This window comes from Diadema setosum, chromosome 11, assembly GCF_964275005.1.
Source record: "Diadema setosum chromosome 11, eeDiaSeto1, whole genome shotgun sequence".
Lineage (NCBI taxonomy): Eukaryota > Metazoa > Echinodermata > Echinoidea > Diadematoida > Diadematidae > Diadema > Diadema setosum.
Window position 1 is genome coordinate 3,275,700 of NC_092695.1, and position 72,089 is coordinate 3,347,788.

At 39.0% G+C, this 72,089-nt stretch overlaps 1 protein-coding gene and 1 long non-coding RNA gene across 2 annotated transcripts; both read right to left on the reverse strand.

Moving 5' to 3' along the window:
* Positions 1–24,975: 24,975 nt before the first annotated feature.
* LOC140234640 (uncharacterized) lies at positions 24,976–28,484 on the reverse strand. Its single transcript, XM_072314672.1, is given in 2 exon segments — positions 24,976–28,200; positions 28,410–28,484. Coding segments are annotated over 2 exon segments (3,300 nt in total).
* Positions 28,485–43,569: 15,085 nt separating this feature from the next.
* LOC140235222 (uncharacterized) lies at positions 43,570–58,992 on the reverse strand. Its single transcript, XR_011901687.1, has 4 exons — positions 58,925–58,992; positions 47,186–47,424; positions 46,680–46,859; positions 43,570–45,396 (listed from the first exon to the last, which is right to left on the reverse strand). It is a non-coding gene; the product is annotated as an uncharacterized lncRNA (long non-coding RNA).
* Positions 58,993–72,089: the final 13,097 nt, after the last annotated feature.

Consider the following 72,089-nt stretch of genomic DNA (forward strand, 5'->3'; position numbering starts at 1 on the left):
GAATGAGAAGCCACTTTTTTGGTAACAGAAATGCATGGTTTGTAAGCCCTACATTATAAACAATTATTAACTATTAACTATCGCAATATCAATATTAACATCCTCACATTTCATTCGAGGTATTTGACCTTGTGTGATTTTCATAGGTGAACGGTAATGGCTCGTTAATAAACAGGGCCTACGAGTGCTCTCTAAAACATCATCATGTTAACCATTGATGATGCCAAACTATTCTGATACTTTGAGGTCATTGACCTCTCGAGATCATCAGAGGTCAAAGGCAGAAACTCGTCTGTGTGCCTTGGAATATGAAGACGATGTCATTGTACACAGATATGCTTGTTTTGTACATCTTTACCATGTTTGACCTTTCACCAATGATGTCATACTTCAATATTCTGATATTCTGAGGTCATTGACCTCTCAAGGTCATCAGAGGTCAAAGGTAGAAACCTGTCTGCTCTTTAGAATATGAAGACAATTTCATTGTAAGACAGATATGCTTGTTTTGTACATCTTAATAATTGTTACCATTAACCAATGACATCACAGATCAATATAATATTTTGAGGTCATTGACCTCCAAAGGTCATCAGAGGTCAAAGGTTAAAACCTGTCAATGCTCTGTGGAATCAGAAAATGGTTTCCCTGAAGTATAGATGCCTGTTTAGTGAATTATAACCACATATATCATTCACAAATGTCTAAAAACATCGACATTTTGATATTTAAAGTTCATTGACCTCTGGAGGTCATCAGAGGTCAAAGGTAAAAACCTGTCAGTGCTCTGTTGAATCTGGAAATGATTTCTCTGTGGTATAAATGCATGTTTAGTGCAACATAATCCCATATATCATTTGCAAATGTCTAAAAACATCGATTTTCTGATATCTAAAGTACATTGACCTCTGGAGGTCATCAGAGGTCAAATCAGACTTACCTCCCGATCTTAAAATAAATCTTATGGTATGTACTAACACTGGTGAAAGTTTCATGCTTTAGTCAAATTTTGCACAATTCACGTGATTTTGAGGGCTTATCTGCTCTACTAAGAGGGGCGCATCAATTTTGAACTTTGTGTTTGAAAGGCTATTGTCATCTTAAAGACGACTAATGATGTCGCTCAAATCGACTGGAGCAAGCCCTCTTATGATTCATGCTCGGATCTATAAAGACTTTATGGTCTAGACATTCCCAGTAGTATACGCGAAAGAGACGGGACGAAAAGCATCGGTGGTACACAGGATGTGGTTGCTTAGGCGACGCTTTCTATTGTCGGGATGGGGATAAAAAGGTTCTTTTATTATGTGAAACGTTAAGCGCGTGGCCATCTTAATCTCCTGAAAGTAGCTAGTATTATATAGGAGTCCATTCAAAAAGAAACTGCCGCGTACCATTGAATTGTATATCAGAGAAGCTTACAACCTGTTTCTTTTCTCGGACGAAACGCTATAGCAGTCCTGCTTAGCGACGGCGTTCACGCTCCATCTCACGCACTACCATGAGAAGGAATAGGGATACCACGCATGATACATGAAAACATGTTTAAAAGGCGAGAAAACTAATGAAGTTTAAAGTTGACTTCTCCTTCCTCTTTCAATGAAAACAGAATAATTGAATAGATCTATTGAAGCGGATTGTCACTGCTGCGAACGATCGCCATAGCATCGTTAGTCTTGCGAGCAAATCAAAATCCTAATACTTTTATTTTGCCTGATTATATGAGTAGTAACCCTTTAAAGGACTCGCAAATTCGACGTTTCAAACAGTATAGTAAAACAATAATATGTATTTCAAAAACATTTGGATGCGTTGGGTGTTAGCATTTAATAGCATCTATCTGCATTTTATTTTCCGTCCTTATTGCACACAGAAACGCAAGCAAACATTATACTGTGAATACGCTGTAAAGCATCGTATCATTATTAAAAGTGTATTTATTCTTCTTTTATTTTCAGCCTGCTTGAAGTAGTAGTCAAACCATGTGATCAGTCAGGCAGCCTATGTATAAAGATAGTCGTTACTCAATATTCGTTTGATTTGTTACTGTGTGGTTACGATTACGAACGTTGGTTATGAGTCCGAAACACTCGTTCATATTGAACTACATGTATAAAGGTCAAAGCTGTTTCGATAGTATAGCTCGGTACGAGTTCAAAACGCAATCGAAATCATCAGAATGCTATCATATAGGCGGAAATTATAGCTGTGGAAAACTTGTATTAAATATAGGTCAATAAAGATTGCCATATCCAATCTCCGTAAAAAGTTTTGATTCATGCCATCTTCTGAACATTTTGAGATATTTTGCTTGTGTTTTGATTATGTTACGATTTAGGTTTGAACTATGAAAATTGAAAGGTGTGGTTACCTCAACGATGTCGCAGTTCCATTAACCATGATGGGTAAAGGGAACTCATGACTTTATAAGACTAATCCTTGCTAAATTGAAGATCAATTCTTTAAACCATCACTTATGTCTTGTAAATAGATACGTCTGTAATCATAACCAAAATGCCTTAGGAGACAAAAATCATCAAACGTTTATAAGCGTCATCCGACAAATTTACAATTGACAATGCGAATGTATGATTGCCCCATTTGCATGTAGCTGTAAGCTATCTTTACGTTGAAGTTAACTTCCCTCCTTGAGAAAAAGAAAAAAAAGGTCGGGTTTTCGCTAGAGGTACTTATTAGGAAACGGTATAAAAACAATTGTCTGCTATACATCAAGAGATAACCTATACAAACATGAAACACACGCATATTCTGTTCGTTATATGCATGGATCTGTTTATTTGTTTGTTTGGTCATTATTTTAATGGCATTGATCTTGTTTTTTTTAATGGCATCGGTCTTGTTCGGGGGAAAGATAACAAAAAAAAAAAAAAAACGTATCACTCTGTTATCAGATCAGGATGATTACGAGAAGGGTGTACATGTATTCCCGCCTTTTTTATACAGGCAAACAATAAAAGCTTTGTATGCTATTATAAAAGCCTGGAGGCAAAAGGCAGTTTCAACGTTCAACTTATATAGTAACCATATTTTATCCAGGGCTCGACACTAACGGTGGCCCGGTGGCCCGGGCCACCAAAAACACACATCGGGCCACCAAAATGTCAGAAATGAAGACTTTGGTGGCCTGATCGGGCCACCAAAAAAGGACAGATGTTTGCCTTTGGGCCACCAAAAATAAAAGTTAGTGTGGAGCCCTGGTTTATAGGACATAAAGTAAGTTAGCGTCTCACTGACTGTGGTTCTTTTGTTTTGGCAAAACATGAACACAAAGGGGGTCTGAAATTTTTTTGTACATAGTACTTGTAGCAGACATTTATGCCGATTCTCCAACAGCATCGCTCCATTACGTCACTTCCTGCTATCAATGGCGAAGAAAGGATGATGGCTGCTTGATTATCCATTCCTTGAGATTGCAGGAAGCTCACCTTTCTTGTGTGTGTGTGTTTCGTTGTGTGTGGTTCTGTGGTACTCAGTTACAAGGCGTGAAGGTCCGATTCTTTTCATTCTGATTACACATTTCAATACAGGCAACTGATTCGAGTTTCGCAAAGCTGTTGAGGCAAATTCTTTGCACACTTGACCTCTGAACTGTCAGGTACACGTACTACACGAAAAACATTCTTATTGAACAAACACATTTTGTGTGGCGACAAAGCTTTCTGTCATTTTCTCAAATAGGCCCTACTTCTAAAAGTGCTCAGATGAAGAGATTTCACAAAGAGAACACGAGTTAAAAATGGGCATCAGTTATAGTTCCGATTTCTCTCCCTGCCGGCAATAATTTATTCAATAAGTCTTTGGACTGGGAAAAGTACACATATATTATACAGATATTGACTGGTACGGGGTGGAATATAACATTCTTTGGACCGCCAGGGAGTTATATTTTCCCAAGGGATTATATTTTCCCGAAGCGCGCAGCGCTGAGGGAAAATATGATCACGAGGGAAAATATAACTCCCTGGCGTTCCAAAGATTGTTACATTCCACCCCCTACCAGTCGATATCTGTTATATTAGATGGCCTTGCCCTTGATTATGCTTTACAGAAGAGCCTACTAACGACGCATAAGCCTAATGTTAGCCCGACCAGACGCTGTGTGCGCGCTGTCGCGATTTTGTACAGTGTACGTGTAGCGGCGCGGCGACTGAGCTGTCTGTGTAGTTAGGCTCATAGCGACAGCAGGCCCTAAACGTAGGCTCAAGTCCAGTAACGACGCTTTATAGTTACGCTTTATAGTTAAATTAGGCTCAAGTCCAAAAGATCAGCAGATGTTCTAGGGTCTAGGCCTACTCACAAAACAATTCTAATTTTACTCTTAGGCCTAACGTTATGGCCTACTGTACTGGGCAATTTGTTTCGTAGTAGATACATCTACAGGTAGATTCTAATGTTTGTTAAATGTTAGGCCTAGATTCTAATTTAGATCTAGAATCTACACGGTCTAACGTTACGTTAGTCTAGCGTCTAACTCGTTAAGTCTAGAGTTTAGTGTCTACATCACATGCGTCCAAATCGGCTCCCCATGCCCAGTGCATCATCTTTTTCTACCCTGTGATTTTTAGTCAATTTGTCTTGTACCAGGACCGGTATATATGCGTTAGACGTAACAACGTTAGGCCTACCTTCTATCATCAGGAATCTGCAGCAATATCACAATCAGTCTTCTTTTTCCTCTGTTGCAGAGATGAACATTGTAGAAACACAGTGATTTGCAAACCAGTCTGCTCGGTGTCGTAGTCCTCCACTTGTTCGATGTAACGTTAGGCCCAACAGTTGGATCTAGTCTAAGTTACGTCAATGTACAATAAAGATGAATGAATTGCCCTCGTTCTATACTGTTAAGAACTGAACTGAACAAAATGTCTCTAGACTATTAACTCACTTGTTTTATGACATGTTTAGTGGAGTTAGAATCCTTATCCTCCAAAATCTTATCGAACTCGTCGTCGTAGGCCTATATAGACAAAACGGGGTTGCATTTTGAGGTGTGAGTCCAAACTTAAAGTACTTCGCGGGCCGAGTGTGATACGTGCATACGTAGACGATAGGGCCTACATTGGGTACGTCATTACACTGTGGTAACTAACGTTTAGCTTCCCCAACCAGGCAAGCCTAGCATGACGCTACTCCGCGCCGCGCCGTGCCGTCTACTGTCTCACGTATCGAACGTGGATGGGGTGGTGTGGGGGGGGGGGGGGGGGGGACAGATTATATCGATCCAGACTGCAGTTATCGATAGTAATCGTTTGCTCGCCCCAGTTACCGACGTGGTCCCACACCCTTATATTGGTGTAATTGTTCCTATTTCAACCGTAAGAGGGCGACACACATGGAAAAATATATTCATTTGCCCAGTTGGTGAAATATAACGAGCTGGGAAAATATAACATTTGCGATCCTCGCAAACAGTATCATGTGACGAGCTCTCGACCAATCACATACCAGAAACTGTCTTAGCCATCTAATATATTCATTTGGCGAATCAGCGAATGAATTATTACACGAATTGTCTTTGCGAAAAGGAAATTAACCTTGTATATCTCCAAAGATAAACTTTGAACAGCATGTCACATAGTAGGGAACAGCTGATTATTATCATTATTTGAATGAATTATCTATTGATGAAGCCAATAACCTTTGTAAATGTACACACGGAGAGTTGTCGTAAGTTCGCTATTTTGTGTTTTAGCTGTTATAAAATATCTCACATTATATATATATATATATATATATATATATATACACATGTCGTACTTTGTGTCTACACTTTTCAAACGCCATTGTGCGTCATGCCAATCACCACTTCTTGAAATGTGGTGCCTGTATATCGCCGATCAGAGTCTTGCTCAGCTCATCAGTATTGTGCAATTCTAAAGCCCTCGCCGCCGCACGCTCTATGCCTTTTGTCTTCAATGGGGTCAAGAGCAATGCTCATTAGCATCTTATGCTCTACAACGGAAGCGGAGCCTCGATCGGGCTAACCTTTTGTCAAGGCCCTCTCGCTGTATGATGAAGAAAGCCCAAATGTAGCTGAGTGGGGTTGCGCGCTGGCGCGGTCGGCTGGGCTCGCTTCGCTCGCCCATTACAGCGAGAGGGCCTTGACAAAAGGCTACGATCGGGCAAGAACAATAGGTGCAAAGCGCACCGTAAAGTCGATGGTTGGAAAAAAAAATGCAACGGAAAAAAAAAATGTCTCAAAGCAACCGTGATTTGGGACACTTTTACTAAATTTTTCACACTGAAATTTTCTGAACAGATAAATAAAACACCAAGGAATCATTATCCGTCATAAAATAACTTCCCTATTTGACCAGAGTAGTGCATCCCCTTCATCTCTGGCTCATTACAGGAAAACTCCAAGTGCGACAAAGTACTCATTTTGAGAGAGCGCCATGTGCACCGAATAGACGTCACCTAGTAGGTTGCAGCGTGAAAAGCTTAAACTTCTTTAGACGAGTATGGGATCATTTTCTTTCTTTCTTTCTTTCTTTCTTTCTGCCTGTCTTTCTTTCTTTCTTTCTTTCTTTCTTTCTCTACATATGTAGAATAAAGAGAATATGTGCGCAGTACTGTATGTGCGGAATCAAACATAAAATCCTTACGTTTTGTTTTCCCGTTACCCGACTATTGCAATAATGTCGAAAGATAACTTTACAACGAGAAATGACAGTGTTTGAGACAGAAAAAAACAACAACAAAAAACGGGAAATAAAGATTTGTTGGATTTTTTTTTCATCACTGGGTAATACTGTTCCGTAGAATCTTTGGTTAGAGGGATTTAGCATTGCGTGCTGGCCAACGCGGCTCTAGCTGAAAGTCAGGGGATCGCGGTGATCGAACAGCAATTACTTGTTTACCTTCCTGTATATCAAAACATCCTTTGAACTACTGCGTATTGAAAGTAACTTGTAAAGGATGGAGAAAAAGACAGTTTGTTTTGAACAAAACAAGCACAAGTGTGATGATGGCACAATACCAATATACACACTGTCTCGAATAAAGAGAATCAGGAGCTTGTGTGGGGCCTATTTTCATACCCATGGGGACTTATCAAATTAAACAATGTACCAACTTGCACCAAAATGACGAGAACGCTAAATATAGAATTTCCGATCACCTTCGTAAATTTGAACCGAACCCGTTATCGCGAATTACGGCAAATTGCATGGCATCGATCAAAACAACTCGTGACCAGCTGTTCGATCTGAAATTAAAATTAGCCTCCTACACTCTTAAAAAGAAAAGGGTAAATCAACATTTAAAAGGGCTGACGAGTGACAGCGTTTTTAAGGTAATGTTGCATTCACCCTATCTATCCAGCTGAATCCAACGTTAGCATGTGCTAGATACAGCTAGAAAAAGGGTGAATACATTTTGAAAACGCTGTCGCTCCTCGCTCCTTTTAAAACGCTGTTTTACCCTTTTCTTTTTAAGAGCGTAATGCTACATATTTTGGTTGAGCAACCGCCTCGACAGACCAACGGACATTATGCGCAATATGTAATCATACAGCCAACTTCACTTTCAGATTGTGTACGTGGTGGTCGTCGCAAAGCGAATAACTTTGGAGCTGTATTTGTTTATTTATTCATCTATCTTTTTATGGCATTCAGTTACATATATATACCTTCCATTCAATCCTAGATTGGAACTACTTTCTCAATGTTTTCCTCTCTATCTGTCTTTCGGTATATGCAATGCTGAATTTCGTGTAGGATATTTTCTGCTATTATTTTTCGAACAAGAATCCGCCTTAGGGCTGGGTTCCGCTGCCGATCAAATCTGCTTGTTATGATCTATAGTCCGACAGAGTGTTAAAAAATATCGTGTATAGGAGGAAGCCAAAACCAATGTCGATCAAGGTAGATCGATCACATCCAGATTGATTCCGATCGCGTCCTTGTCGAGAGAGATTTGATTGGCAGTGGGAATCCATCGTTTCCATACTTGACTTCATGTATAGTTGCTATTACAGGGCCTACAGTTCGGGACATAGAGTCAAACTTTCGTTTTATAGGCCTATACTGATGGTGTTACGCGTGCATTGATACATAATAAAAGCATTTCCTTCCTTTGTACGTTAGCGTGGGGACGATTAGTGAAGTTCACCACGATAATAATGAAAGGCTTTCTAAGACCGTCAAAAGAAAGATGACCCTTTCCCAGGAACAATGAAAGCAGTGTCCAGCTGTCTTGAAAGACACCATCCTGGCGGAACAATACAAGAAGAATCGAATAAGACACGCTGATTCAACACCACACACAAAGAGACATGTTTTAGACACAGCTCGCAGAGGGTGCGCTCGCTTGTGAGTTGGGGTATCCCTCTTGCCAACTAGCTAAGAAATCATGTAAGCCATTTTAATAGTGTAAAATTTGTATGAATTTTACATACTAATTTTGGTGCAAACACCACACATCACGGACAGCTTCTTAGTGTAACTGATTAGGCCTATGATAACACAAGCAGTTGTGTGGGCATATTATTCGCGCTGTTACGTCACTGATAGGTAATCACGGGACGGAGACACTGATTTGGTCTATCAACAAACATCAATAAGAAAAGCTATCTTTTTCGATTCTCTGATTAGATAGAATGATGTGGAATCGGGTTCTTTAGTGTGATCACTGTAAAGGTAACATGCCTAACTAAGACTTGACTCATTTCAAAAGAGCGCGTACCCTATTATGTGATCCCCAAAATTCATAAAGAAAGGGGAAATGGAGTATAGGGGCTATAATAGGCTTTACCAAACATGCCAAATGGAGCAGCATCTCGCTGTCGACGATGCTTTTAACACATGTCGGAAATCATTAATTTTCCTTCAAAATATATGCAGCTGAGAGTGATCAATTTCACTAACATAAAAGTCTTAATCTCATTTCGTTCTGTCCCTTCTTTTTCATTAATAGAAACCATAGTGATGAACGAGGATTCAAATCCTTAGGTTGTGGCATTTCTATTGCGTTTGACGGTTAAATTGCGGTATTGTGAAGGTTTCCAATTGACGGGACACATAATTCGCTGTAATTTAGATCAGCTGTAGAACGCGGGCATCCAATATTGATCATTATTTTAAGAAATATTTGTGAAAGATCGTGAAGATATCTTACGATACTCAAATTTACATAATCATACTACCAAATACCCAACGTCGAAGAGCTCTGCAAACTTCATAGTTGTGTTGGTGATATTAAGCGATGGTCTCGCGATAATCATTTGTAATTGAATTTTGTTAAATCAGAATTGTCAGGCGGGCTTGTTTTCTCACAAAAAAAAAATTTATCTCCCAGTCCGTCAGAGATCTAGGAGTTATGGTATATAGATAAGCATCTGAACTTTAAAAAAAAAAAACGAACAAATAAAATAACACACACATTAAGAACTCATGTCGTTCTGCTGCTTCAGGGGTATTTGTAAAAATAAATTATTAATATCCGTTAGTTATCGGAGCAGTCCTCCACCGAACGTCTAATTCACGCATTTGTTACTTCTCATCTTGACTACTGCAATTTCTTTCTGGTTGGTCTCCCTGCTTCGAGTATTGCACCAAATTCAAAATTCAAAATACAGCTGCAAGGCTTGTAACCCTGACAAAAACATCTGACCAAATTACTCCAGTTATCCAATCCCTCCACTGGCTCCCCATACATCAACGTATCACCATTAAAATCATCCCTATTGTTTACAAGATAAATATTATGGATTAATCCTACCTCCCTTCCGCTCTTCCACTTCAGCCTGTTCTCTCTCTCCTCTCCAATTATCACGTGGTCCCGCACATACCCGCTATGGTGATATAGGACCTTTTCTGTATTTCCCCACCCCTTTGGAATAAACTCCCTCTGTATATTCGTATAGCTGAAAGTGTTGATAAATTATGTTCAAATCATTGTTGAAAACTTGTCTGCTTACTCAATCCTAATTTTGTTGTTGTTGTTGTTGTTGTTGTTGTTGTTGCTGTTATGTACATAATGCTGTATCTTAATTATACTTCAATATTTTTAATGTATATATCAGGCATCCTTTCTCTTTATAAGATTATTGGTGCTGTTCGTTATTCCCAGGTTCGCTATTCCAAAGGGTCATTAATCTGAAACACACAAATTTCCTATACCGAGGTTCGTTAATCCGAAAATATAAAAGGGGTCGTTAATCCGAACATTGTGGCGTTATTCCGACGGTTCGTTATTCCGGAGATTCGTTAATTCGAAAATGAAATTCGGAATAACGAAGCTTCGGAAAAACGAATCTTCGGACTAAAGAGTCTTGTGAATAACGAACCTTTGAAATAACGAGCTGTTACCAAGATTATTGGGCATTGGCAGGTTAATGTGCGATGCGTTGTAATGTGCTGGATTGTAAGCAAGAGTAAATATGTTAATTTTTCTTAATTGAACAACTTCATGTACATTAAAGTGTAGAGAGTTATATATGCCTACGCATGATCATCTTGATCTCAGTGGCCTCAAAATATAATTTACAAGACATCCCTGCAGTGCAGCTGTAACAAATCTGTTAATCCAAAAATTACACGAAGGTTCGTCATTCAAAAAGGCGAATTATCTATTTATGCCGAAAAATAAACGTATGGCTCATCCTGCATGATTTAGAAAATGAAATAAAGTCTCATCCACAGTTACAAAATAAGGAGATGTAGTTGAAAATGAAACAAAATGACCGGATTTCACAGCACACTCACCCGAAAGAGGAATACGTATCAGACACGAAACCGCTGTCATCAATATTGGAGCATTGTACTATACATGGTGAATGTATGCTTTGCGTGAATCCAGTTTCCGAACACAAAAGCTATACTCTTGATAGCTTAGTCAGGGGAGCACAATTGACTGAAAAAAAAATCATATCAATGACATACTTCAACAGACTAAATAGAGAAATCACAGGCCTGCTTCTTAAAGAGTTAGTATTGATATTATACGCTCGATTTATTTAGTGCTCCACTGTGAATCGAGCGTAAAATACAGTTTTGGTTATTGCTGAAAGCAAAACAGAATAACACTTCGAATAGCAGCGTTTATGATTATATCATTATGCTTTACTTTAAGGTAGCTTGTAGATACATGCATAGTACTTCAAGTGTCCGAGGCACTCGGATAGAGGTCATGAACTTCATGTCCAGTTTTATCATTTTTAGTATGTCAGTGTAGTTCATTCTTTTAATGCTAGATTTCATCAGCCCCCCTCCCCCCCCCCCCCATGCTGAGTCTGATATATCAATACCCGCATTCACATGTGCAAAATAGCGCGTTATTGAACATGCTCCAATACTCGAGGTTTTTTTTCCAACTTCTCAGACAAAAGAGCGTACACGCGAGGATTGTACACTTTTTGGTTCAGACGCTCCAGCCACCCTCGGAAACTTGAGTTTTTTTTTTTTTTTTTTTTTTTTTTTTGCAACCGTTCACACGTACAGAAAATAACCCGCTAATTGCCAATCGATGGAACTATTGTTCTTGTGCCTCACAGTGGTGTGGAGAGCACGCTGTTGTTAATGATGGGAATAAAATAACTCAATCAAGTTTCTAAACCCGACCGTTCAATTACTGCCGGGGGGCAAATACCGCGCTCATTCAGAAATATCAGCAAGATTTCTGAGGTTATGCATCGCGCTACTGGTTCGCACTAATTTTCTGTTGTGTGTGTGTGTGTGTGTGTGTGTGTGTGTGTGTGTATGTATGTCCACATGTGCAAAAGACTGGAGTTTGCTAAAGGGTAATAAAAATTGAGTTCTGTAACATGCTAATTTGTGTACGTGTGAACCCCCTATTACAGGTATGTTGCAAGACTTTTGTTGGACTTTCCTATACAAAAGGAGGTTTGATTCTAGCCTGCTCGCTTGCTGTGTTCTATCATTTATTTTGCAGTAACGTGTCTGTTTGTATTGCTGGTATGCCATACGGAATATTGTACCATGAATCCACCTTCCTGGGGACCGTTTCATGAAACTTTTTGTCAGTGATTTACACTGACAACTGTTAAAAGCTACTGAAATCCTTGCGTCTGATTGGCTGATAGCAAATTTGTCGGTGAAAACCTCCGACGAACTCGTTGATGAAACGCCCCCCCCCCCCCCCCCCCCGGCCCGGTTGATCTACTTTGCGATTCGTTTGCTTTGTATACGGCCTTGAACGGGTGGCGGTTTTTTTCCTCTCTCTCTCTCTCTCTCTCTCTCTCTCATGTCATGATGATGATAGTCGTGTATTGAATGTTATAGGATATGACTAAAACTGATCTGAATAGCAATGGTGATGACAATTACTACTGCTGGCATTTAGTGACAGCTAAATGAACAGATGTTTCCTTGTTCTGATTTCACCTCTCCCTCATTTCTCACTCTTGTTTGCCCCCTCCCATGAATGATAACAACAACAACAACAACAACAACAACAACAACAACAGACTTAACCGCACAACAAGTCAGATAAATGCGTGCTGGCAACCAATAGACCTACGTGACACGTATCTTTTAGGTTGAAACTAACTTAATTGCCACGACAAATCATATCAGAGGAAATAATGGCAGAAGAAAAAAAAAGCTGACAACCTTTCTAGTGTAAATTTCTGCGAAAACAGGTGGCAAAAAAAAAAATGCGCGCACTGCAACTATTTCAGGTTATAAGCAGTCTGTAAACCGACCGAACGGCATAATTCTATTAAAATGTCGCCTTATCTTGGCTTCTTTAACAGTAAAAAACCACACGTTGAACAGTATTGGTGTATTACACATTAATGTTAACACTAAAACAAAACAAAGGGGTTATTCGTCGCTTCATACTTACAATCGAATCACGTGTCAAAAAAAAATAATGATAATATAAAAAAAGGTCCCGAATGCCGAAGAAAATATCGCTTTCCTAGATGCCGCTGTAACAAGCTGAAGTTTATAGTGTAAGAGCTCTACCTACCCAATTACACAACAGTAGGCCTACATAATATCATGGCAACATTTATATTGAAACTTCTTTCGATCTCACACTCATAAAATCTGCGTACCACGGCGTGTGGAAATTAGAATGAACATAACGGACATATCAACTGAGAAGTTCCTCTAGATACTTCTTCCCGACTTGGCGATCATCATACAGTAAAAGACGTGACAATTAATTTATTTGTATCGAATGTAAACTGTTTACTGTAAACGAAAAACACTATACGGAGTGCCTCCTCCGTTTATTGTCTTTGCCGTAACCATGGAGCTACTACGAAACCAAACAAGAAGCACGCATGGACGGCGCGTTTCATTGAACTTGATAACCACGTGTTTCGCACTTCGGCACACATTGCACTGCGCGAAACGTAGCGATTACCGTATTGTGGCGGACTTACTGACTTTGGTCAAGGAATGAAAATGGAATACATTAAGAAAAATATTATGATATTGAAATACCGACATCATGAAAATGTTTGGAAACAACGAATGATTATGGAGTATAGAAATGAAAATGCCGAACAAAGATTTTCATTCGCTCATAGGGAAGCTCTCTAGAAGAGATGAAAGCATCTCCCCTCGTATGGCAGTATAAGTTTCCCCAACAAACTGAGGTTAGTGAGGTATACACCAGGGCTCGACACTAACGGTGGCTCGGTGGACCGGGGCCACCAAAAACGCACGTCGGCCCACCAAAAAAGTCGGATGTTTGCCTTTACTTTTGGAAATGGACAGCGGTAACAGTCGACTCCGTATAAGATGCTAAAATAAATGTCAGATGTTGTTTTTATTTTTGGAAATGAATAACGGTATTATTCGACTCCGTACGGTGCTAGAATTAATGTCAGAAATTCGATTTTGCGTTCGGAAATGAATAACAGTAATATTCGACTCCGTACGGTGATTAAATAAATATCGCATTTTTGCTTTGACGTTCGGAAATGACTACTAATGATATACAACTCCGTACGATGATCTAAATGCCGGATATTTGCTTATGCGTTCGAAAGTGAATAGCAATAACATTCAGCTCTAAAAGATGTTAATATTAAGTGTCGGAAATTTGCTTTGACGTTCGGAAATGAATAACAATGATATTCAACTCCGTACGATGATAAAATAAATGCCAGATGTTTTCTTTCAAGCTCTGGACTTGTGGAAAGATAATAATGTACGTTCATCATTTTTTTTCATGATTCATTCAAGAATTTCGGGAGTCTGACAGCCATTGGATCTCGTTACGATGTTTTTGTAGTGTTTACAGACAAGTATGGCAAACATAAGAGCAAGGCTTCATAGAAGATGAATTACCCTGGTGGCAATCATTGAACGACAATTTCAATTCAATGGGCAATCGTCGGGACCACTCGCGATGTTAGAAAAAATAAACACCTCAGCATCGAGCAATTTCTATTATTGAATGAGCAATCGTCGGGACGATGTGCGACGTTTCAAACTCATACCAAACGGTGATTTAAGTTCAATGGGCAAGCCTAGGGACGATGCGCGACGCTTTAACAATAATCACTAAACGCGTCTCTGACCAGTGATTCAAGTTGAATGGACAATCGTCGGGACGATAAGTGCGACGTTTGAACAATTATGGATTAACAAACTCGCCACGGAATGGTGATTTAAATTCAATGGTCAATCGTCGGGACGATGAGCGACGCGAAACCATCACCAAAACCTTTACAAAACGGTTAGTCAAGTTGAATACGCAGTCGTCGGGGACGATGTGCGACGTTTGAACAATCACTGAAACGCTTCGCCGATCGACAAAAGACCTCCTTAAAGGACAAGTTCACCTTCATAAACATAAGGATTGAGAGAATGTAGCAATATTAGTAGAACACATCATTGAAAGTTTGAGGAAAATCAGACAATCCGTTCAAAAGTTATGAATTTTTGAAGTTTTTGTACAGTACCCGCTGGATGAGAAGACTACTGCAGTGTATGAATAACTTAGATGTCACATGCGTACAACAATATAAGGAAAATATAAAGAGAATTTCACAAAATTCCATCTTTTGAAAAAAGTACACATTCCCCTGACTCGTTACCGACAAATGTTATGGGTAATATTATTCCCCCTGCCTTTAGAAAGAGGCAAGTCAAGTGCTCTTTTATTATGCGAAAAAAGTGAAAATATGTTGAATTTTCTTTTACATTTTCTTTATACTGTTGTACGCATATGACTCACAAGCTGTAGTAGTCTCTTCATCCAGCGGTTCCAACACAAAAATTTAAAAAATTCATAACTTTTGCATCGATTGTCCAATTTTTCTCAAACTTTCACTAATGTGTTCTACTAATATTGTTGCATTTTCTCAATCCATATGTTTATGAAGGTGAACTTGTCCTTTAATTGATTAGTCGCGACGAAAAGAGACGACTTCGTTCCGACTCGTCGGAACCATCTTTTGTTGATATTTATAATGAGCCAAAAAGAGCGCAGTAATGAGCACATGAGGCCCAAAATTTGGGTCGTCGGGGACGACTGGCGACGTTCTTTTGTCTCATATCGTCGCGACGAAGATATCTCCCTAACACAGTTTTTCTGTTGTGCCTTAAAAGGAATATCCTTCATAACATGTACCTGATATAACCAATAACTTGTCAGTAATTACAATGGTTTGAATATGTATAATAAACTCCAAACAATAGTTCCCCAGGTACACATTGCATTCCTGTCATTATAACCAAATGCCGTATTTATCTTTAACATCAAACCTGTATCATCTTGTATATATGTTTTCCACTACCTTAATATTCATCTAACTTGCATGCGTATAAAGTGTAATTTAACTCCCTTAATGATATTGTGCAAATCACATATTACATAATGTATTTCTTTGTTTGACTTTCCTAAAACTGATTTAAAATGAAATTTCTCAAATCTATCTATTTATCGGCTAAATTTGACTGTATGCATCTCACTTTCTTTCGTTTCTTTTTTTTTAAGCCAATAAAACCTGTGTGGAAATAATTTACACATAAATGTCTATCCTTAATTTCTCTCTGTTTCCAATGTATGAAACTGTATACATGCACACATCTATTACAGCCAATATATCTTCTTTAAAGGTGGTATCACTCATTTGCACACATGTGGAGTCCTGAAGAGAACCACTTAAGCAATTGTCAACTGAATGGACAGACATAAACCAAACTAAATGTGACTTTAAACAGAATAAATTTCCCAATAACAATTAAGGAAACGTTTGGACCTAGAACTTCCTTTGGTTTTTTTTTTGATGTTTTCTTTTTAAAAAGTCATCTATAAGATGGTTGCAAATGAGTGTCAATACCTTTACTCTCTGCACAAGGTATAACATGTGTATTTATGGAACAACACATACAAAACTTCCATATGCATTGTCATGCAACACATGGTGAATATATGAACATAGTTCTCAGTCTTTAGTGTTCGAGTCTTTACTCATTTTCTTGGTTTTGGCATTTTGTTAATTTGGATGCATTCCAAATGCGGTTGTCCTGAAGAATGTATGTGTAGGGGCCCTTCTTGCCTACAATGCGCTGTGGTGGGTAGTATTTTGAATTGCGCACTTTAACGGCACGCTTTGCTCTGACCAAATCCCCTACTTTGAACATAGGGACGGTTGCACCCCTAGTTTTGTCTGCGTATTCACGCGATTTGGCTTGCATTTTCTCCACGCGTTCGCGAACAACTGTGTCATTGCGCGTAGTACTTCGCTCACTATTGCGATCTTTGCGAATGTTGACATGTGTTACCATGCGTCGACCGTGGAGTAACTCAGCAGGAGATTTCCCGGTCGTTTGGTGAGGTGTTGAGCGATACGCCATCAGCAAATCAAGCGCTGCATCTTTCCATGGTTTCCTTTCCATGGAAGCAATCTGCACGGTTTGCTTTAGCACTCTATTCCACCTCTCAACTTCCGAGCCGCGGCCGAGCCCGGCCCCGCACTGTAAACGGGGTCTTAGACCACCCATTCACTGTGTATGAAATAACACGCTGTACCACTGTATCCGTAGCGGTCGCTTTTTGAAGCTCAGATTTTGTCATCGTAGCGCTAGCGAACATCGCGTTAACATGCTGAAAGACAACTTCATCGTCGTCATCGATGACGGGATCAGTGGTTGGCCGCGGAAGCCGCGAAAGTGTGTCAGCTGTCGTATTGGGTACTCTTAACTCCAGGACTGTACTCAACTGTGTAGTTGAATCGCACAAGTCGTGTTGCCCATCGTGCGATTCGCATGGTCTGTCGTCCGGTTCCCTTACTCGATAGTAGTAGGCATTTTAGGTAATTTTTAAAAGTAGTATTTGTGCCTTTGGAAGTTGTACTAATGGAAAGATCATCTCTTCCTGATTTCAGAACACTTTGAATTTTGAAAATTGACCCATCGGTTCACTAAATATGCACAATTATATTTTGACACCCATGGTCATTATTTGACCCGGGGTCAAAGGTCATTCTTTTGTTTTACTTTATTTAGACAATGGTACCATGAAGAGCCTGCTATTTCTACTTTCAAATTGATGTAATTCGCCTATTTTTTGTAGTACGGGGATGAAACTTGGCAGGGTGATAGTAGATACATCAAGCTTCGAATTGACATTTTTTTATTATTATTATGATATATGAATATGAATTTATTAAATATTAAATCATATTTTTTGCACATCTTCACATATTTCATCCATTATGTGAAGTTAAACGCCAATTTGCGTGCAGATATTGTTTAGTAATTTGATTTAGCTTTGATTTGATAACTTTTTTATTCATCATAATTCATAAATATGAAATTATGAAATATTAAATCATATTTTGGAATATTTCCACATATTTCAGCCTTTATGTGCAGTAAGAACATACATTTTCATGCATATATTCTTGTATGAATTCTTTTCTTCAATATTCAATGATGGTGGAAGGAAAATAAATCAGTAGCTATGACCTTGACCTTGATGAAATCATAGATTTGTGTATTATCTATTTTCTGTGTAAATAAACGATTGATTATTCAAATAGATATTTCTACATATTTTTCATTCATGTCCAGCTGCTTTGTGTTGAAGTGAAATAGGTGTGAGAAATTATGCATTGTGACCATGACTTTGACCTTGAATAAATTTAAAGGGTGTGTACAGTTCTGGTCGAGGTGAAGATTTAGCTTTCAACGTTTTGTGAGATATTCAGAAACCACTCTATGAGATGTCAAAAAGCATGCAATTCTAAGGGGTATCAAAAGTTTATTCGATGAAAATCGGTTTTGAAATGGCTGAGATATCCAAAAACAAGGTGAAACAAAGAGATACTAATAAAGTTGGGGCATGTCGCCTTTTATTATTAACACTTTTTTCGATATCTCAGTCATTTGAAAACCAATTTTCATCAAATAAATGCTGAATCCTTCTTAAAATTACATGCTCTTTCATATTTCATAAGAGGCTTTTCATTATCTCACCTAGGAATGTTCAAAACATGAATCCCTACCTCAACCAGTACTGTACAGTCCCTTTAAACTTTGTAATTGGTTGTACTTGCGTTGAAAAGCTGCTTTCTTGATCATACATGTATTGTGTACATGCAATACAAAGATATGCCATGTACACTCAATTTTTCTCTCTCACCTACCAACATGCAACACACCTCCCCTCCCCCCCCCCCCCCACACACAAACACATGAAACACATGTGCATACACACACACACATACAACATACATGTAGAGCAGGCCTTTAAATGCACATTACAAAATCAGAAACAATATTTTGTGATAACTGGTTCTGGTTATAATTTTGAGAATTGAGAGCACAATGTAGGACCATTCATATACAACTTAGGAAATACATCAAGAACATATCAGCTTCATTAATGTGAAACTACTTCATGTATCAGTCTTAATGCATTCATGCATTTACCAATACATGAATTGCAGAGTGTACCACCAGTCATTACACGAAAATGATCAACATGGACATTTCAACTTCAAATAGTGTACCTTTCACTTTTGGATCTTTTTTTTACCCATTCTGGTGCATTGCTTTCTGTTCATTACATACAAGTCATATTCATTAAGAAAATATTCAGCAATTGTCAATTGTATGTTATAACGTACAAAGGTAATTCAAAACCATGGCATTATAATTAATATTGCTGAAAAAGTATCAACATTTATGACAGGATTATAATGAATGGATAACAAAGGAAAATACACCTGTAGGTAATAACAACTGAGAATTCAAAATAATAAGAAACAGGTGGATCTGGATTTGTCATTTTCTCTGAGAGTCTGAGGAGAAATACATGTACAAGTTACTAATCAATGCATGGTTCTGCACTGAACACAAGGAGGGAAAGGAAACTTACGACAGGTCTATTTACATCTGGCACCTGACCAAACTTTGCATTACAGTCTCCAGCATAAAACTTTAACATTGGTGACAACTCCAAATCTTATACAGTTTTCATGAGGGAAAAACTTATGTTACTATGTATATATATGTAAGCATGAAATGTAACATTGTTTTTTTAGCAACATGCATGCTTTCCACAGAATTCCATATCAATGCCTGTTCAACATGTTTTTGTTTACAAAGGTATGTTTAGTAATGAAGCCTGTAAATTGAATTTTCTTCAACTTAAAGGCAATGGCTGAAATTATGTATGAGATGTTCAATTACATTATAATACATACATAGTTGAAGTAACAGTTTTGAAAAAAAATTACGACATCTTTATCAACATCTTTCTAACCTGGAGTAGTTCCTACCAAAACAAAGGACAATGAGCTAAAGAAGTATAGTAAAGCCAGTCATTACAGACAGGTTCACTTTTAAAGTATCAACAGTAATTTTAGATATTACTTTTCAGCTCTTCACTTTTACACAATATGGCAGCATGTACATGAAAGGGCTTATAATACAAGATATATCTGTATTTCCTTTTTTTTTCTACAGATATTGTTTAACAAAATTGTAATACTGGGAAGAGAATTGTTTACTCTTTCAAAACAATTATTCATTATCTAATGTTTTAAATAATGTGTCATAAACATTCCACCTACAAGAACAGAATCTTTAAGAAAATTTGCCTTTACTTGATCAAACTTGATCAAAGTAGATTTCAAAATATCAAGTTGAAATGAAAATTCACATACATATGGGAGTATCACTGTCACTGCTGTCAAATGCAAATTCTGAGGAGATAACTTTCTTTGAGTTTAATTTCACATTTCACACTGATAAATTATAACAGTAATACGTTCACGTTCACAATATCTCCCAGGCAACTATCCAGGCAACAGTGGACTTGTCCATCATGCCTAGCGAACGAATTTCCATTCAATCACTTTCTACATGACACTTTATTTGAATTTTTCAATTGTGAGAAAGCAGTCAATTTTTCACATTTGGATAATTTAGCTTTGGATATATTTGCTCTGAACCCTGACGAAAAGGAAAATGAATGTGAATTTGATTTGTTCAGTGCCCCTTGCCAATATTATTTCAGTGATATATTTAACCAAAAACTTCAATCTAAACTTACCTCAAAATTTTTGTCCTTATTTCATCTGAATGCGCAGAGCTTTTCTTCTAAATACTTGCGTATTCAAGAATTGTTGCAATCACTTAATCACAACTTTGATATTTATGCTTTCTCTGAAACGTGGTTTGATGAATGTGTACCAAATGTGTTTCAGATCTCAGACTACCAACTCATATATAAAAGTCGGAAAGGAAAGAAAGGCGGGGGAGTATGCATGTATTTAAACCCAGACCTACAGTTTAAAGAACGACCCGACCTTCAATTTTCAAACGATAGTGTCGATACGATTTTTGCTGAAATAGAGCAAAGGTCCTCTAAAAATGTGATAATAGGAGTAATTTACAAGGCCCCAAATTCCAACTCTGATGCTTTCATTACCGATTTACACGAGTGTTTACAGAAAATAAACTCTGAACACAAGCTGTGTTATTTGACTGGGGATTTCAATTTTGACTTGCTTAAGCATTCACTCCACGAGGACACAGGCAGATTCTTAAACACTTTGTTGTCACATAGTTTTAGACCACTAATAACTAAGCCGACGCGTGTAACCCCCCATTCATGTACTTGTATCGACAACATTTTTTCGAATGATCTAGATAGGCCCACTCAATCTGGTATTTTGTACTCTGATGTTTCTGATCACCTGCCAATATTCCAAATTACTCAAACTAAAGAACGTTTTAGATCTGTCAAGCGTAAGTCCTATGGGAGGGAAGTAGTTGACATGCCGTATTTTTTAGAAGAAATAAAACACGCAGATTTCAATAACATTTTATCCAGTACAAGTGTCAATGACGCTTACGACAATCTTGTTGATACCTTGCAAAGTCTTCGCAAAAAATCTACTCAAACCAAAAGATTGAAAAATACGAAACGGGACCCCAAGAAGCCGTGGATAACTTCTGGCATTGTACGCTCCATAAATCGAAAGCAAAGGCTTTATAAGAAATATTTATTTACCAAGTTGCAAAAAGACAGACTGCGTTATAAAAAGTTTCGAAACAAATTAAATAGTTTGATTCAAACTTCTCGAAAGATGTATTTTGAGAAATTATTTCAAAATTGTCGCTTTGATTTAAAGAAGACGTGGTCCATCATAAATGATTTGATCGGTAAGAAGAAATCTCGAACTCTTCCAAATTACATTACCGTCAATCAAGAGAAAGTGTACGACAACCAAAGCATGGCTGAAGCATTTAACCATTTCTTTGCTAATGTTGGGAAAAATGTTGCTTCAGAAGTTGGCCCATCTGATATCGATTTTAAGACTTTTCTTTCTGAAGATACCCCAGTAAAGTCTTTTTACATTTACCCCACAAGTGAAAAGGAAATATGTAATATCGTAAGCAAAATGAAATCTAGTTTTTCTACTGGAATTGATGGGCTCAGTTCAAACTTTTTGAAACAGATCATCCCGTATATACAAACTCCATTCACCTATATTTGTAACCTTTCGATCTTTTATGGAGAATTCCCGACCGCCATGAAACTAAGCAAGGTCATCCCCGTGTATAAATCAGGCGATGCAAATACCCTGAACAATTACCGACCTATTTCTCTTCTCCCTTCCTTGTCAAAAGTCTTAGAACGTATTGTCTACGATAGGCTCTACAAGTATCTCACTGCCAATGCTTTCATCACTCCCCAACAATTCGGCTTCCGTAGAAAGCACTCAACCGAGATGGCGCTTCTTCACGCCACAGAACTCATTTTGTCCTTTGTTGAAAACAAAAAGAAAGCGTTAGGAATCTTCATTGACTTAAGCAAAGCATTTGATTGCCTTAATCACGACATACTTCTGCAAAAACTCTCTCAATACGGAATTAGAGGCTTGGAGCTTCAGTGGTTTACATCCTATTTAAAAGATCGAAGACAATACGTTCACTTCAAAGATTCTGATTCTGCTACAACCCTGATAACCACAGGTGTGCCACAAGGGAGTATCCTTGGCCCTTTATTGTTCATCTTATACGTGAATGACCTTGTGAAAGCGTCTGATCTTTTTTCGTACATTTTATATGCAGACGACACAACGCTATTTATTTCCGATGATAATCTTCAATCACTTGTTGCAAACTCCAATAGAGAATTAGGGAAAATAGCAACCTGGTTTCAGACAAACAAACTACTCATGAATACCACAAAAACCAAATTCATGACATTCAATCCCAAAGGAAGTAAACAGCCACTCTATGCCAACATTGAATTACATGTGAACGGCGTTTCAATCCCTCAGGTTGAATACACCAACTTTCTTGGATTGCTCATTGACAACAGACTAAATTGGGACTCTCATATAACTCACATTTCAAAGAAAATTAGCATGGCAATAGGTATACTGTGTCGTGTAAGGTCTTTTTTGCCAACTACCACCTTATATTCTCTATACAACGCCCTGATAATACCCCACTTAAATTACTGCAGCCTTGTGTGGGGCAGAGCATCTCAGAGCCGATTGCACAAACTTATTATACTTCAAAAAAGAGCTATACGTATATGCACCGGTGCACATTTTAGAGCTCATTGCGAGCCGCTCTTTACGCCACTTGGGACTCTCCCTCTTACAAACCTCATATTCTTTAAGACAGGCATATTCATGTACAAGTTCAAAAATGAACTCCTCCCCGCCATATTCTCAAACTATTTCATCCAACAAAACAAAATTCACTCAAAATACACCAGACACAATAATGATTACAGACTACCGATATTTCGTACATCCTTTGCTCAAACTCAATCGATAAAATACCACGGCGCCATGTTATGGAACAATCTAGAAAGTTCGCTCAAGTCTCTAAAGCTCACTACTTTTAAGAAGACATTAAAGATGTCCCTCCTTTGCAATTAACGATGAATAGGTACATTACCATTAACACAGTATATAACTTTACTGTTTTTTGTTTTTGTTGTTGCAATGCTGAGTAATTCTTCATGCGAAGTGCCCACTTTATTATAATTTCTCATGCAAAGCAATCTGATCTTCATCATTTCCAGTCACTGTTATTACATGTATATTAGTTTATTGTGCTGTATGATTAATTGCGTTTATATGATTATTTGCTTCAATTTATATTTTCGTAATCAATATGTCCCATTACCAGTGGGTGTAGACATTCGTATAGTCTCATAATCATTGCATGCATTTCATGTATTCTATAGCTTCACATAGCTATGATATCTGTGCAATACTGTGCTTCGTTTTTCCCCTGGTTGCAATACTGTGTATAATTCTCAATGTAAAGTGCCCTGTTTACTATGATTTATCATGCAATGCAATTTGATTTTCATCATTTCCATTCACTATTATTATATCATTTTATTGCGCTGTATCATTAATTGAGTTTATTTATGTTCATTTGCTTCAACTTATATTTCCGTAATCAATTTGTCCCATTACCAGTGGGTGTAGATTTTCATAAGTCTCATAAAGTAGTATCACATTGCATGCATTTCATTATTATATCATACTATAGTTTCACATTGCTATGATCTTTGTGCAATACTGTGCTTCGCCTTTTCTTCTTCTTTTGTTTGCCATTCTGAGCATAATTCCTAATGTATTATTACCTTATTTATTATAATTTATCAGTGTCACAATAGTATTTCATCGCATGCATTTTACGTATTTTACATATGTTATTAGTTCACATTATTATGATCCTTGTGCAATACATTTCTTTGAATTCACGTGCAATCATATGATTTCTTCCGATTTGACTCTGCAACAAAAATCAACGTTTCCCATCTACACTTCCTTTTTATCTGGCAAATTATGACATGAAATACTGACTAATTGTTTTTTACATGATAGTAGGCATGCTTTTAAAAATTGACATTATATTTCATTTGTATAAGTTCGAATAAGTATCTGCTTTTAATGTTTTGCATGCTATATTGTTTTTTGTGTGTTACTGTTCAAAGTTCATTTTAATAATTATCACTAGATGTTAGTGTTGATTAACATTAGTATTATTATTTTTCTACAAAAATCAAACGAATTATATTATTGACGCTTATAATATGTTTCGAATGCTGATTGACTAATTGCATGATTTTTTACTGTTTACTTGGCAGTTTAACTTATCCAATCTGATATTTCACATCTTTTGAGTCAACGTACGTTTCAACCAACATTAATTTTTTATTTTGATACCTCACTTACCCGATATCCATTATTTTTTTTTATTTGTTGTCTTTGTGAATGTATTTTGTATGTATGTACGCTGTATGTTTTTTTTTTATTTTTTAGTCGCTTTTATGTTGTATATCATATCATTATTTATGTTTATTATACAGTTGCAATAGGATGCACCTTACCCGACAAGCGTTTGCTTCTTATAGGTGTTACCCAAATGAATCCTTGTGATATTTACCTTGTTTTAATATCCGAAATAAATGTGACTTGAATGAATTAAATCCATAACTTCATATCGTCATATCCAACCCTTTTACTTCACAACATTACAACACAATCAACTCTGCCTTGCTTAAATCTTTCAGTAATGGGTAAACCTCCAATTCTGACTCTAAATCATAATCAACAGCAAACTCCGTTTTCATTGTATCTTTGTGTTTTTTTTCTACTCTCATCACAGTTCCAGAGTACCATCTCTTCTCCTTTTCAATGATGAACAAGTGTTCAATCCGCTTTCCTACCAGTAATTCTGGCTCTCGGACATACTCTTCAAGAAGCTGTTTTGAGCTCTCTGCAGCTCTTTTCTTCCTCTCCCCTTCTATTTTCTCACCGAGCTTCCTCTTCTGCTCAAGGAAGAGACCTTCTCTTTCATCCTTGTCTGTATATGTGATATACACCTTAGCAGATGTAGTTGCTTCATTTTCTGCACTGCCTTTGGTCATGTCATTTGCAGTTATGACCTCCTTTACATGTTGTAACAATTCTGCATTGGAAAATTGTTTCTGTTGTGATGACAGCTGGAAGTGTTCTTTGGTTGGTGCCTTGCATTTTAAGATTTTACTCATAAATTGCAACTGGTTATAGATGGCTCTTCGTACAGTTTGAACACCGTCCTCTTCAAGCTCTGTGCATTTGGCTTCGGCCTCCTCTGGTGACGTCCAAGCACCTCCAAGGTTCATCACTTTTTCCACCAGGTCAAGTGTTTGGTTCCTTTGTCTTGTTTCCTTTTCTTTCACCTTTTGAGATTTTTCACTGAGGAGTTGCCATCGCTCTTCTTTAAGGGCCTGCATGCGCTTTCTGTACCTATCAAGAACAAGACAGGAATGGCCTCGGGCTTCCTGCATGTAGGTGGCCTTTGTCTCTGGGTCGAGGCTATCTAGCCATGAGGGGGTTCTGTTGTTAACCCACATGATAATTGTTTCCAGCGTCATCGTCCTTGCTGCTGGTTTTTGGCGAACCAGGAGGTCCAGTTGTGCAAAATCCCTCTCTGCCACAATGTTTGTTGTCGGGACATTAGCAAAGGATGCCTCCATGCCTTCATTGATGTTCCAGTATTTTCCCCCCGGCAGCTGGTCTTGACACTGACGTTCAAGGATGAGCAGCATGGCACATGCTGTCATCTCTAATGCCTGTACGCACAGGGCTTCCACCTCAGGATCGACTTCTTCATAGAGTTTCTCTGATATGCTATCATGGTGGATTGACATGTCAGATGAAATTTCTTCTCCATGAAGAAGGGTGGTGGCATCTTCCTTCCATTTGATTAGTTGACACTGTAGTTGGTGGAGGTAGCGATTCATGCCAAGGATGTTGTCGACGGTGATGATTTTCTTCCACAGTGGATTTGTTATTGCATAGTATATGATTCCAAGTGCTTTGAGTTCTGCAACATGAATGGGCTCACTGATGTCTTCCTTCACAGCAAGAAGTAAGTTGTTTGGGTCTGGAAGGATCCCAATGAAACTTTTGATATGATCTTTGTGAAAGTAGGTCTGAGCAGCTCCTTCGAACAAAATATTTGCTCTGTTTCCTAGGTAGTTCACAACTGAATTTTTTACACCAAATTCATGTTCAACATATGTTGTGAATGCATCCTCGACACCTGATTTGTCCGAACCCCTATGGTTAAAGGCTTTGCTGGTTGTACGAACTACTCGGGTTACACCGGCTTCTCCAGTAGCAAAGGTGTGCGGATTTCTGCCTGTCATAGATATTTCTTCAAAGGCTTTCAAAACTTTGTTAATTTCCTCCGAGAAATTGATTAGAGGATGAAGTTTGCAATAGAATTGTCCAAACGATTTGGCATTTTCTCTCACTTCTTCTGGGAGATCCTCCCATTTTTCCATTACCTTTGGCAGCAGTTCATTTCGGAGGCACTGTACTCTACTGCTAAACTGCGGCATAGCCGGACCTTGGTCCGTCATTGTCGATTTGATAGAACAGACCAGATTATTGTAGGTTTCTTCTGGATTATCATCATTTCTGTCAAGAGCACTTGCTAACTCCCTCATCCTGTCTTCAAATGCTGTCATAGTGCTATCAGTGTCTCCTTTAGCCATCTGTGTGAGTCCAAGGGTCCGTGAAGTTCCATCCGGTAGGGTTATTTGGAAGTTCTGGTATTTTTTGTGATATTTTGTTGTTCCATCTCCGTGTAGGCAATTGCCGAGGGCTTCTTCAGGTCTATTGTTCGCCATTGCGGTTGCAACTTCAATGTCAGCCAGGAAACGCGCTTCTATTGCAATTTGTGATACTGTTGCTAAACTTGGCAGGCGATGCACTTCCCGTTTCCCAATTTTCTTCAGCACGGTTCGTATTACCTGTGAAACTTTTGCCATGGAAACGTTGTATGACAACAATTCCATTATTGTCTCCCTTACTTCATCTGTGTATTTGCCATCTTGAAATGTGCTCATTTCATCATCCTCCAACAAGGAAATATGGTCCGACAGTTCCTTGTTTTTCTGTTCCAGGAGATCAGCGCGCCTTTGGAGATAGCCAAAATCCTTCTCATATTTGTTTACATCGAAAGCAGGCCTTCCTTCAGATTTTTGTTGATACCAAAGTTTTTGTCCAATTTGTTTTTATTCCTTTCGCTTGGCCTCTAGTTTGGATTGTATAGCCTGTTTGGCCTCCTTGGTGGCGCTGAGAGCATTTCTTGTCTCTTGAAGCTCCGTCTTCAATGATGTGATTTCTCTTTCAAGACGTTGTTTTTGCTCTTTAGCCTGCTTGAGCTCTGACAGTTTTTCGTTTTGTCGTTTTAGTCTCCTGTTCACATTCCGTGTATCGATATGTGACATCTTTTCTTTGACCTGATTGTATTTCATCTGGAGGTTTGTGCTTTCCGCGGAAACCTTCTTGAAGAGCTGCTTGTATTCAGCAACTTCATCTTGGAGGGGATTGAACTTTGATGTCATGGAGTCCAGCCTACTGAGCGTCTCTTCGTATTTTACTCGAACAGATTTGAGAGACTCGTTTAGAATGCTTAAGTCCCTAGTCAACTCTTCATTTACCTCTTCAAGATGCTTGCGTTTCATGGACTCCTGCATAGCGTCTTCTTCGGAAAGAAGGAGCCTTTTCCGTGTGCTTGACAGTGTTGATTTGCTCTCTTTCAATTCGTCCTTCTTCTCCTGCAATTCAGCTCTTAGTCGTTTCTTGCGTGGCGTGTCTTGTACTTGCACTCCTCTTTTTCTGGCAATTTTGAAATCTTCATTCAGGAGCTTCTCCAGATCTGCTGGTTTCCGTTTCCTGTTCTTCTTCTTCTTCTCGAGTGACTTCAATACGGTCCATACAGACGAGACTGTTGAATTCAAATTGACCTCGTCTCGTCCTACAATCTTTAACAGTATGCTTGCTAACTCTTTAAATGTATATTTACATTTATCTACTAGATATGAATGCAACTCAACCACTACACCATTACTTATACTATTAAGTTCAGGAAGAGTTTGAGTGTGGTCTGAGAAATGAGAAGTGGTAATACCAACTGCAGAGCAGAATGTTCCAATTGCCGTACTACTGGAATGTGCCGCCTCTGGTTGTGATGTATGCTCTTCATGATTGGTAGCCTGTCCAGCAGAGTCTCGTGAAGTGATGCTCACGTCATCAGCCAGACTGGAAGTGGTAGCCTGTCCAGAAGTGTCTCGTGAAGTGATGCTCACATCATCGGCTTCTGAATAATGACAATCACAAAGGAAAACAATGAACTTAAGAGGCATGTTTACATTTATTTATTACATGTACTTCATCATGAAATTCGTAACTCATAAATTTGTTATTGTTTTCTTTATTTATTTCTTTATCTATTCATTTATATATTGATTTATTAATTTATTCATTCATTGGTTTTAGGGGCAATTCAATGCATTTTGGAGGCTTAACCTCCAAATGGCAATATTACGTTAATCAACTATCAGGTAGATAAAATTTCAGAGTCATCTTTGTCAGTACAGGCTGCGTTTTCCAAAATTCCATTATATGTTTTTAATGTGAAGAAACACAATACACTTTACAACCATGTTCAATTACTTTAAGGAGCAGGTATGTTCTAAGAAATTAAAAATTGCTGTACCTGCTGCAGAACTTGAATGTGCAGCTAATTCACACGTCTCTGAACCTTGTGATGTACGCTCTACAAGGTTGGTACTAGCCTGTCCAGGAGTGTACTGTGAAGTGATGCTCACGTCATCGGTCAGACTGGTAGCCTGTCCAAGAATGTCTCGTGAAGTGATGCTCAAGTCATCGGCCAGACTGGAAGTGGTAGCCGGTCCAGGAGTGTCTTGTGAAGTGATGCTCACGTCATCGGCCAGATTGGAAGTAGTAGCCTGTCCTTGAGCGTCTTGTGAAGAAATGCTGACATCAATGGCATCTGAATAATGAATAATGAATAATGATACAGTAAACAAAAAGTATTAACATTTCTATCTTAAGGAGTTAAAAGCTTCCTCCAGGTGTGACCCCAACACAATTTATCATCACAATTAAAGATAATATAAAGTTTTGGTACCTCAAAAGTTTCCCTGAGTTTCCTTGTCTTAGTTTGTGTTCCAGGTTAAAGTACCTTTCATATAACTAACACTGTGAGACTTACTCGCCCCAAAGTGCCCTCATGTCTTAGTATTCATGCAATAATGGTTTCGTACAATACATGTATATTGATTGTCGCGGTACCGCGTCGAGTCAAACTAACGGCTCGTTTGAATTTTTCAGGGCCCGCTCTGCTCTGGTACGAAAATTTTATTGCATGATTACTAAGACATGAGAGCACTTTATATTATCTTTAACTTAGGCACTGCTTACCGGTATTTGAAGAATTAGAACTTTTTTTGTGTGTTTCAGTCTTAAGCACTAAAAACTCCATGACTTTCATTCACTGAAAAGAGAGAGTTGATGCACTGCGAGTCAAAAATGTTACGATATGACTTTAATGATCATTATCAGTTTAGCATTTACTTATCATAACTTTCTGGTGTTGCGGTAAATAAAAATTCAAATACATGTATAATTTCAAACTCGAGCTCCACTTTATTATTTTTTTTCCCCTTCATGTGACAAACTTCAGTTTGGCAGGTCACTGATATGCTTTTCCCCCACTCTGACTCTTCCACTGCAAATAATAAAAAATTGCATTAAATACCATTTCCATTTAAAATTGATTTCTGGCCTCATAATTATTTAGATTTATAACTTATTATATTTCAAATTGATGAACCTAAAAATCAACTGGGCTAGTTACCATGTGAAGAGTTCTGTGCATCTTCATCCCTGTTTTCACGGGCTTCCATGATTACTGAGCATCAATCATGATCAAGCGCCAACCGGCATGAACCAAGCCCAACGCACGAAGACCACACGACACTTGACACGACAGGTGCTTGATGCCCAGCCTTAGCGATTTGATGATGGCGTTGAAGTAAGAACATGAAATGATGCACGGCTGTATGAATAAGAAGATAATATTCACACTAACAAAATGTATCTAAAAATTAATATCGAAAAAGAAAATAGTTCTAACTTCACGATGAGAAATGCAGGCTTAACAGTTAGGCTTACAATGTAATGGTACACCTTCTAAAAAATGTTTATACAAAAATAACAAAGGCTCTCTAAGTTTTACCCATCTACCCAAACTTTGAATTTAAAATCAAATTGACAAAGTCATGTTTACACTCTCCAGTCCAGATAAATCATAAATTTTTTATCAATTACTTTTTTTATTTTTTTTTGTTCTATGTTATTTTTTTTTTGCAAAGCTTGATTCAAATGAAGCTTTGTAGACTAGTTTGTACTAGATCTAAACTAAACTGAAAAGCAGCACAAATGCTGTTTAATATGAATGATAATAATAAGCTAACCATATATCAATTCTTGGACTTGGTATCAAATATATAGGCCTACCATAATTTACTTAATCAAACACGGCATCATGCATGTCTAGCTAGTACCGTGTTATAAAATTTAGATCATTATTCTCCCATTTCTGGTCTACGAAAATCACAAAAGCCAAAAGGCCTAACGTACAGAACTACAAAAAAAAAAAAATGTAAAAATTAAATCCATACATTCATCGGTAGATTAACTACATGTGACGGTTTTATGACCATATAAACGTGACTAAGGTTAATCTTAATGAAATTAATTGCTTGAAATTCTGACAAAATTTCGTAAACAACTGTGGGAAATCGAGTCCCACTGGCACTGCACTGCACTCGTGAACTACACATTGTATGCGATATCAATGCGTATGGCATGATCGACCAGCAGCCCCATACGCATAGCGTAATGCATGGGGCTGCTGCTGGTCACACTTAGGCATGATCGTACACATACTCAATCAAAAATGCTTTTTAATCAGCTTAATTTGCGCTTAAAATAATATTCACTTACATTTCTCCGTACGTCAAAAACGTATGAATATAAACAGATACTATGGAAACTATTGGGACTAAAGAAAACTGTGTAATTTCTCAGCAAAAACGTCGAAGTTTGCCGTAGATTTGTGTAGCATCACACTTGCATGATTGATACTACACTGTACCAGCCAGCTTGCTCAGCTAGCATTGTTTGGGTAAGTACTATTTATGACGGGCAACCAAGCTCTTCTTGTGGTAAAAATGTTTTCATTACATGATTTCATCCCTCACACTGAGAGTTTGAATGATATTTCTATTACATAAATATCGTTTTCTACCGGCAGGTTGAATATATTACGTTCCTGTATCGTTTTTTAATTTCGAAAATATTTTGTACATAACCTGATCACCCCCCTAAAAAGTGGACGAATCCAATGCAAATCGGGGCCATCACGTCATCGCCCAAATGTCAGCTGTTCGCGGGACTTCCAAATCAGTCGAAAGTTTGCTGAAAACTTATGTTACTTTAGCGGTTATAGCATCGCTATTTTTAATCGAAAAATTACGAAACTTTGTATATAGTATCAAAAAATATTGATAATGGTACCTACCAAAAAAACAGTGGATTTGGAGGTTTCCTTCGGGGTGTGCCAGCTTCGTTTCTTCTTCCAACGATCGTTTCGCATTGCAAAGTCTGGTGAATGTTGCTGTTTTTTTGTATGCTAATTTCTTCATGTTTATGCATCAGATTTACCTCGATTGCGAGGGAATTTGACCAATCACAGGGGTGCTCCAAGCCTTCAAAAATAATGCGTCACAATCACTGTTTTGCTCTCTCACACTCAACTCGCGTGCCAAACAGCCGGCTGGGCACGATCACGAGCAAAGTGAATAAGCTTCCATTGACTTTGCGTGCGCTGTTATCGCGGTCAACGAAAGTTGTCACGTGACTGAAACCCCTAATAGTAGAGTCGTAAGAGACTGATGGTCAGTACGTAGGATGAAGTGGCGACCCCATATGTATTGAAACCACTTCTCACAAGCCCATACGCAAGCAAGGGCTTCTTTCTCTCCGACCGAATAATTTCGCTCTGCGTTGGTGAGCGTGCGTGAGGCAAACGCGACAGGAACTTCCTTTCCATCGCGCACTTGAAGCAGGACCGCTCCAAGACCATACGCAGATGCGTCTGTTGCAACAATCACTGGGATGTCGGGGTTGAACAACTGCAATGTTGTACTGTTTGCAATGAAATCCTTGATTTCGCGAAACGCTCGATCTGTCTCAGCGGTCCACACAAAGGGAACTCCTTTTCGTGTTAACGCTCGGAGTGGTTCAGTCACGCTTGAAAAGTTTGGCAAGAAGCGAGAGTAATATGATGCCAAACCGATGAACGAGCGCAGTGAGGAAATATCAGTAGGAACTGGGGCATCCCGAATGGCATCGACATGTGATTCATCTGGTTGTAGTCCCTTGCTGGATATCACATGCCCCAAGTAGTGGATCTCATGTAGACTGAAATGACACTTTTGAGCATTGAGTGTCATCCCAACATCCTGCAACCGCTGAAGTACTGCACGTAGGTTTGCATCATGCGCAGCTTGAGTATCACCATAGATAACCACGTCGTCAAGGTAACACTGTACACCTTCCAGACCACAGAGAACCGAAGCCACGAGTTTTTGAAAGGCTGAAGGTGCTGATGACAGTCCAAAACACACACGTTTGAATCTGAACAGTCCGTCATGCGTGATGAACGTAGTGAGATCACGTGATTCTTCATGCAAAAGCAACTGGTGGTACGCTGATGCAAGGTCTAAAGTACTGAATACTGTCGCACCTCTCAGTTCAGCGAGGAATTCCTGTATGTTAGGAAGTGGGTATTTGTCCTCCACAACAGCCTTGTTCACATCACGAAGATCTACACAAATGCAAATGGCACCATTTTTCTTGTGGACCACCACAAGTGAAGAAATCCATTCACTGGCATCCACTCGCTCAATGATATCTGCCTGTTCAAGTCGTTTCAATTCTGCAGATACCTTGTCCCGCATTGCAAAGGGAAGACGGCGAAGTTCATGCTGCACTGGCTGCACAGCAGGCCTTATTAATTTTGACACGGTGAACGTAGCCCTTTGCAAGTCCTACATCATTGCTGAAGAGTTTTGGGAACTCACTGCACGAAACATGCATCACAAATCGCGTCCCAAAATGTTGTTGCCACGTGCGACGACATACAGCAGACATTCAGTTGTATGTTGTCCATGTGAAACTGTAGCTGGAAACATACCAACAATGGGAATGGGCTCATGGAGGTACGTAGTCAATGTCACGCCCGGCTTTGGAGGTAACAAAGCCTCGCGAAGAAAATGTTTGTCGAAAATGTCCAACGGAAGGAGTGAAACAGGCGAGCCGGTGTCAAATATCATGTGAACTGGAGCCCCATTGACAGATACAGTGCACTTAATATCTGGATCGGAAATGGAAAGGACCTGTAAATTTTGTGCACCACCACTACCAGGATCACTGTCATTGCGTGCAAGTTCATCTGTATTAATGTGATCCAATTGCTCACTAGCAGAAACCTGATTTACACACACGAGCAAAATGTCCAAGTTTATGACAAGAAGAACAGTGTGCATTTCTGGCTTTACAGTGAGGATCATTAGCCTTATGACCGTTGAGACCACAGCGATAACAAACTGGTGAAGATGCGGACTTACGAGCTTTCTGATGTGAAATGTCCTGCTTGTGTTTTTGTTGAGCTTTTGGCCTGAATCCCACAGCACAAACATCACTAGAAGTAGAGTCCAACTGCAATGCACGGGCATCGCGAACGGCAGATTCAATTTGCCGTGCAAGCACACAAGCGTTTGAAAGAGTTAGCGATGGTTCAGTCAGTAATCGATCCCGAACACGCTCAGAATTGGTTTTCTCGACCAGCTGGTCTCTGATGAATTCATCCCTCATTGTTCCGAAGTTGCACGGTACAGCAAGTATCCTGAGAGCACTTACATACTCGTCCACAGTTTCATTTGGAAGTTGAGCTCTCTGCCGGAATTTATAGCATTCAGCTACTACATTGACCGCAGGCGTGAAATGTGCCGTAAGTCGAGCCAATGTCTCGTCGTACGTTTCGACCGCAGTTGCGCTCTGTGCACGTGCTTCGGCATCTCCGCTGCCTGACGAATCCGTAAAAACACTGGGCGGGAGTGTATTGTAGATGCGCTGCCCCTCAGGCCCAAGGCAGTGTAACAGCATAGCCCTACGGCGATCGTCAGTAAATTTGTTCGCCCCACTTGCGAGCAAGAAAGTCTTGAAAAGTCCTTGCCATTGCGTCCATGGCATAGAAGGAGGGCCAGGATTCGGTAGGAATGGTGGCGGAGGCTGTAAATGCGCCATCTTGTCGCCAAAATGTTATGTCTACTTCCAAAAGAGACACGAATTTAGGAAAACTGGAGGCATGTCGTAGGTTCAACGTGGTTTAATCACGATCCATTTTGTAACTCCCTAGCCTTATTCCAGGCCGTTTCATGACATAAAATAGTCTTGATTCAGACTTAAACGATGTATTAAAACAGTAACCACAACACAGGTGAAACAAAAACCCAACATTAGTGCTAAAATGTGAGTTACCAATAAAAACAACCACTGTATTTTTTTGTTTTTCCATAATCTTTTATTGATTCCATATTCAATACAATTTCACGATAAATCGAATCACATGTAGGCACCTATCACAGAATACCCCTTGTGAAAAAGTACTGCAGTAGTACGTCCCAGGTCGAAATTCCCATAGAAACCAGTAGAGCTAAAACCAGTAGAATTCTACTGGTTTGTACGGGTTCAGTGGAGACCGATTTTCTACTGGTTTCAATATGGAAAGTGAAATAAAACCAGTAGAAAACCAGTAGGAAATTTGTACTGGAACCAGTAGCAGACCAGTAAGAATTCTTATTGGAACCAGTAGAAACCAGTAGAAATGCTTGATTTAAACCAGTAGAATCCAGTGAAGACCAATGAAAACTCTCAATGAAACCAGTACAAATTTCAACAAAACCAGTAGAAATCTTAACAAAACCAGTAGAAAACCAGTAGAAACCAGCAGGATTTGTTTACTGGAACCAGTAGAAATCTCAACAAAACCAGTAGAAATCTCAACAAAACCAGTAGAAATCTCAACAAAACCAGTAGAAATCTTAACAAAACCAGTAGAAAACCAGAAGAAACCAGCAGGATTTTTTTACTGGAACCAGTAGAAATCTCAACAAAACCAGTAGAAATCTTAACAAAACCAGTAGAAATCTTAACAAAACCAGTAGAAAACCAGTAGAAACCAGCAGGATTTTTTTACTGGAACCAGTAGAAATCTCAACAAAACCAGTAGAAATCTTAACAAAACCAGTAGAAACCAGCAGGATTTCTTACTGGAACCAGCAGAAATCTCAACAAAACCAGTAGAAAACCAGTAGAAACCAGCAGGATTTCTTACTGGAACCAGTAGAAACCAGCAGGATTTCTTACTGGAACCAGTAGAAACCAGCAGGATTTCTTTCTGGAACCAGTAGAAACCAGCTGAATTTCTTACTGGAACCAGTAGAAACCAGCATGATTTCCTACTGGAACCAGTAGAAACCAGCAGGATTTCTTACTGGAACCAGTAGAAACCAGCAGGATTTCTTACTGGAACCAGTAGAAACCAGCAGGATTTCTTCTGGAACCAGTAGAAACCAGCAGGATTTCTTACTGGAACCAGTAGAAACCAGCAGGATTTCTTACTGGAACCAGTAGAAACCAGTAGGAATTTCTACTGGAACCAGAAGAATACCAGTAGAGGCCTTACTGAAACCAGAAGAAACCAACAGAATACCAGTAGATGTTGTACTGGCCCCAGTAGAAACCAGAAGAAATTCCTACTGAACCAGTAACAGCATGTACCAATGCATTTGGAAGAAGAACTTGCACTTCAAGTGACTCCCATTATAACGACATCTTCAGGACCTACAGTTTTCTTTTTGTTACATTAAAATGTTGTTACAGCTCAACAATGCAAGAAAGAACATTGTAAATGTAGTACAGTTTTTACTTTTTTGATACATTGCAAAAAAGTTTCCATAGAACCATGTCCAATATAATGGATGTGCACTAGTAGTACAAATTCTTCTTCAAATCAGCAAAAACAAACAAACAAACAAAAAACCTATTTGTAATGGTGCCACCAGACATCAACTTATGTACAGTACTAACCAATTTTCGACTGAATGAGACATACCTGAATGTTCAAAATTAAGAATGCATACATGTACACAACACATGCCACACAAATTCACACTGCATTTGTATGCATACATTGATCAAAACATGAGACTTCTATCACACACTGTAAGTCTGGAGTAAATACAGTCTTAAGTTGAGGAAATTTTATTACAGGTCAATGGATGATAATCATATTACATGAGTACATTACATTTCAAAGTATTCATTATTCAGATTACTTTTTTTTTCACCATGTTGTTTTGCCAAGCCAAAGAATTTTTATTTCAGTTAACAAATTCGTTCAACTGATTATGTGACAGGAATTTTTGTTTTTGAAAGACAAATAAGGCCTCGACAGGTATTTGAAAAAAACCCCCCCAAAACATGTAAATTTGTACTACATCAAAAACACAAGGTTTACATTCCTGTCATTGAGCACTTTCCAGATGCCCCCATTTGTTTGTTAAAGCGATAACATAAAGATGATTACCCTAATCATAGAAAATGTTCATCTGAAAGGATGCAAAACTCATACGTACACAAACAAACTTAATAATAAAGATATCAAACTGATGGCATGACAAACAAAACTTCACTTGACAAAACAAAATACAGCATTGGTGGTTGGCAAAGAATAGATATTCATAAAATAATGTAAAATAAACCATGTTGTCTTGCTGGCATCATCCAGGTACATACATCTACTGTACATACACAGATAACACTAACAGCATCGATCATAGATAGTGTTAAAAAAAGCGGCACCAAAATGGGATTGGATATTGTAGGTAAGAGGCAATGAGTAAAAAAAAGAAGAGGAAAATAAACAAATAAACAAATTCATAGTCACATCTGAATGTAAGTTTACAGAATAGATTTCAATTACCAACATGCTCACGCATGCTTGGCAGCTCATTTTATGTTAGTTAATAGCCTTTCAAAAACATAAGAGAGCCTCATTATGTCAAGGACCTAAATACCACGATTCACCTGTAATTACCTTGTTTGAGTGTATATCACCTTTCTTACTATATAGTAATTGTACACAGCCCTGTCCCTTTGTTGCACACAGCATTTGGTTGGGCTAGTTTCTTTCTATAATAGGTCCTTGTTCTGTCAGCTGGAAAGTGGTATGCACAATCTGTGAGGTTTAATGTCTAATAGTAGTCATAGATTTTTCACAATAAGTCAAGAGTCTTCACCTGGGACCTGATAAAATCATCCATTATCATTTGCAAACTGGCAGGTCTGTAAGTTGCAAGGTTACACTAATTTAATTTTAAAAAAAAGAAAGAAAATGCATCAAACTGAACATTACCCATTTGACCATTTAAAATAAAAAAGAAAAAATACAATGTACACCGTTGCATGATTCAATTACACAACTTTGAGCACAAACAACACAGCATGGACGCGGAAGGTTTTGCACTTCAGGCTCACACCCGTTAGTCTTTTTATCCGAAAGCAAGTACAGCTATACTGTGTTATTGCCCAAGTTAGTCCTCACCTAATCCTTTGCCATCAGTACAGCACAGGAATCTTCCCCTCCTCTACCAGCACAGCAACTCTCTTGTGCAAAATGATAAAATACTGTACATGAACTAAGTATATGCTGACTTTCTTGCAGTTTACATGTATACTTGTACCCATCATGAATGTAAAGATACACTGTAGCACAGAAGATCACCCAAGCCCAATCATCTGGTTCTGACATACATGTATGTACTAAACTTGTACATTATACATTACGGTACTGTTCAAGTATTTCCTCATTTAAGCTGTCACCAGTGATGGAATAACACAGGACATAGTGACACTCCTTTTCCTCCAGTCAATCTTTAAAGTACATTGTCGCTAACAAATCTCTGCACTGATGATGATGAGTCTGGCTGAATATGATGGTTCTCTCAGTTTTACATTTCTTTCGCTCACATAATTCTTTCACTAGTGTGAAAATATCTTGAAATTTTCCTGAAATGACAAGCTGACAACATACACTTTTTGTAAGAGCAAATATTTGGCTAGGCCTCCCTGGTTGGGCCCGTCTGGTGCTTGTATGACGATTTCAAAATGCTGAAGGCCCAAACTCTCAGTGAGGTCATCATTCTCTGAAGAAGGCAAGGGAGGATGTAGGGCCCACTCGTGGCAGTCAAAATACCAGGTATGTGGCATAACGGAGCTCCGCAAGTCGACCTTAGCTAGCTTCTTCTAGTCTTCGTCTCCTAATACTTAAAGATAAAACAAATAGAAAGAGAACTTTGAGTAATCAATCAATTTTCAATGTTTGATGTTAAAGTTATATATTGTACTACACGTTGTACGTAAATCTTGCCAAATTAAGAACATTTGTTTAAAAAAATCAGCACATTTTTCTTCTTCATTGGAGATCAACATTCAACAATCATATCATTATGGTCAACTAGTGTTTCAGTTTGAACTCTTTATACATACATGTATGTACAACATATGTTACGTTTCTACGCCTGACTCTGTCAAGGGCATGTTATAGTTAACTTCACATATTCTGCTCAATGCACAAACCCGCCCCCACCGATCGATAAATCACTAGCACAGGGTAGACAGTGTTTCTGGCAATTCCATTTCTCTCACTTACAATGTACCGGGTAACCGGTATAGCCTGTATTTTACTTGGTGATTGACTAGCAAGCGGTGTTCCCTACAAACTGTTGTTATATACTGGCTTTTTGTACGCTTAAATGGTCACAGATTTGTCATACAATTTACACACACACATGAAAGCAAAGCTTGGCATTTTTTCTACAACTTTGCTCACTGCATGTCCAAAATACGATTCAACATAAATCTACAAGTTAAATACATGTAGATGAGAAAAACTGAAAATACATGTATTCTCAAATCATCACTATTTTGTTGGTGTCTAATGTGGCAAACAGAATGTTTCCATCATGGCACACAAACTGATATTCAGTGATAAAGAGCTAACTTAAATCCAACTTTGTAGTTAGCGTTAATAATACTTTAAATCTAGGCTAACAAGAGGTCTAAGGCAAAATACTCACTAACTGGCCAACACCGGTGCTCGGTTTGTCTCAGTCGGGTTCTTCATACACTTGCACTGCAGACGAGTACAGCATGGCTATGCATACAATTGTATCAGTGAACCTAGACTGATGGCTGCAGCTGTTCCAGTGTCTCACAGTCCATTATCGGGCATTGTCAGTCTCCGACACGTACCACCACCACAACGGTAGTACAAGATACAGTTTGGATTCACAGTGGATTGTTTCGTCAATTTTCACGATGTCACTAGCTCGCACATTTCAAATCGTTTGAACATACATGCAGTATGGTGTACGACATTTCTGAAACATACCGTAGGGCGTACTAGTACACCGAAAAAAACGTAGCGTTCAAACGTACGGCTTCGATTCCGATAGTCATCTAGTATGATCAGCTATGGTTGAATACGGCCTGGAAGCAAACTCGACATCAAAGTCACTCTCAAATGAAATAAAACGTCAATGTTTACCGCTAACTAAACCTTAGATTCCTGAGCTCATTGAAGATTCTCATTCCGAAACACAAATGCAATCGTAAGTGGAGTTTTCTCGGTATAATTGGCTGCTGGATGACAGAGTTCAACGGATTGCGACAGCGCAGTACGACGTACAGCTCAAGTATGAATGCGGTGGCGGCCGGCCGGCCAAGCCAGCCAGCGCCAGCGCAGGGCTGGAGAGCGGACGGCGGATTGCGCTGCCCGCCAAAGTAGCTCGTTTGCATAACGGCTAGCTGCGCGGTAGTACGTCATGTTGCCGTTTGAGACCCAGGGATTTATTGATGAGCATAACGAGTTTAAAGACAATTAGGTTATAACAATTACATAAGTATGATTTTATTTCAAAATATATGACTTGTATTTTTTTTTGCAATTGTTAATATCCCCATGATAACAAAATTAACAAAATTCTTCGTAAAAGTTGTTCGTTGTAACGCCGTTCTGTTGTTTGACAACTTCCAGTAGAATACACCGGTTTCTATTGGTTTCTGCAGGCACTCGGTTAGTTTCTAATGGTTTGACTTGTTAGAAGTATTTTGACACCCCATTTTAAACCTGTAGAATCTACTGATTTCTGTCGGTTTCTACTGGTATTACTTCACAATCTTACAACCCTCTTCAAACCAGTAGACTCCACAGGTACTCGTTGGTTTCCGCTCGTTTGACTTGATATTTTTACATCCCATTTCGATCAAGCTGGTGGAATCTACTGGTTTCTGTCGGTTTCTACTGGTATAACTCCACACTTCTACAACTCTCTTCAAACCAGTAGACTATCTACAGGTACCTGTTGGTTTCTACTGGTTTGACTTGTTTGTTTTTCCATGTATAGGAGATGACTGGTTTGTACTGGTTACCACTGGTTGGACATGATATTTCGAATCTACTGGTTTCTGTCAGTTTCTACTGGTATACGTAACTTCACACTTCTACTAATCCTCTTTAAACCAGTAGATTATCTACAGGTTCCTGTTGGTTTCTACTGGTTTGACTTATTCGTTTTTCCATGTATAGGAGATTGACTGGTTTGTACTGGTTACCACTGGTTTGACTTAATATTTTGACACCCCATTTCAAGCCAGTGGAAACTACTGGTTTCTGTCGGTTTCTACTGGTATAACTTCACACTTCTACAACCCTCTTCAAACCAGTAGACTATCTACAGGTACCTGTTGGTTTCTACTGGTTTGACTTATTTGTTTTTCCATGTAGGGGAGATTGACTGGTTTGTACTGGTTACCACTGGTTTGACTTAATATTTTGACACCCTACTTTAAAGCCAGTGGATTCTACTGGTTTCTGTCGGTTTCTACTGGTATAACTTCACACTTCTACAACCCTCTTCAAACCAGTAGACTTCTACAGGTACCTGTTGGTTTCTACTGGTTTGACTTATTTGTTTCTACATGTATAGGAGATTGACTGGTTTGTACTGGTTACCACTGGTTTGACTTGATATTTCGACACCCCCATTTTAAGCCAGTAGAATATTCTGGTTTCAATTGGTTTATGCTGGTATTACTTCATCACAATTGTATGACCCTCTTCCAGCCATTACTACTGGTACCTGTTGGTTTCTACTGGTTTGATTTAATTCTTGTTTATACATGCAGAAAAGTGACTGGTTTGTACTGGTTTATACTGGTTTTCCCTTCTTTTAAAGCCATCTTCAAACCAGTAGGCTGCACGGGTACCTGTTGGTTTTTACTGGTTGACAAGTAATGTCTTAACATGTATAAAAAAAAAATGCTGGTTTGTATTGGTTTGTACTGGTCTGACTTGTCTTTTTTCAACCCAGTTTTGAAAACAGTCGATGCAGTCGATGCAGTCGATGCAGTCGATGCAGTAACAGTACTGCAGTAGTACTGCAGTACCAGTACTGCAGTACCAGTACTGCAGTAGTACTGCAGTACCAGTACTGCAGTAGTACTGCAGTACCACTGCAGTACCAGTACTACAGTAGTACTGCAGTAGTACTGCAGTACCACTGCAGTACCAGTACTACAGTAGTACTGCAGTAGTACTGCAGTACCACTGCAGTACCAGTACTACAGTAGTACTGCAGTACCACTGCAGTACCAGTACTGCAGTAGTACTGCAGTACCACTGCAGTACCAGTACTGCAGTAGTACTGCAGTACCACTGCAGTACCAGTACTGCAGTAGTACCAGTACTACAGTAATACTGCAGTACTACAGTAGTACTGCAGTACCAGTACTGCTGTAGTACTGCAGTACCAGTACTGCAGTAGTACTGCAGTACCACTGCAGTACCAGTACGGCAGTAGTACCAGTACTACAGTAATACTGCAGTACTACAGTAGTACTGCAGTACCACTGCAGTACTGCAGTATCACTGCAGTACCAGTACTGCTGTAGTACTGCAGTACCAGTACTGCAGTAGTACTATAATAGTACCAATAGTGGTACTGCAGTACCGGTACTGCTGTAGTACTGTAGTACCAGTACTGCAGTAGTACTACAATGGTACTGCAGTAGTACCAGTACAGGGAACTTGGGAAAAGAGGACATCTTATTGGTCTCATCTGAATTTGCAAATATTGAAATAGTAAACATACAGAATGCATATGTTTACAATGAGGTACCGGTTATAACGAGGAAAAAATGGTGGTCCCACCAACCTCATTATAAAAGGGTTACCCTGTACTTCATTATTGCAAATTAATATACATGTACAATTACAATAATAAACAAGTGACAATTTATATCCGCTTTCATAGCATACATAAACAATCAATAAAATATAATACAATGTTTTTTTTTTTCTAGAATTCAAGTACTGAGTATACATGAAACCCATGTATGTTTTTCCCTGTAGGCCTACACCCCATCTGGGGCCCATATGGGCCAAATGGGCTTTGCCAATTTAGTTCCATATTTTCCCCATATACACCAGATGGGGCCCACATTGGTTTTGTCAGGGCAGGCATGTAATCTAGAAGATATTCTACAGTATAAGTGTAGCTAGGTTGAAAGGGAAATTTGTTTTCCAAGGTGGAAACACAGATTTCTCTCATGTGAATGTTTGCAAAGTAATGAAATAACAAAAAACATACAGTAAATGTATGAAGATGAATTACAACAGACCGCTTCTGCAATTTAGTCAGATTTTATGCATGCTTTCTTCACAAAATTGAACCTTAACAACCACAAAGCTTGACTGAAGGCTTGCCCAAACCAGCAACATTCATGTCTGTGGAACTCGGTGGAAGGGAGCAGGTGAATGATATGCTTCATTTCTAGGCTGTTGGAAAAGAAATATCCGTAAGTTGTTATGTAATACATTACAGAAACGGTTTGTTGGCACAAGAGATGACACTTCAAGCGCTGACAGGAATAATGATCAATATGATGTACATGTATTACGAAAACATGCAATCCTGATGTAAAGTTAAGTTGAGAGGAGTAGAGAACACAAAGAACTTAAATCTGAGTAGACTTGATGTAGCATAAAACTATTTATTATGGAAAGTCCAGCAAATGAAGGAACATATTCACAATGCATGCAAGAAAAAAAATTGTAATGTTCAGTCAATATCATGATACAGTACATGTATAAGGAATTATATGTAATTTCAATGAGGATCATATAAATAACTAGAAATGTCGCTATGGCGACTGATGCCTCCGCCATAATGCATGATTCTCCCTATAGGCGTATAGTACAATGTCTTCACAATGTGTGATCCATGACAGTTTCACGTAACTGGCAAAATATTGAAATGACAGGTTTGTCAGAAATGTCTTGAACTGGGTTTGCTTTAATTTTCTAAGAGTGCAGGTACACATATTTGGGGAATTGAGAATTTTTACCTGAATTCTGACAGACCTTTTTATAAGTTTATGCATTGAGTAATTTCTAAGGTATGAAGAAAGAGTGTAATGACGGTTCAAAATTGATTTTTTTTTTTTTTGGGGGGGGGGGGAGGGCATCGAAACCTGGCCTTTGCCCTTAACCTTTGACCTTCGACCTTCTGGCTGGAAATTTCCAAGAGAATCTCCATTAGGTAATGCATGTAATAAGTTTTGAAACTAATAATGCAAGCATTGCATATACTAGTATGAGGGAAATAGTAAAATTTTGAGGAGTTGACCTTGACCTTTGACCCCTGACTATTGACCCATGACCCCTTAATTCCCTAGATAATCCCTGCCAGTCAGTACATGCGTATGTACCAAGTTCCACAAAGATACATTGAACCATTTGCAAGAAAAGTGATATTGCAACATTTTCACCTAATCTTTGACCTTTTGACCTTTGACCTTATGACATGAAACTCTCTCTGGAGAATCTTTACGCAGTAGTTCATGTCCACACCAAGTTTCAAGAAAATACCTTCGGGCATTGCATAGATATGGGGGAAATTGCAACATTTGTAGCATTTGACCTTGACCTTTTGACCTTTGACCTCTTGCCAATGTCACTAAAATCTACTCAACTAATTGTCCCATCATACATCATCCTTGGACCAAGTTTGGTGAAAGCTGATTCATCCAGTTTTGAGTTATGACGTAAACAGATAAATTTTAGGATTTGACCTTGATCTTTGACCTTTGACCTCTGTCCGATTTCACTGAAAAACTAATCAAGTAATTGTCCCATCATACATCATCCTCCAACAAAGTTTGGTGAAATTTACTCCATCCAGTCTCGAGTTATCGCGTAAACGGTTACAATTTCACGATTTGACCTTGACCTTTGACCTTTGACCTTTCACCGATTTCACCCAAAATCTAATCAAATAATTGCCCCATCATACTTCATACTTGGACCAAGTTTGGTAAAATTCCAGTGAATATTACTCAAGTTATCGCGTAAACGAAAGCGGACGGACGGACGTACGGACGTACGGACGTACGTACGGACGTACGGACGGACGGACAACCCGAAAACATAATGCCTCCGGCACCACTTCGTGGCGGAGGCATAAAAATGATGCATGAAAAAATTTCCAATACTTGGTTTGATTTTACAGTCCAAGTAGTAGTACATAGCCGACTTGATCCTGACACTTTTCCTTTTCATTCAAGATAACACAATCAACATTCTCCTCATTTATAAAAAAAAGAGAAGAAATGTCACTGAATGTGATAAATGTCCCACCATAGTCTACAATCACAAAGGCGACAGTCAATCTTTTTCTTAATTTCCAGCTGGAGCCTCTTGCACACTCTTTGTCCTCCTCCTCGTCTGCATGTTTCCTTTATGATCACGCGAGTTGGAAATACAGTGGCAAGCCCAGTTTTTGGTCTCTTTCTCGCTGGTATCTTGCATCCCTTTGCTTGTGCATATGAATGTATCATGTCTGCAGTAGAAAAGATGATAGAAAAAGAAATGCTAAATTGTCAGTACATACCTGTGTATATACATACATGTATTTCAAGATTGAAAAAATGAAACATCAATGAAATTTTATTCCAAGTATCCAGATATTGAATCAACCCCCTCCCCCTCCACATTTTGGCGACTACTCCGCCACATGAAATTTTTTGACTGCATCGTTCCCTGACTTTTACCTTGAAGTCTTGCACATCTTTTGATACTGTCATGACGCTGCATGACGTTTTATGTATGCCTGTCAGACTGAAAATGGCTCAAAACGTGATTTTGTGTATAAAGTCTATGCAAATTGAGTTTTCTCTTCTTATTCATAAAGATATTTATATCTTTATGAATAAGAAGAGAAAACACAATCTAATCATTTTCACTTTCATGGGCTGAAACTAATTAATTTTATCATGATAATGCTTGAAATGGGTTCTGACGTAAATTCTGAGGGAAAAAAAATGATAAATCAACAGGCCGAAAAAACGAAAAAATACATGTACCTAAGATTACCAAGAAATTAATACAACAATAAAATACTGAAGAAATTGATTTTGATACTATTTTTTTCAAATTCATTGTTAGAAATGCCACAAAGAATGTTTTCACCAAAAAATAGGATTCTAGGAGCTTTAATATCTGATAGCGAGCAAAATGCATGATTTTATGCATATACTGTATTAAGACAAAAATTTCCATTTCTTTTTGTATAGCTTGGTAGATTACACCACGGGTAATGAACAAGCCAAATTTCATAGCGATTGTGCAATCAGACGCTGAGATCTGGGGGGGGGGGGGGGAAGGGGTAATTGAATCAACCCCTCCCAGGCCACAGAACACTAAAAAGGGCCTGGCCTGGTTAGGGGTAAGAGGAATTCAAAGTTTATTTGATGGAAATCGGATATGAAATAGCTACAAAATCCAAAAAGTACAACTAAAAGATTGTAATGAAATTTGGATTCCACACTCTAATAGAATTGCTCTGTTTTGGACATCCCAGCCATTTCAAAATTGATTTTCATAAAAAAAAATGAAATCCCCATGAAACTACATGCTCTTTCATACAGTTGTATTTTACAAGAGCTTTCTCACTATCCCACAAAAAAAAATGACAAAAGCCTTAAGCCAAGTCTCAACCAAAACTTTATGATAGAGCTCTGTATCCTATAAAAACGAAGGAGAAAAAAACTTTGAATGTGGAAATTTAAAAAAAAATGGCTAAGAAAGTAACTCTGTTTTTGAAGAGGGCTTGGCTTGACTTACTGAAAATAGTACTTGAGACGAAAGCATGGCAACCTTGTAAATCTGCAAACGAAGATGTCCCCTTCATGCTCAACCTGTTGTTGCCATGCAGGTCTTTCTGATCTCATGACCCACAATCTTCTCCAGAGAGTTGCCGCACACTGCCTGCCATTAGGATCCACTGATTCTGAGGATGCATGTCTGAAAAAGAGTTGAAAAGATCAAATCCTTAAATAAAATAAGAGAATTTACTAAACGTAAACAAAACAAATAAGAGAATTTACTAAACGTAAACAAGCAGCTGACAAGACATATGATTAATTCCTTACTTTATTATACATGTAAAAAACATTCAAATCTCATTTCTCATTTCATGTAACATTAAATATTATATAAACACTATGTTCACTGTTATTGAATTGATTTGGTTAAAAACTAACAACAGATTACAGAGGACAGAGGTCAAGGGAGAGAAAAATAACACATACAGTATAGGCAACACTTTCGAGTACTAGTATTTTGCTCACCAATATCTTTCTACCAGCATAAGAAATCTCCAGAAGCTAGAAGGCTGTCGAGCTCCTGGAAAGCTGCCTTACTCTCGAGGGGGTAATGGCGGCATCGTAGTCTCCTCAGCTCACCAATCTCCATGTTTACTGGTAAAGCAACCTGCTGTGGTGGCGCTCTGCAATTTGAATGTACACCTGCTCATGTTGGTCTAGCCTCTCCAATACTTCAAGCCTATGGAGAGTGAACATCCTCTGATCTGAAAATGCAGATGAAGAAAAGCATTCAAAAGATTAAAGACGTACTGTCGTGCATACTGTCGTGCATATTTTGAATTGATTGTAAGCGCTTTGAGCCTTGTGGGAAAAGCGCACTATAAGTAATAATAATAATAATAATAATGCTTCACAATGGATGAAACAATTGACCACTGGACTGCAGCAGGCTTTTACGCACACTGAACACCTGGGTGCTGATGCATAATAATGCATGTGGGTGAAAACATTGAACGATGTACAATTGGGCAAATCAGGGGTCAAAATTAAAAAAACGTGACTCACTGATAAAAATATATCTCAGTCAAATCTCATTGATATCAGCTTTCTTGCAAACCCGATTATACTGGGATATCTCCAAGGGTGTTGTTTTTATTCAAGGTTATATAGAACTGTGACATATTGGCGAACGTCTCTGACTAAAACAAACCTTGTTTTAGTGAAAATTCAAATGAAGGGTAGAAAAACGTTCAAATGAATATATTTTCATCTTGCTCATGCTTTTGAAGACTGTGTTAATTTGTTCCTAAAATGTTGTTTACCTCCTGTGAAGTTTACAAAAGCTAATACACACGGAAGTTAAGGTAAAAGTGGAGTTTTTGTCATTTAAGCAGAGATTTTTATATTCTTATCTTCACTTTCATCTCATTTGAACAAAACATATAGCAGGGGTCTCATTTGTTTGAATGTTAATGTTCAGTAGATACTAATAATGAATTTAGTGCATTTTGTTTGGTCAAATCCCCATAAAAGCCCTTTACAGATGCTGAAAGTAAGCCATGTTTTGATCAGAGACGTTCAGGTTTCACTCATAGACGTTCCTCAGACATAGACAATAAAAACGATGTCCTTTGATCCATAATTACGAGGTTTGTGAACAACCAACATTATTCTTTTATTAAACACATGTTTATCTTTTGTCAACAATTCAGAATGGCAATTTCAACTTGAATTATTTTTCATAATAACCGATTGTAACTACAAACCTCCAAATTGTAAGAGGAATTTCGATTTCTACACCAAAAATCAACGACAAACCTGTCCTTGTTATATTATTCATATCTTACAACACTTTTGAATGGCAGACAAATAAAAATTACATGAAATACTTGCAAGTTTGACTACCTTACCTAAATTATTTGTTTATATCAGAGACATTTTTGCTTTTCCATCAGGGACGTTTTGGCTGTAAGTTATCACTAGAATTAAACACCAAACTCCCTATCTTAAAAGATGCTCGTAACTCAACATTCCACATTCATTGACAAATCATTTACCTAGGCATATATGTCAAGAATTGTTTTTGTTTATGATGACCACTACTTTGTATTTCACCTTCCGATGTATACGAATGTGTGCCCACATGCTATCAATATTGTTTATGTTTTCTTTCAAATGTAGTCCAAATCTATAACAAAGGTAAACACGAATTTACTAATACTATTTTAATTTGACCACTATACCTCAAATATGATTGTAAGTGTATATCAGGCCATAACAGTTCGGATTTTTATTAGGGACCGTACCTGGGCCACTGTTATGATGTCCTCTCAGAAAGCTGAAATTAACCTATATACTCATCCTAGAAGCATCAAATTCCGCTGTGCTTTTTTGTATACTATGGCAGATATAAATTGTAAACGCCAAACTCAAAAGAATATCAACGGTGTGGTACAGCAAACGTTTGACCAAAAATAACTGAAAATATCTTTCAAGAGGTTGACAATGATAACATTACAATATCACATTTTACCTGTCACATCGGTAGGGTATTATCAATCCTTCTTTCTACTCGAAGGCGATACATAAGTAGTGTTCTAGAGGAAACTAAGTAAAGGGACATTCTTAATAGACGTTTTCTTGTTTCATCACAGATGTTAGTATTTTTCCTTTTCTCATGTATTTGGCTTACAAACCTCAAAAATGATACCACTAGAATATCTCACCTTACTTCTGAGAGAAAAATAGTCTATTACAGGGGAAATTCAACCCAAATATGAGCTAGCCGCTGATAAGAAAGAATAAAATCTTCCGGGCTCAAGAAATATAACGAAGTTTTGACGTGTTGAAGTTTCGCTAATTATTCAGGAAACAGTTTTTGAACGGTCATTATGAATATGCAAATGGCAAATTGAGCTTGTCATTCCCTCACAACTTGCCATAATGTTTGCACATAAACATTTTGAAATTTTCAGTTTGTCATTCAAACATGATTATGCCCGAGGCTTAAATCCGGGTATATCTCACTGATCACTATTGTGAAGGTAATCAACCAGGAATAGCATCATGTTTCAGATTTCAAAGACAGAAAATTGAATTTTCGTTATTTTTTGTACACGATCAATGGAAAATTGTGAGGTTATGACATGGCTAGCTCACTCACTTCCATGTTCTTATCAACTGTACGAGAACTTGTTTGCAGAAATTAGCAAAACTTCAAAAAGGCAGTTAATTAAGGGTGCAATTAAGCACAATTAAGGGTGCCAAGTATGCACCGCAGGTGTGCTGCTATTGTTACAAATTAGGTGCAAATTTGAACATTTATTTCTTACCGTGTAAGCCTCAGATTTTACAGGCTCAAAAGCAAATGTAGTGATGTGTAATGAAAACAGAGTCCGCATTTTAACATTGAATTGTATTTCCCCTCCACTTGGTATTCCATGTCCTCAATCAGTGCATGGTACCGACTGCGTCGCTTGCTACCTGAAATAGGGGTTGGGATAGTCATTATTTTGTAAACAGATGGCACTTCCAAGATGTCCGTCCGGTCTTGCCAGTACCACGGCCGTTGTCTGGAAATTGTAGGCTCCATGAACATGACTGAGCCTAAAGATCCTGAGCAGGACGAAATTTTAATATTCGGAGCATTTAAAATCCATCCGGTCTTTCCATCTTGCTGTAAGAAAAAAATGATAGAGTTAAAATGATATTAAAATAAATGTATCATGCACTGGAAGAACAATATGCACACAAAATGAACGTCTCTGATCAAAATTATAAAATCAACATTGTTTTTAGATTGCGTAAATTACCTAGAACGATGTATGTATACGAGGGCCATACGCTGTGGAATAATGAAAGATCTACTCCTTATTGTAGTAGTTGAAAATATGTAAAACGTTCAGTGTAACGTCTCTGACGTAAACATCTTTGCTTATCAGTAATTAATGGGTTTGATTTTTACAAGACATTGGCATTATATTTGGATTGAGGAACCTATGTGCTACAAACATAGGCACCAATTCGCCATGATGGGTCATTGATATTAGTTTGAGAGCAGATCCTAATTGTTCAGAGAACGTCTCTGACCTAAACCTGTTTTTCTTACATTTCTGCTTCTCTCACAAAAAATACGTAAACTAAAGTGACTACTACATAATAATCATAGACTATTGACCTATTACTAGTCATAAAACATAGTTTCTGTCCTGGCAATGTGTTTACACTTGCTCAATCAACAGAAAATCTTAAATTTGAAACTCTTTTACATATTTTCAACATCTTTCAGGAAGCTTCATTTTTCTTAATACTATAACACGCTCATCTTAACTTGGTTCTACTTGTTCCTATTACACTAACTGAGCCCATCCAGAAATAAATTAACTTTAATGTTCTCATAATTTGTATAGTGGATGTCTTTATTTCATGAAACAGTATTTTTCAGAGACGCTTTTTATTTTGCTCAGAGACGTGCGGTCTTTGATCTTCGTGCAGATTCTTACATATTTACTATCTATCCTCTTTTAATTTACCTCTAATCCAAAGATTAAAATACATAATTTCACAAATGATACTGATTGGCAAATCTACGGAATAATAATTCTAATAAATCGGCACGAACGGCAGAAAAGTTTTTGTTATTACTCACATTTTCAAACTTTGTTGGCATATCTGTCGTTTAACTGTGCTGACTCGATTCCAGGATGTCTCGTCAGTGAGTAAATAAGCACGCAAATAAAGTATCATGCAGTGCGAAAGTGTCAGATGAGGGAATATCCCTTCAGAGACTTTCAATCAGGGACATTCGTTTTGATCAGAGACATTCGCCAATTCAGGTTTTCAACCAGAGCTCATTTTTGTGGACAGTATGCTACTAAAGTTGCCAATCATCATAGTCGCCTGGCTCACACTGACATACTAGTCCAGGCTAGAAGGCACCCGACCTTGTTTTTTGATATATACAATGTTTTTTGATGGTTTCTTGTCAATTCGAGGGTGCTGATTCCAAATCCGATTGATGCCACTCGCGTAACCTTGAGCATTTTCGGCAAAACGCAAAAATCCAAAATGGCCGCCAGATATGCTAATTCGGCCGTGATAAACACAATAATGTGCATTATATGACCAATTATTCCACCAAATTTTGTACATATCCGTTCCTAGAGTTACTCCATCTGCATTTGCACGCGAATTTTAATTTCATATAGGTTCATTTAGCATTTAGAGCTCATTTTTTATTCAAAATGGCCGCCATTCCTATGCTTATGTACTATGTGAATGGCAAAACATATTATATGCATGGAAATATAGAAAAAATTTACTGTATTTCCAGTCCCGTACCTACGCTATCATGAAGTGTTGCATGTGCAATATGTTGGGTGTCACTTACAATATACAGGGGGCCTACATAGATGAGCATTTAATATTCATAAGCCTTACGATGTTGAACACAATTTCTTATATATTTCATTTTGTCTCAACAAAAGTCTCAACAATATAAGTTCACTAAACGTCTCGCAAGGAATCAATATACCATCATATTCTTCATGCCGGTTGAATAAAAAAAAAAATGTAATACTAACACAATATATTAAGGAGCAACACAATATATTAAGGAGCCTAATAAATGGTATTTATCAAATAATGTTGAAAATGGAGGGGAAGCTAGAAAGCAAAGCTTGTAATATGCATTCCCCTAAAACCATATTAACAAAGTACAGAAAAATCCTATACAGTCAATGACAGTAAGTGCAGAGATACATGGTTGCAGACAAACACACAACTAAAAACCCTTTACATTGTAGATTTTTTTTCCAGCAAGAGTTGGGGGGGGGGGGGGGAGCAGTCCTGAGGCGAGTTCGAATGATGGATCATAACCTCCATCACTTTGATATGATTTAATTTAGAAGTGCCGCCTTGATATTATCAAGCAAACCTGATTTTCTCCTTGAATTAAAACAACAACAAAAACTGTTGAAGGCACAAACGGAACTGTCCTAATGCAATACCATACAAACTGTTCATTAAACATCAACCAAGGAGCAATGTGAGATACCTCTTTTAGTTCTCTCACAGTTCCCAAGTGTTGATAAAATACACTTTGACATCATGATCTCATTCAGTCTTGTCTTAAAACTAAAAGTGTCATTTTTATTGTCTTTAAAGAACCCTTTAATTGTATGTTTAGCAGCAGGCGACATCAGCCCCAAATTTGCAGAATTCTCAGGCTAAAGATGCATATTAGTCCTGCAGTTGTTTTCATTGCAACCACATCTGGTGATGTTCAGCACTTCCTCAGGGGTCAGAGGGCGATTACTTGCCATTAGAAACAGGATGAAAACATAAAGACTTGCTTGATCACCACCCGTTGAAGCCCACGGTGGCTTTGTTGCCAGGCCAGAGACAGTGTTGTAGGTAACTTGGGTGGTATCAGAGATGACATTAGACCAGCATCTGCCCCAACCTGTTTTGGGGTCAAAGCTTTCAAGTTACAGTAGGGAAATCTAGGCTTGTGGGATCAGGCGCATTGATGGCGGCCGGGTTATTCAAGGGGGCATTTTATGAAGTGTTTTGTCAGATCTTTTCTTTTTGACAAACTGTTATAAGCTATTAAATCCTTGCATCTGATTGGCTGAGAGCAAATTTGTCAGACAAATTTGTCAGACAAAACGCTTCATGAAATGCCCCCCCCCCCCCATTCTATCGTGTTTGGAAGGTCAGGTATGCGTTGACGGCACTGGTGACACTGGCCATCCTTTCCTTCCAGTGTGAGGGAGAGTGATCTAGTGCCAGTGAAGGAGGGTGGACTTCCTTAGCCTATGCTTGGAAGGCTTGCCAGAGAGGGGTACCTTGAACATAGCGTTGGCAAGATGGTTTCTAAGATGGGAGGCATGGGTTTGATGATAATCTAACAAAGGTTGGGGGAAAGTCTCCAGAAGATGAAGTACTCCACTATTGTCTTGAGATGGGTCAGTACTCGGCTCATGTCATCCAAGGACTTTCTATGAGACGTAAAGGCAAGATCATCTGCAAACTTCTTACGTGAAGTGAATATTATGTCACCACATTTATTATGTTACAAAGACCTCTAGTGGAGTTAGTTTGTAGCCACCATTAAGGAGGCTATCATTCAGAGTCCTGACACAGCTGGTCTGGTTACCGAGAGCAATCCTGAATCTGCAAATGCTGAAGATTAAAGACAAGCAGTGTGAAGTTGTTAGAACACTGCTTTCAGAATGAGGCAGCACTGTACAGATCTAGGCCTACAGTATAGGCCTATACTCAAACACATTCACTCCGAACAAAAACGGTGATAAAATTCATCTACCATATATAATTCATCTGGGTTAACATTAAAAACTTTGGGGCATTGTTTTCATTTCAGAGATTTGACAACAGGAAGTGAGGTGGTCCCATTTTCCACTTTCCCCTGCCTCATGTTCTTTCTCGGATGAGGGGACTGAAAAGTTTGTATGATATCGCTTTTAGATAATGTAGAACAGGACAGTTAATTGGAAATTTCATTTGTGTCATAATCTAGGATTCAGCCTTTTAATTCAGTAAATCAGAATGAATATTTTGATGTTGAACATCTCAAGGCAAGTAAGTAAATGTTCATGTCTAATAATTCCTGATAAACGATCTTGATGTTGGCGTCAATTCAAGTTTTGGTGGATTTTTCCAAATACCTAGGGAAAAATTCAGATTGAGGTAGCAAATTTGGATGTTTGCATCAAAAAATAAAACAGCCTTTGTTAGGAACAACCTCATGATTTATAATCAGCACACAAATTGGTAAACAGTGTACCTGAGTGACAGAAAAAAAAATCTTTTTTATTTCACACGCTCTGCCGTTCATATTGTGCAGGGGTATATGAGTGGCATCCATTTTGAAGTTTTGTATTAAGAAGAATATAATAAGACTAAAAACAATAAACTTTCTGTTTGTTTGCTTGTTTGTTTGCTTGTTTTGCTCGGCCGTCAGATGGTAAAACGGTCTATCTCGAAAATTGCTGTTCTGAGAAAAATGACTTTAAAGTTTAGAGGTTTGAGCTTTTTTACGAGATGGGTATAATGCATTTTTAGTAATGGGACAAGAAGAAGCATATCAAACACTGATAACTGAAGAATTTTGTGCTTATTTGGGGTTTTAATTATAAAATAAATGAGATTTTTGTGCAGATAGACTGTTTAACCACAGCACATGTATACACTCCGCTACACATCATAAGATGGTAAAATGGTCTATCTTCTAGATAGACCACAAACACTATTGCCATACTATGGTAAAATGGTCTATCTTTTAGTTAGACCATTTTACCGTTTTATCTTGTGGTTTTAAAGTGGTCTTTCTTCCCAGATGAAAGTTTTGCAAAAATACTGAAGTTTAGCGTACTGCCGGATGTCAAGCGCGTTTTTGCCGAAAAATGAATTTTTTAGCCAAAAATTTGAAAGAATATCAAAAAATCAAGATTTTTACTTTTTTTATCGAAAAAATTAATAGTTTATAAGTACCTTTTAAACTAGAAATGTGTTATCTTCCATTTCAAGAGTAGAACCTAACTAATATACATTTGAAAGTAGAATATTACACGCACATATATGGCGCAATGAAACATAAAACCGTGATTTACTTAAAATTTTACTTTGCAGAATCTACCAAATATTTCAAAGTTGTTTTTTTTTAAACTACCGAAATCAGTCTATTCAAACGTTTTTATTTGTTCGAAATATAATTTATGTTCTGATATCTTATGCAGCAAAGAAATTATAAGATAAGGCGAAAGATAACTCGTTTTATGTTATCCTAAATGGGACGATGTATTTTTTACTGGACGCGCATTTTGAATGGAAAATCGAATGTATAGCGTAGGCCCATATATATTGTACATGGTATAGTGCGTGTAGGTATACTTATCTTACATAATCGGCGAAGTCAATGGACAGGTTGGATAGCTGACTGCAAAAACCCTTTGTGACACCTTGATATGACTGAAATGTGCTTATTTGCCAGAAAAAAAAATACAAAGAGGGCTGGTCAGTAATGTTGTTACTATGGCAACTGATCATTTTAGGTCACTCCCAGAAAATTTCAAATATTCATGATTTTAAAACGTAGAAGTGTTGAAACATGTTTTTGTATGTGTGTGTGAGAAATGTATTAATCTATCTAATCTGTTTAACAATGAAACCTGCTTATACCAGTTATAATAAATTGCTTACTATGTTTGGAAATGGTTGTCATGGAAACCGTGATAACAAATAACGTTTTACTTGGCAAAATTACGGTACCAAATCTCCCATCCTGCATACTCAACCTCCCCCTCCCCCCCCCCCCGAGAAGCTTGGGAATTCATGGTTATCAATACAATGCTATATAGTTTGCATTCTCGGGCCCTGAAACGCAGCCCTGCAAGGGATAGGCACGAAAACACTTTTACATTTGTAATGTTCTAAGGCGAGGTGTTTGCATTTTATTTTGATCTATCCTCCCGCAGAAGACTTACTAATGTTTCTTTTATGATGATTGATTGTTTACATGAGCGTTGTTTGGAACGCACAATTATTCGGCGACATAAGAATATCATATATGTATCCTAGATATTTGTGTGAAATAATAAGGCAAATATCACCCTCCAAAAAAAAGAAAACAACAAGTAAAAAGGAAGAAGAAATGAAATGCGAACAATGCAATAACAGCCTCATTTCCCCTTCCCATCATTAAGTCGGTTAAATCATCGAGTCTATAATATTTATCCTTGGCCAAGTTCTATGACCTTGGAGCATGTAACAAATTGGAACATGTAACAAATGGTTTGTTTGCAATTCGATTGTTGTTGTTGTTTTGCGTGTGTGTTCTATATTATCACATCTTTGTGATTACAAAAAAAAATCATTTCAGTTATCATAAACACTCTAAATTCTCAGTCAACCAACAAAACGTATTACGCAATGTGCACACGCTCGCAACCATCGTCTCAAACTGCGTTTACGGACTATATCAACACACAATGAAATACAGCAAAACACTAAACGAAGCAATTTCTCTCTTTTTTTTAATAATGATTTGCCATCAGCGCACACTTACTAGAAAAGCAGCACTTGACATCTATGTTGTTGGTTATCAAAATGCTTTTTATCTATTTCGTTTTGGAAGGTAAAGAACCTCAGTCTCGATTTGTGGACATCTAAAAACAAAAACAAAAATTCCATCTGAAAGCAATCTTCTTAAATGAAAGAATGAGTCCTCGGTGATTTTTTTTTTTTTTTTATCATGAACAAATGTCTGTGACATACATCCAAAGACTTTGAAAATCAACAATACAAATTGCACTGACTACATTAACTGCATTGATAAACTCTATTTGTTTAATGTGACGTATAAACGTTACACCAGTTAGAAAAAACAAAATTTTCTCTGGTATAGGCGATAGTTCAATATCTCTATCTTTTTCACAGTTTCTGGTTACATATCCTAGCTAATTATGACTGTACGCTGTTGCATTGAACTTTCGTCACTGTATAACTAAATTAGAATGGTGACTGCCAAAATTTTAAAATTCTACCTTTAGTCTGATATTATTTTTGTGTTCTGCAGACCAGTGCGATAAGATATCTGTACTGAGCATTCGTCTCTCAGTGAAGAAAAAAAAAATCACCTCTCCAAAACATGTGGGTAATGCTTCCCTCTAATACTTTCCCTTATCCCAAGTACCAGAATACATTGCTGGGGCCGTGAATAGCTAACATAAATTATATTATAGTATTACTAACATCATGACAATTATGGCACATGTGAAAAAAGAAAAAAAAAAACAACTGGAAAAACATACATCTTGACCAGATCATATTCTTTTCACTACTTCTTATACTTGGTGTTTGGGTTGGAACCTTTTACTGATGTCTTTTATATCTTAAACTAGAAAAAAAAAAAAAAAAAACATGCTCTGTGCTATTTCCTTTCAGATTCAGCAACTGTTCCTTTGTGAAGTTTTCTCTTTTTAAGCACTTTAATGTGCAGGGTTTTTTTTCTGACCAACATGTCATATATTTTCCTCCATCTGATGAAGAAAGGCAAAGTTCACTTCCCTTTTGTTGACCCCCCCCCCCCAAAAAAAAAAGACATTCCAATCTGGCAGACCTCTACTCTAGAGAATAGTATTAATTAGTGCTAACGTTCAGAGCTAATGTTAGGATATTCTATTCAGATCAAGATCTAGAAATGTTAGATTTAACGTGAACTCTTACTTTTATGGAGCAAAGTTAGCCTAAAGATTTTAGAACCTCAAGAGGGTCTAGATGTCTAAACCTAGGTCTATCTAACGGTAGGCTGGGTCTTACAATAAAACTGCCATTATATACTAGCGTAAGGTTAATAGAAACCTCTAACGTTAGGCAGAATCAGTGGCCCAGATTTTGACTATAGACGCCAGATATTTCTACTTAAGACTCGTTAGATTTTATGATAATTATACAGGTCTAACTATGGTTAGTACTGTATTTGATTAGACTCTAAACGTTAGTAATAGTAGATCTAGCGTTAGAGCACTACGCTATACGGTACCTTCTGTATAGACTATGCACAGTCTCTTGCCCTGGACCTGGCTCTAACGTTAGCCCTACAAATACAGTGTACATCTAACGTTAATAGTAGGCCTTTAGTAATAGGGTGGGCCTGTACTGTAACGTTAGGTGTTAAGTTCATTGTGATTAAGGCCTAACGGTTAGCTCGATTGAATAATTGTTTTGGCATAACACTTAACACCAACAGGCGTAGAGCCCTAATTCACCTAACAGTTAACACATTCTAACCCCTAACGATAGCTAATGTCCAGAGTTAAAGAGAGTGTAATCGTTAGATCCCATAGACCTAACGTTAGACGAGGATTCAGTCTAACTGCATGTGATGAGGCCATAGATTAGAAACCTTAGATCGAACAAGACACCTAAATCTAGACGTAAACCTCAAGCAAGGCCTCTTTTCGCAACGTGTCAAGACGTGCCTTACGGAATAATCGGTGTTCCACACCGCCGGCACGGTCGGCTGGCGGCCCGGGGGTTGGTAGGCATGCCCGCTGGATCGGTGAGAAATACAGTCATAAGGCATCGGCCTAATACGTTAGATTCTACTAGCGCTTGAACCTTGATATTTTATACCAAATCTCAAATCAAAGTTATATATCTAACTGTTAGATCAAAACAAATTTAAAAGTTCCCTTATGCAGTGCAGTGGAGAACTATGTATCTATTTATTAATTTACTTACATTCGAAGGAAATAGTCTCCTTTTCAGTCACCACGTCTCCAACTCAACGACTGTTCCAACATTTTAGTCCCGCGAGAGATTTTTACCTGTAGATCAGACGTACGCACACGTATACAACTTACAAGCAGGGCGCGGCCGTGAGGTGGTAAATTGGTCTAACTCGAAGATAGACCATTTTACCGTCTGACAGCGATGATCAAAAAATCTCACTTAAGAAGGTTAAAAGGTTTATGTAAAAGATAGCTCGTTTTACCTCCAAACGATATTACCGACAATGGGCTAACTCAAAGATAGACCGTTTTACCATCAAATCTGAAGGAAAAATACAAAAAAGTACCAAGATAGCGGAAATTATCTCTAAAACAAGACATGATGGGATTTTCTCGATAGCACCATTGGAAAGAGCACCCTCACATATCCCGGAAAGTGAACTTACCTCAAAAAGTCAAATTTTCGAGTTAGACCGTTTTACCATCTGACGGCCGTGCTAGTGGCACTCATCAGATTTGCATTGCACATGCAAAACTTGATAAAAGCGTAGGTATGTGACTGAAAATTCGTCTTCTATTTCTATGCATATCTTTTGCCATTCATATAGTACATGAGTATAAGAGTGGCGGCCATTTTGAATTGAAAATAATCTTAAAATACTAAATGTACCTCTTGAAATGAAAAATTCCTTGCATGTGCAAGTAGAATTACTCAAGGAACAAGAATTTAAAAAACTTTGATGGAATAATTTGTCATAAAATTGACATAACTGGAATTATCATGGCCAAATTAGCATATCTGGCGGCCATTTTGGATTTTTGCGTTTTGCCGAAAATGCTCAAGGTTACGCGAGTGGCATCAATCGGATTTGGAATCAGCACCCTCGAATTGACAAGAAACCATCAAAAAACATTGTATATATCAAAAAACAAGGTTAGGTGCACTTTCTATAGAGCCTAGCCTGGACTATACTGATCACTTTTTATCTGAAGCATAGTCCACTTTCATCAATGACACCACTAAACAACTGAACATCTCTGATGGCTATTCAGTATAATTTTCTTTAATGAGCCACCACACGATTATTTCACACAGCTCACACACAAATTTTGATGGAATGGTAGAATGGATAAGACGCTAAATAAATATGGGCTTACGTGTTTTCATAGTCATCCTGAATTTTTGGCGTTAAGGAAAAGATAATTCATCCAGAGACGTTCTTTTTCAGACATAAGTGAATTTAACATTCCCTGACAAGATAAATAATACACACGTTCACTGCAGAAGTACTTGATTAAATAGTTGAAGTGTGTGGGCTTACTCACAAGGAAAAACAAAGCTGTAGAATTGCATTAGAACAAAAATTAAGACGTGTGATTCAGGGATTTTTTCGCAAAATATGCATTTTTGTCAATTTTTTCAGCTTCAAGGCATTATTTTTTTCAGAAAATGCGGTAAGAACGCTACAAAGCACATATTTTCTGAAAGGTACAACCCTCCCCTACCAAATGATACCTAAAACCATGAAAAACACCCCAGGTGACAATTTTACAAGGGTTTGAATATCGAAAAGCCCGAAAATGGCCAATTGTACATCGTTCAACGTTTTCACCCATGTGTATCTTAAAACATGCCTTCCAGAAGGCGAAAGATTGGCCAAGATTATATTGCTTGAAATATGAAATAGTGAGGCATCATCCTCTCCTGATCTGCGATACCTCCTCAAATCCTTCACAAATAGCAGCTTTACTTACTATCATCAAAAGATTCATCAAAACCCTTCTTCCCACTGTAGGTCGCCATTTTGAATTGAGACTCTATAGAAACTTTCACCTTGGAGACCAATCAAAACCCTCACAAATCACAGCTAAATCACTGAATTTGGGGGGCACCTGTTGCCCGTACATTCAATCATGTCATAGGGGTAGCACAGCGCTGAGGCTTCAAATTACACATTATATGAAGACGTAATATTATATTACATGCTCAGCACACAATGGAATGTTGGCAAGGATATTACGTGGTCCGCAGCCAAGTGGTTAAACCCACAAATCTCACAGAAAGTTACTTGCAAAATGCTTGTGATGGAGTGAAGAGGTGTATCCTAACGGTTAGACTGAGCTTTAGCCTTTAGTTGACAAGAACTTTTGTCACAATCATAAGGAATTTGACAAGGAATGTCTTAAATCTAAACGTATGTCTCCTTACAGTTAGCTGCACGCGTAAGGAAGTGCAAAATCAAATTCTGAGCCTCTGTGTCCAAATTCTCATTTTTGAAAGTAAAATGAGGAAAAGGTCAACTTAGGTCTGAACGATCTAATAGTACAGCCAGGTTCCCAGTCAGTAGTTGTGGCTATGGATGTGACATAGGTTTTTAGGTGGTTACTATTCAGGATATCTGGGAAACTAGGAATGATGCAAAGTTGATTGTAGAGTCTCGAGGCGGCTGAAAACTCCCCCGGCTGAACTTAACATATTTTACATGTAAATAGATTCTAACGTTATATCTTATGGTAAGGGTACCTGCTTGACATCGGCACCCTGGCTCCCTGCGTATTTATCATGGCTGTTTGCGTACGAACGAAAAAGTATGCGCGGGATTACAGTAAGTGTCATTAGCTTTGAAAACAATAAAAACGAAGAAACGCAAATCAAACTAACAAACAAACTAACAAGCCAAACTAGTAATAGCCCTAGACACGTTTCAATTACACATTACACATGCGCTCAGTAACGACGCATGGCTGTGAAATTGACGTGTACATGTATTACCTATGGAGGGAAGGTTGCCGATCGCTAGAACTAAACATTTTTTGGTCTTACGACGATGTAGCTTTCTCGTACTATCTTGTAGCTTTCTCTTCCTCTTTTGTACTTTGAATTGTTTTAGATATTTGATGTAGCAGGAAAAATATACCTAGGAGACAATATTTTGTTGGAAGTACAAATCGTGGAAAACGAAAGGAAATTCTCCATCCGAGAAAACCCTGCAAACTTCTGCTTGAAACCTATTCTTGGAAGCGCGCCAAACGACGTTGACCGCTCACGTAGTCCCATCTACTCCTATTGGTGGGGTACATGAGGAAACATCAAGGATACGCAACCGCAGTCGTGACTGCGTTCATTACGTGTGCATATGCACTTATGTGACCCAACTACAACTCAAGCACTCAAGTGACTCAGGGACTCAGGGAAAACTACCTCAGTGATAAGTACTCTACCTATAAGTCTTGCCTCTATTATTAGCTACTCTACTAGAACTGTAGTCTAGCTCTCTTGCATGTTAAATGTCACTGACATTACATTGTCTGCTCGTGCATGCTACTCCTCTTCATATAAACTGCATGTTCCCTGCCTTGCCCCTTGGGCTGATTCATCAGTCACAGTACATGTACTACTGAATCGTATCTTTCTTCTGCTCTGGCCATATTGAAAACTTTCGCCATCATTCACGCAGAAAATCCGAGGTAGCAGACGCTGGCGAAAGTGAGTGCGTGTGGGGCGCGTGGCTAGTCGACACGTTAATGGGGTGGCCTGCAGCACCGTGCGTGGAGGGACATCATGTTCACATAATTTCACGCGTAGTGTGTTGTGTGTGTATAATTTAGGCGACAGAAATCGGGTTAAATCTACAGTTGATATGATATAGTCTATGGCCTTATCATTCCTTTACAACATCATTTCGGTTGATTACCTCTGTACAACACGTGTAAATAAGCGCCCGATTGCAGTGACAGCAGGTGGCAAGCGACCGTTGCAACTACTTACATTATTACCACCTCCGAAGGAAATGCACCAGTCCGACTAGAGCCATCATCGAAAAATGAGACGGAATGTGGAATATATTTGGTTGTTTTTTGCTCCCAAACTTAACAGTTATGCTGTTAATAAGGCTGCTACGTATGTAGATAATGTCTCACATACAACTGTATCTGGATATTGCGTTGAAAATGATATTTGGCGAGAAACAAAAGCTTGAAATCACAGGAATTTACACTGCTGACGACGGCAGACAGTGAAGGTCAACGGCTCAAATGTTCGTTGGTAGTCTCGTTACGTGATAGTTCTGTATGGATTGTACACGTTCCCTATGACAGCAATTGTGACTGGGTAGTCTAGCTTTACTGCCAATTTGCGGGATTTTTCAGGACTGCTCAACCAATGAACAGGATTCTTATATCACAAAAATGGGCAGAATCTCTACTTTCTGAAACCGTGCGCCCCAAGTTTGTGCGACCTTTCGTTCTCGAGATATCCCGCCTGGAAGAATTGCAAGACGGCAAAATATGCTCAAATTCGTCAAATTTGGACTGTTCGCCATAGACAATTCTACTCATAAGGTACTTTTCTAATCAAATTTGCGTCACTGCTACAAATGTTACAATAATGATATACATATAGATAATCCCTAAAGTGTCCACTTTCAGAATCCGGGCGCCCCAAGTTTGCTTCTTACATAGTTTAATAGTTATGGCAGATTTTGTGGGAAAATGCGTCGATTTTTGACCCGTTTTACGTGTTGTAGCGTTCGCGCGGAAGCGCGGCTTCGCAGATGACCGAAAGTTTCAATATGTGTGGTAATTTTTAACTCACATAATGCAACTCTCAAAAGTTACATTCACAAAGAGCCAAAGTGGACGAGTTGATGGAGTGAATAACAACAGATCTAAAGCAGCAGATTTAGAAAGAAAAGAGGCAAAATCTGATGATGGAAACAACATCATGTGTGTGCAAAGAACATACTCACTAAATAAAACCAAGGCACTCCAAAAGAAACTGGACAACTGTCAAGCATGCACCAACATAGAAATGAAGGACAGTGGACGCCAAATGATTATCACATGCAGCACTGCATTTTATGAATGCCTCCGCAAAAATGTGTTTGAATTTCTCGAGTCTGTTAATGAAACCAGCCCACTGCTGGCAATTAAAAAACGAAATGTAACAGATGCAGAAGGACTTATTGTTGAGCACGTCGTCCAAGTAGCCAAAAGACTGAAGCAGACTGGAAAAGCTGGGCAACGAAACAAGTACACAATAAACATGTACAACACCAACAATCGCATCCTGGCAAACGGGACATGTCTAAACTTGTTTACCGAGGATCACTTACCTGAAATCCTGAAGAAAATGGAATGCAATGGCGTAGACTCTGTTGCTGAAGAAAACCTCAGAATCTCCGAGCTATTAACAGCTGTAATTAAACAAACTGGAGTAGCACCAGACGGGAGGGGAAAACAACCTCTAGAGACAATAGAGAAGGTTACTGATGATGACAAGACACAACAAATGATGCCACAACCCACTGAAGAAGAGTGTGACTGCACAGAAAGTGATAGGAAGCTCCTCTGCCCTAAATGTCACACACATTCATGCAAAGACACAATCGAATGTGACCAATGCAATAATTGGTATCACTACCTCTGTACAAACCTCAGTAACGAAGACCTTCAAAAATATGAAAACGACAATTCACTTATATACAAATGCATGATCTGTGTACAAGATAACGAACAACCTCATGCAGGCCATGATATGCATGAAATACAGCATGTAAATGAAGAGAACACATCAGAGGACAGCAGCCCAGCGCATACTACAGAGTCTGAAGACACATACAACCCGCAACAAGGAGCAAATGGGGGGAATGTTCCAGAGAGCGACAACTCAAGGAGCACCGCAGTGCCTGCACCGGAGGAGCACCTCGATGAACAAGACACTGCCGACAGACACTCTGATGATAATGATAATGTAGAAACTTCTTGTATACCAAGCAATGATCGGGTACACTTGGAGCAAGTTATGTATAAATCTCAGGAGGAACAAAAAGAGGGAACAGACAACATTACCCCAAAGGAGGCGGCGCAGGCCACAGCCAGGGACACTGTCACTGGACATGACGCGCTCAACACACACATGACCAGTAATATAACTCGTCAATGTACCCTCTCCAGGTCACCACTCCTTGCTCAAGCTGATACTGGAAAAACACGAAATACAGCTCAACAATGCAGCCTCTCTAGGCCATCATTTCATGACCAAGGGGATATTGGAGAAACACAAAACAAAGAGGACCAAGGGGATATTGGAGAAACACAAAACAATGAGGAAGATTCACAGATGGACATATCTGAACGAGAATATACATGTACTAATGTGCATGCAGCTAACCAGCCTGGACAAGAGGATGCAGAAGTACATGCAGTAGGAAAGGCATCCAGTAGCATTTCTGACTCTCCTCCAGCTCCTTCAATATGCACGCACAAAGACTCACACACACAAACGGAGGCTTCACTCCCAGTATGCGGAACGTGCCCAAAACATGACCTTCATATAAAAAAGCAAAGTAAAGAAATTTTTAGCATTGCTTCAAAACATCAATGCAAAACTGCAGAAAGAAAACGAAGCACTCCTTCTACAGGAAAAGAAAATGAAAAAAGCTTTAGCGCAATCAAGCACAAACGAAACCTCCCTTCGCAGAGAACTAAATCAATCATTCAGAGATAGGGATCAGCTTCTGAGAGCAAATCAAGCAAACTTGGATGAATTAAAACACACAAGACTTCAGAGCGACCACCTAATGGCAGTCTGCTTGGAATATGGAATTGATGAATCTGCACTACAACAAGACCCAGTGGAACATGAACTTGACATTGCAAGTAGCCAGCGGTATGAAGACTACTTGAGTACAAGTATTGCCACAAGAAACCCTCCTCTATGCACGTACAACCCATTCAGCATCCTTGAAGATGAATCGTCTGAAACAACCACAGATGAGGATGACAGACACCGCAGGGATACCTGGATACAGCAAGGAGCTATACCCAAGCATAGAAGGCGCATAAGGAGGAAACATACAAAATCTACTAATTCCTACCACAGAAGCCCAACACAAGTACCGAGCAAACATATGGACAACAGAAGAAATGAGCGCCCCACGCAAAACAATCAAGGTGATGGTAAGAAAAAACAAGACCCACCTAATAGAGATGAAATAGATGGGAAGAACCCAGCAAGTGATGTCAGGGTGCACATGCACAGGAATCTACCACCTAGACCACAGAACCACAACGATGTCAGGGTGCACATGCACAGGAATCTACCACCTAGACCACAGAACCACAATGCATGCCAAAGAACATACTCAGCGACACTTAGACAGCCACCATCATCTCAAGCAGAAAGGAACCCCCATCACAGGACTCGTCACCCCCCAACCCCCCCCCCCCCTCACAGGACTTGTCACCCCCCAAGTTTCATCTGCCTCCATATGACTGTGTGGAATATATACGGAAGAAAACAACTCAGGCTGGCTACACAAATACTGCATCAGAAGCCCAGATACGACAACCAGATGTCACACAAGGAAGCCAGGTTTTTCGACATGGCCAGTCAAAGGACATACTGGCAATAATGATACAGCGTGCAGCCACACAGGCGGAGCATCTGCTGAAAACGCCGACCAAGAACCTAGGGATAGCACTCAACGGCGTAAATCCGTACTGAGGAGTGGGGGGGATGGTCACCATCACCACGATCACAAGCCCATAACCGGACCGGCGCAGCCTTGGGGGGGGGGGGGAGCTTTGTGCCCCCTCCCCCCCCCCACACACACACTTTACAGGGATCGGATGTCCCACTCTTTTGCAGAAATATAAAGTGGGAGGAGAATCGCAGCAAAAATATGAAGACTTTTTGTTCTTGTTGTTGCTTTTTTTTTTTGCTTGTCAGATGACTTGCGGCGGAAAATCAGTTTGTTTTTGAAATATCTGTGAGAGGGTGTGTATGGGGGGGGGGGTGTATCCCTCTCCCACACGAGGAAGATTTTGCATTTTTAAGACCTGAAATTCAGCGATCTGGTGCACACGTTTGGTGAAATTTTTGTGTTTTTTTCTTTAAAAAACCCAATAGAAAATGAAATATTCACAATATATTATTGAATGACTAAATCGTGGTATTTCAGCTCTTGCTCCGCCTGTGCGACATGCGAAGGCCTACAAAATAGTGGGGTCTATCACCGGCTTAGACAGGATTTGATCTTAGGGGGAGCGGTTATGAGATTGTGAGGGAGCGAAGCAAGCAAGGGGGGAGGGTATGGTAGGGGGGTTTCCCCCTCCCACGGTGAAATCTTTTTACATTTAAAATTTTGACATTTTACTGTCCAAAAACTGCCGTTTGTAGCTATATTCTTCGCTTTGGAAACTAAGGGGGGGGGGCACACCGGCGCAACTGCTGTCAATCACTGGCAGCAACATCAGGAGAATGCATAGCGATTAAATGCGAGCGAGCGGAGCGAGCGAGCTTGAAAATTTTGACATAATACTTTTACAGTCTAAAAACTGCCGTTTGTAGATATACTTCTTCGCTTTGGGAATTAAAGGCATAATTTACCATTTGCAGATGAAAGCAATAGTGCTTTAAAATAGTTCTAAAATGTGAGTTAGGGATAGAAACAACCACTGTCAAAATTTGAATCCGTATAATCGATGTTAAGTGTTGTTAAATACACAAAATGTGAACAATAGTTATAATAACAATGTTTCCAGACTAAACCGTATACAGTTACGGTTTACTGAGAAAAACCCTGATATCTCCTTATATTTTAGGTTTTATTGCAAATATTTCATATGGTAGGATGTTTTATGATACAACAGACCTACACATACGCATCAAATGTGATATCTTGAACATTTTTGAAATCACTGCTCCCAAAGGTAAACTGGACCTTTAAGGGGTGCCGCACCGGGCGCCGCACCGGGCGCAACTGCTGTCAATCACTGGCAGCAACATCAGGAGAATGGTGTAGCGATTAAATGCGAGCGAGTTTGAAAATTTTGGCATTTTACAGTCCAAAAACTGCCGTTTGTGGCTGTATCTTTTTGCTTTGGAAATTAAGGGGGCGCACCGGGTGCAACTGCTGGCAATTACTGGCAGCAACATCAGGAGAATGGCATAACAATTGAATGCGAGCGAGTGAAGCAAGCGAGCTTGAAAATCTTGACATTTTACAGTCCAAAAACTGCCGTTTTTGGCTGTATTTTTTCGCTTTGGAAATTAAGGGGGGCGCACCGGGCGCAACTGCTGGCAGTTACTGGCAGCAACATCAGGGGAATGGCATAACGATTAAATGCGAGCGAGTGATCGGAAGCGAGTGAGCTTGAAAATGTTGACTTTTTACAGTCCAAAAACTGTCGTTTGTAGCTATATTCTTCGCTTTGGAAATTAAGGGGGGGGGGGCGCGCACCGGGCACAAGTGCTGGCAATTACTGGCAGTACGCAACATCAGGAGAATGGCATAACGATTGAATGCGAGCAAGCGAAGCGAGCGAGTTTCAAAATTTTGACATTTTACAGTCCCCAAAGTGCCGTTTGTGGCTGTATTTTTTCGCTTTGGAAATTAGGGGGGGGGGCACGCCGGGCCAACTGCCGGCAATTATTGGCAGCAACATCAGGAGAATGGCATAACGATTAAATGCGAGCGAGCGAAGCGAGTGAGCTTGAAAATTTTGATATTTTACAGTCCCAAAAACTGTCCTTTGTGGCTGTATTATTTCGCTTTGGAAATCAAAGGGGGCGCACCAGGTGAAAACTGCTGGCAGTTACTGGCAGCAACATCAGGAGAATGGCATAATGATTAAATGCGAGTGAGCTTGAAAATTTTGACATTTTACAGTCCCCAAAACTGTCGTTTATGGCTGTATTTTTTCGCTTTGGAAATTAAGGAGGCGCACCGGGCGAAAACTACTGGCAATTACTAGCAGCAACATCAGGAGAATGGCATAATGATTAAATTTCGACATTTTGACATTTTTGACATTTTACAGTCCAAAAACTGCCGTTTGTAGCTATATTTTTCGCTTGGGAAATTAAGGGGAGCGCATCGGGCGAAAACTGCTGGCAATTACTGGCTGCAACAACAGGACAATGGTATAATGATTAAATGCGAGAGAGCAAAGCGAGCGAGCTTCAAAATTTTGACATTTTACAGTCCAAAAACTGTCGTTTGTAGCTATATATTTCGCTTTGGAAATTAAGGGGGGGGGGGGCGCACCGGGCGCAACTGCTGTCAGTCACTGGCAGCAACATCAGGAGAATGGCATAACGATTAAATGCGAGCGAGCGGAGCGAGCGAGCTTTAAAACTTTGACATTTTACACTCAAAAAACTGCCGTTTGTGGCTATATTTTTCGCTTTTGTTTGTCCCACTTTTATGGGGGAACCATTCCCCCCCCCCATCGACGCCTCTGCATATGAGGGTGCTTTTGTTAAGTGAAAGATCTGCTGCACACTCTTTGATAAATTAGGGAAATATACGTCAATCTCAAAAGTGTACAAAGTCTATCGAAAGGGATCCTGTATAGCGGAGCTTTTGCATGTTTAAGATTGCAATACAACTATCTGGTGCATAGTTCTGGACAATTTTTGGACAATTTTCCATTAAGAAGGTTCGAGATTTGTCTTCATCTCGGGAATTGCTTGGGGGATAATGATTTGTCTGCCTAAACACTTCCGTAGGGGCGGGCAGATGCCCCTTTGCCCCCCCCCCCCCCCCCCCGAGATAGATTCGACGCCCCTGATCTTCCCTGGGTATGCCCACAGATGTATCCTGACTGAGTCACCAGTCACTGTCGTTTCTCAGGAAGGATTCAAGAAATGGAGGGGGTTCAGTTATGGCGATATAGTTTTTTTTTTTTTTTGTTTGTTTTCGTACATATTTTGCAGATGGTCCCAAGTTACTCGCGTCATAGCATGTTTACATGTAGGCCTATACTATGTGACGTTGTCAACGTCTGAGCCATACCTTACATTGTACAGTATCGTCGGCCTCATGCCAAAAGGGCACTAATAGTGTACAAAGTCTATGGTGTTAAGGCCCTTTTGGCATAAGGCCGACAGTTATGTCGATGTTACTTTCTTCGCGAGCGAGCGAAGCGAGCGAGCGCTTGAGAAAATTATGTATACATTTTCCTACAAGATAGAATCCTACCGCTCTGTTACCTGTCTGAAGGCCGGCGTACAAACGTCACGCAAGTATGCCAAAATTGATACAATCACATTTCTGCTTCCTCCATTTTTTTTTTCAAAATTCAGGGGGGGATGATTGTACAGGCCATCCCCCCCTCCTCCATTTCAGGGGGGATATATCCCCCCCATCCCCCCGGGATTTACGCCCATGATAGCACTCACACTTGTACAAAGTCACCTTCACGCGATAAATCAACTCACCATTCAGCTTCTCAACCACAACGCAACGTCCATCGCACATTTAGTATGCAACTTCCATCCAGCACAATAGAGGGACTAGTAATTATGTCATACAACATGAGAGGCTATGAAGCCAATCACCTATATTTGCAGCATATAGTACAAGATGTCGACTTAATGTGTGTACAGGAGCATTGGTTGCACAAACAAGACGTAGATAAACTCAAGGCATTGAGTTCTGCTCATCACGCAATTGTCAAAACCTACGATGAAGATGAATATGGCCCCATTACATACAACAGGGGTAAAGCAGGTGTGGCAATTATCATGAAAAACAAACTAAGAGACTGTATAACAGTGTTGGAGACTGCATCCAAAAGACTTATTGCTCTCCTTTTGAAACCCAGCTGTCTACAAAATGCGATAATCCTATTTAACGTGTACATGCCATCTGGTAACAGCAGTGAAGAGACATCTGAACACAACAATATCCTGGCAGAGATAAACAGTATCTCGTCGGCACATCCGCAATTTACAGGAATCATAGCGGGGGATTTCAACGCAGACTTGACTCTTGCTAAGGATGTATGGAAATCAAAGACGCACCTGCTACACTCATTTATGGAGAGAAAGGCCCTAACAAGCCTAAGTAGGCACTACGACTGTGACCCATCGTACACATATTGCAGTGACAGTGGAGTCAACCGGTCACATATTGATATGATTATCCTACATCGATCACAAGTACACTGTATTGAGGACTTCAAAATTTTGCCGGAAAACCCCCTGAACACATCAGACCACTTACCTATCAGAGCAACATTCAAGAGAACATATAGCAATGCGCAAGAAAATACAGATAAGGCTCCTAGCACTTGCAAACAAGGGCAGAAACTGAAACGAACCCAGGTAAAATGGAGCTCATACTCGCAGGAAGACATAGAAAACTATTACACCAGCCCTCTTGAAGTACTGAGTGAGAGAATGCTTGATGAAGTAATCAAAGGCAAGCAAAATGCAGAAGAACTCGAACAGCTGCTTAATAAGCTGTCACATGAAATGCTTGCAACCAGTACCAGTAACCTGAGAACATCGTCGGGAATGAAACGGAAACATCAAAAACAAGAGTGGTCTCCCAAAGTAGATGCTGCCTACAACACTATGAAAAAGATATGGAGATACTGGAAGCTTGATGGCAGAAAGAAAAGTCCATCCAACAAACTGTGGATCCAGTACAAGGCATCAAAACGGACCTTCCGAAAAGCAATGAGACAGTCTAAGAGAAGCCAAGACCTGTCACTCATAAAGCAGATAGAAACAGCCAGGAAAACAGATACCAAGCTGTTTTATAAACTTATAAAACAGGCCAGGACTCAGAGAGGGTATGAGACTGAAACCCTTACCTACAACAGTGAGAACTACTCTGGGAATGCTGTTCTTCATGGCTTTGAAGCATTTTTTGCAGACCTAGCCAAAGCAGGTGACAAAAAATACCAGCAGACCATCATTGACAGTGTAAATGACATCGCCAATGAGATCACTCTCACTGAAGTGCACTTCACGATGACAGAACTGGATAAAGCTATTCACACACTGTTGTTGTTGTTTTATAGAAAGAAAGACACACTGAAGAAGAATAAATCTCCAGGATTTGACAACATATCGGCTGAACACGTCATATTCGCCGGACCTTACTTCAGAAAACTTTTGTTCCACCTTCTTAACTCACTGCTATCACTCGGGCACATACCACAGTCATTCCTCATGGGTATCATTATTCCTATACACAAAGGAAAAGGGAAATCAACTGAAGACCCAGGTAACTACAGAGGGATTACTCTATCGACTACCTTCTGCAAAATTGTTGAGCTGCTCCTGAAGCCTGATGTTATAGAGTGTCTGAAGGAATATGATGTCCCTGACGAACTACAACACGGATTCCAAGAGGAACACTCATGCTCACTCACTG